Raw genomic sequence first — 72,089 nt, forward strand, 5'->3', positions numbered from 1 at the left:
GTGAGGTGCACCATATGCAATGCACGAGAAGTGTTTTTATATTTATGTATTTGTATAAAATTGATACCGATTCAATTATCATATTTATAAATATAATAAAAAATTAATTTTAACTAGATATATTTGAGCTGAATATTGAAAAAATAAAAAAGATATATTTATTCAAAACTGGTGGGAGAGAAGAGTTTTTTTTTTTTTTAATTTAGTTTTTAAATAAATATAACCTTCACACCTTTAAATTAATTATTTTCATAAAATATACTCTTTCTGTCAACGAAAAGTGGTCATAATTGCTATTTTCGTCCGTCCACGAAACATGTCATAATATTTGTTTGTAATTCATGGACCCATTATTATTTAATTTGTGGGGCCTTTTCTCACACTAACTTGTGGGACTAGGGGTGATAAAGTAGATTCGATTTTTTTCAGTTATAACCGTAATCGAATTAAAATTTCGGTTAATCGGTTAATTGATACCTGTAATTTACCGGTTTGATTTGATTATCTATGGTAGAATATACTAATAAAATTCGATTAATCGGTTTAACCGATAATGGTCCGTTAAAACCGATTAACCGAATTAATACATAAAAAATATTACTCTCTTCGTTTTCATAAAATGTATTCAATTTGTCACTTTCGTCCGTCCTCATAAAATGTATTTTCCCTCACGATAAAGTGAGATCCTTACTCTACTTACAACACATTCAATAATTTATTAAAATTTGTGTCATTTAAAAAAATTATACTCCCTCCGTCTCACTATAAGTGGCCTGTTTTCATAAATAGAAAATTTTAATCCTTAAAAAAGTGTAGGTCTTACCTAGGGGTGTGATGGTACGGTATACCTTACTAAATTCTCCATACCTTACACCTTACCTTTACTCCGGTATGGAGAAATCACATACCTTTACCTTACCTTTATCTACGGTATATCTTAGTCCGGTATACCTTAAAGTACGGTATGGAAAAAATCTCATACCTTTACCTTACCTTAGTTTCGGTATACCGTCATTTCAGTATACCGTATCATATCGTACTTTCACGATATACAAAAATCATCGGTATATTTAAATTGACAAGTTTCAATACGGTATTATCGATAATTTATTTCTTAAAAAACTTGCTTACCTAATGAATAACATCTAATAATATAATAACTTCAATAATAATAAAATTCAAACACAATAAAGTTAGTTATTAAAAGTTAAATGTTAGTATAAGTTATAAGTTAGATGTTACAAGTTAGATATAATAAGTTATACCTTAGATGTTATATAGTTAGATAGATGTAATATTATATGATTATTATAAAGTTAGATATTAGATGTAATTAATAATGTTATACTATAAGGTAAAGTTAGATATCATTTATAATGTTATAAATTAGATGTTATACTGGTGTAAGTCATATAAGGTTATTATTATATTATAACTATTTAATTTATATAAGGTGATCTTTATATTATAAATAGATTATAAATTAGTATAACAATGCTATAATTTGATTATATTGTATTATTTATATATTACATTTTGTTTTATTTTTATATAGTTTGATGATATTTATATTCTCATACATGTATATTATAATTATATAACTCACATAAGCGAATTATTATATTATATAACAATATTATAATATTAATATAAACAATGCTATAGTTTCGATTATATTAAATTATATTATATTTTGTTCATTTTTATATAGTTTGATGCTATTTGTATCTCTCTTGTACATGTATATTCATATATTATACTAAACTATAAGTTAGATATATTCTCATACATGTATATTCATATATTATTTTAAAGAAACAATCCACCCAAATGGCCATAATGAAGAATGAAAATCAAATTTTGTCCACCATTTGAAAAAACATAAATTTTGGCAATTTTTTGTATGTCATGACTATTCTACCCTTCTCTCTCGCTCCTCTCTCTTTCTCATCTCCCTCTCTCTCTCCAGCGGCGCCGAGCTTGGAGAATTCGCCAGAGCTCTCGCGGCTTGGGCAGACTTCGTCGGAGTAGAGGATGAGGCGGCGGCGGTGGAGGAGATCGGGTACTCTGAAATCGGCGGCGGCGGTGGAGGAGATCCGGTCATCTGAAATCGGCGGCGTGGAGGAGGTCGGTCAGGTGGCGGAGGATGAGGCGGCGGCGGCAGATTTGATCTGATGAGGCGGCAGTGGATCTGATCTGATGAGGTGACGGCGGTGGATCTGATCTGATCGTTGCGCCGCCTCCTCCATCGGCAGATCTGATCTTCGCCTCCTTCGATTTCAGCCATCGACAGATCTGATCTGTGCTGCACGTATGGCACTTATGGCACTAATAGTGCCATAAGTGCCATAAGTGCACACTTCCCCCTAGGGTTTAGATATTTCATTTTGGGTTTAAATTATTCATTTGGGGTTTAGATGTTCCATTTAGGGTTTAGATTATCCATTTAGGGTTTAGATGTTCCATTTAGGGTTTAAATGATGTTGTTGTTTCTGTATTTGTGCTGATGACCATTTTACTTAGTTTTATTTTGAATTTCGTTGGCACTTATGGCACTTATGGCATAGTGCCATAAGTGCCAAAATGACTATTTTACTTGGTTTTATTTTAGATTTCCGATGGCACTTATGGCACTAATAGTGCCTAACCCGACCCGGCACACGACCCGCGTGCCTGATCCTACCCAGTCCGCCTCATTAAGGGCAAAAAACGTCCAAATCAATAAAAATGGCCAAAATTTGTGTTTTTTCAATGTGTGGCCATAAATTGTGTTTTTTGCTTCATTTTGGCTACTTTCAAAATTTTACTCTATTTTAAATTGTATAATAAACTACATAGCTTATATAAATCATTCTACAATATTATTAATCAATATTTTTAAAAGTATATATATGAAAATATATATTATATATTTTAAAAATATAGATTTAAATACGGTATATATTGTAATTTTTGGTATACCGACAATTACAGTATCATACCGAAACAAGGTATGATATCGTATTACCGGTATATCAGTATATACTGTAAATTACGGTATACCAGGCAAGGTATCATACCGCATCATCGGTATATATTGTTAGACGGTATATGTCGGTATACCGATAATACGGTATCATATCGTATTCCGATATATACCTTTAATACGGTATTTATTGATATTTTCGGTATATACGGCGGTATTGGTATACACTGGTATCTGAAAAATTCATACCTTTATTTACTGGAAATCTTCCGTACAGTATCATACCTTACCGAAAAATTCGGTATTTTACGGTATTTTTTAATATGGTATGATTGGTATATCGAGTTTTCAGTATATTTTTTCAGTCCTAGTCTTACTATTTTTAATCAACGTCAAGGGGAGACGAGAGCAAGTGAATAGCGGGCAAAGGAATCTATCCTATCTTCTTCGTCGCGGGCCCTAATTTCAGAATCAGTCAACACACCTCCCTCCCACCCACAGCGCCTCCAGTCGCCGGCAGCCTTCGTCGCGCTTCCGCCCAACGCCGGTAGCTTTGTTTCGCCGCGCCTCCGCCCAACGCCGGCTATAAGGTAAGATGGTACAACGTTGAAATACAAAGAGTTCCATATTAGAAGCCTAGCAAAGTCGGTTCAGCTACTGGCAAGAATTTAGCTCTTTTCCAGTTAAAGATGTATAATTTGTATAGCTTATATTGAAGTAGTGTAGTTGAAGGATAATTTTCACCATTGTATTTTCACTGGTGTATTTTCTGTTGGATAATTTATTAGCAACTCACGATGTTTTAGTATAAATTTATTTCCTTAAACACCATGAAATATCTGTCAGGGTAGCCATAGATGGACCTGGTAACGTACAAACACAAACATCCCCAATCACATATCACACAGTAAACTAATTAGAAATCACATAACCCTCCACCTCTTCTTCTTCTTTGTATCATCTTCTTCTTCTTCTTCGCTACAAAATACTTGTCGATGACCATGTCAAGAAAATCAAAGTAGCTATCACTCCAAGGCTTCTCAATCACTAGCCCAAGGCAAGGAACAACAATGCTAAGATAAAACCACTCATTTGCTGCTTCCATCTCCATCGCCCGAGCCTTCACCACCGCACACTACTGCAAGCGGAGGGATTATAATTTATTCTGTCATTTTGTAGCTGTTGATGATCTGAAGTATTAATCATAATTTCTAAACTTTCCAATAATCCAGAAAAGAAAAGAAAAATTCGGTTTGATTTCGAATTTTGAGCAGATTTGAATCAATCACTGATGTCTGGATTTCGTGAAATTTCTATTGATTTAGCTGGTTAATTGGTTGATTAATAGTCACTCGTTATGATTCCGATTTCTGATTCCTTATCGCTGTTAATGAAAAAGAGGGAGCATTATATATTTCTGCAATGTGATTTTAGTTTCGAATTCTTTATCTCTCTGTTAATCAAAATCCGAAATGAAATATATCTTATGCAGTTGGAGTCTTTCAATTAAAACTCTACAAAATGTGCATTCTTTGTAGAAGATATAGAGATATGGATCCAGTGAATGCAGTTACTGAGTTATCAAGAGATAGGCTGTCTCAGGAGCTCTCTCATCGCCCGTGCCTCGACCCCAGCCACCATCCTTCACGAGGACAACAAGGTGGTCGCTTTCCAAGACATCAATCCATCCTCATTGAGGCATTATCTGGTCATCCCAGTCGAGCACATACCAACTGTCAAGAAACTCTGGAGAAGGTCCGAGGACTTTGCTCTGGTCAGCAACATGCTGGATGTCGGGCGAGCTCTGCTGCAGAGGGACGCGCCTCATGCTGAGCAGTACAGGTTCGGGTTCCACCAACCCCCCTTTAATAGTTCCATCTGCATTGCTTTGCACTTCCATATACTCCCAAATGGAGAGCTGTGAAGTACTTACCTTTGTTGGATACATCGAAGCTGTTGGAGAGGATAAAGCCGCCGACTTCTCTCTGATTATGGTTTTGTCGATGCTACACTTGGTGAACTACATCAGGTACTCAGCTTTTCTTTTCATTTATGTACTGCTATTGCTATGTGTGATTTACTGCTTTCTTAGTCTTGGTTTTGCCAAATAAATCACGATGAATTCCTGCTTCATTTGCAAAATCAGATTGAATTAAAGTTCAGGCATTTCTAAATTGGTGTGTGCAAATTTCTAAGTTGGTGTGCAAAAGTAAAATTTGGTCCAAGTTTAGTAGTAATTTACGGTCTATTAAACCCTTTATTTTTAAGGTAAATTCATATGTTCTTGATTTTATATGCATGATATTATTGTCTATAGATTGATGATTACGTTTGTATTTTCTATTTGTCCACAACATTATTAAAACATAAATGAAAACGTAGCACATCCATGTACATTTAACGGAATAGTCACCGGTATAAAATCGATGACCTTTTAATCTGACCAAAACAGAGAATTTTTTTGGAAAGTTTATTTTCATGGAATATTAGTTTACATAAGTTTTACTATAGTCGTATTTTTCTTGTCCTTCCCTTGATACCATGGTTCAAAAAAAGCCTTGGTGGCCCAACTTGTTTCTTTCTTCCTTTTTTTGGGCTTTGAAGGTACGAAAATAGATGGGCTTTAGGATTTTAGTCATTCAAAAGTCTCCCGCGCGCTCTCTCTCTTCAAGATGAAGATGGGATGATTTGAGCTTCTTGTAACTTTGAGTACGGCTAATGATTATTAGACTTGAGTTTAAGAAATTAGGTTTTTTTATGTGTTTTTTATACTTGCTATCTTTCTGTGTGTTTCATTATAATAGTATGTGTTTGTATGAAAACCCTCGATCTTACGCCTCAGAACGCCATAGGATAACGCCTCGAGCTGCTTGATTCTAAAAAGTTTATATCCTTGGCTGCCGACAAGAAATTTGTTTTTATGTAAGGTGGCAAATGAAGGCTTTGTGGTACCACTAAAAACCATTGCACCATTTTGTCCTGGAGCATAGATATAAGAAGAAGAAATTAGAGTTAGTAATTTAAATCTGTTTTTATGGTCTTGAATAGTCAGTCACGTGTATAATAGGCATAAAACGTTAAACATAGATCTATCTGCACAGTGTGTTTACGATTCCTTCAATTTAAACAATTGGAGCTATGTATCCAGAAGCTGCCCTACCTTGTTTGGATCTTAAAAACGTGTTGTAAATCATTAAATGTAAGCAAAGATTTTTAAGTTTTCGACGATTTTTTGTGTTCAGCTTTCGTTCGACTACTTCTAAGAGATGGCAATTTGGATTATTCAAATCTAGCAACCACACATGTGGCTTTCGAGGGTCCTATTTCCTATTTTCTTAGCTTAATTTCTCTTGAGATGAAAACCTATCTTTCAAGTAAATATCAGCTTTTGAACCCATTGTTAGTACATTGTGTTGATTTTGATTGCACTTGTGTTGGCTATGGATGAAATCAATTAAATCTAAACTTTATTGTGTTGATATTTTAATTCTTGATATATTTTCTTGGGCAGCTTAGTTGATCGAGTAGCAAAGGTTAAGAATTCGTTTTATAGATACTTTTTTATATTTTTGTGGGTTAATTGCTAATTAATGCACCATATATATATATATATATATTCTTTTTCATTTTGCACTTTTAATAAGATTTTTGAAAAGTTGTAGTAAAATTATCATCCTTCAATTTTTTGTTACTAGATGACTCATTGGAGCCATCGTCGTCAAAGTGCGGCTGCATGACCTCGGTAATTTTTTATTAAATTAGTACTGTGCTCTTATGTGACTTCTCGGTGATATGAGAAATAGGGATGCCAATTTATATAGAACGATTACATCAAATTTTGAGGGATAAAATTCTATATGTCGGTAAAATCTAGTGGTCACGTCTGTGAATCATGACAAATATTGTAATTAGTGGTCCATCGTATATACCCCATTGATTTTGACTCTCTTGTACGTTTTATTTTTCTTTTCATGTATGTGTATATATATATATGTATAATATACACATATATTATATATATATATATATATATATATATATATATTAATATATATGTATGTATTTTTTATACATCTAATTTAGGATAAATATCATGAAAACTCCCGAACTATACCCACTTTATCAAAAACACCATAAAACTTTTGAAATGTTCTTTAAACCCTCAAACTATCAGGTTTTATCAAATATATCCCGCATTTATTTTTCGGTTATCATAAATGTGATGTGGCTCGTTGGATGCCACAATGTAATTTATATTCTTTTTTTTTAAATGACATAGAAAAAATAATTTCGTTTCGTATCATGTTCTATCGTGTTTATCCCTAATTCTAGGTTATTAGTGTGGATTTTAAACACGATAAAAGTGAATTTTAAATTTCAAAATGGATTTTTTAAAATGATATGATACGAAACAACGTCGTTTTTGCCATTGCATTTTTAAAAAATAGAATATAAATTACATTGTGGCATTCGGTGAGTTAAATCACATTTTTGGTGATCAGAAAATAGATGTGGGATATATTTGATAAAAACCTGATAGTTTGAGGGTTTAGATAACAGTTTGAAAGTTTCAGGGTATTTTTGATAAAGTGGGTATACTTCCAGGGTTTTCATGATATTTATCCTATAATTTATTAATTTTTAATTAAATTATTTAATCGCAACTAAATTTAATTAGGATGCATGTATTATATCTTCTTTTGTTATTGTGACGGAATCTTTTTTTTTTTCTTAATTGTTTTTGTAATTGGCTAATGATTGTAATTGGCTAATGATTCATATTTACTCTCAATTTTCTACCAAATTCTTTCGTTGCATTCCTCCAAAATAATATACAATAAATTCTTTACAAATTAAATGAGTATTATAAATCTAGAAGGGATATTTGTTGCGCACCAAATACAAGGTCTGTCTTTCAAATAATAAAATAAAAATAAGGTCTATGATAAACCCACGAATACTGAATGGCTCACAACAATTTTACCATAAAAAAATACTAGACAAATTATTTTTGAAAACAAGAATGCTACAAAAATTGTGTCGTTATTGAAGTAGCTAAAATCTCTGTCAGTGCCTATATATTGCATAGTGCACGAGTATCATCACATGCAACATCTTCAATATGGGTAGTAGCAATATAATTGCTCAAATTATAATATTTCTCAACTTAGGAACTCTTCTTGTTTCTCTAGCATGTCCATATTGTGGGATCCCGACTCATCCAACTAAGCCACCACCAAAGCATCCGCACCACCCTAAGCATCCACCAAAGCATCTGCACCACCCTAAGCATCCACATTACCATAAGCATCCACACCACCCTAAGCATCATGGCAAACCGCCACACCATCATAAGCCTCCGGTGGTCGAGCCACCACCCACTGTCCCGCCAAAAGTGAAGCCGCCATACCATCCAAAGCCACCGCCGGTCAAGCCACCAAAGGTGAAACCTCCTCCGATGGCAAAGCCACCACCCATCGTTCCCAAACCTCCGGTGGCCAAGCCACCTGTTGTACCAAAACCTCCTATGCTCTATCCTCCACCACCATCTGAAGCTCCATGTCCTCCGCCATCATCACCACCAATGTCACCCACACCAAAACCATCACCACCAATACTATCACCACCGAAATCGACACCACCAAAATCATCACCGCCGATTGCGTCACCACCGGAAGAATCATGTCCGCCAACATCACCACCGACGTCATCACCACCTACAACAACACCACCGACATCATCACCACCGATGGCTTCACCATCGATGCCACCATCGAAAGAACCATGTCCTCCGCCAATATCACCACCGACAGCATCACCACCGATAACGACACCACCGACATCATCACCACCAATAACAACACCACCGCCAACATCACCACCGACATCGTCACCACCGTCAACATCACCACCGACGACTTCACCACCATCAACATCACCACCGACATCATCACCACCGACAACGTCACCACCATCAGCATCACCACCATTGGGTTCACCACCGACGACGTCCCCACCGATGGCATCACCACCTATAATTTCACCACCTGTATCATCACCACCGACGATTTCACCACCTACATCATCACCACCAATGACATCACCTCCAATGGCATCACCACCGATTGCAACACCACCGACGACGTCACCACCGACTACATCACCTCCAACGGCATCACCACCGACGACGTCACCACCGTTAGCGTCACCTCCAAAGGCATCACCACCGATTGCAACACCACCGACGACATCACCACCTATAGTTGCACCACCTACATCATCACCACCGACGACTTCACCACCTATAGTTTCACCACCTACATCGTCACCACCGACGACCTCACCACCGACTACATCACCTCCAACGGCATCACCACCGATATCATCACCACCGTCAGCATCACCTCCAGTGGCATCACCACCGATTACAACACCACCGACGACGTCACCACCTATAGTTTCACCACCTGCATCATCACCACCAACGATTTCACCACCTACATCATCACCACCGATGACATCACCTCCAATGGCATCACCACCGATGACGTCACCACCGACGACATCACCTCCAACGACATCACCACCGATTGCAACACCACCGACAACTTCACCACCATCTACATCACCACCGACATCGTCACCACCAACGACATCAGCACCTACACCTTCACCACCGACGGCTTCACCACCGATGGCATCACCACCTTCAACATCACCATCGACATCGTCACCACCGACAACATCACCACCGATGGCATCACCACCAACGGCTTCACCTCCGTCGACATCACCACCATATACATCACCACCGACGACTTCACCACCAACGTCAACACCACCGATGGCTTCACCACCAACATCGTCACCACCGACGACATCGCCACCAACACCTTCACCACCACCATCTACATCACCACCGACATCGTCACCACCACCTTCAACTTCACCACCGACATCGTCACCACCAACGGCATCACCACCGACGGCTTCACCACCGACATTAGCCCCTCCGACGTCATCACCACCCCCGATGGCATCTCCACCAACAGCTTCACCACCGACGGCTTCACCACCATCTACATCACCACCGACATCGTCACCACCAACGACATCACCACCAACGGCTTCACCACCGACGGCTTCACCACCAACAGCATCTCCACCGACATTAGCCCCACCGACGGCATCTCCACCAACAGCTTCACCACCGACGGCTTCACCACCATCTACATCACCACCGACATCGTCACCACCAACGGTATCACCACCAACGGCTTCACCACCGACGGCTTCACCACCAACAACATCTCCACCGACATTAGCCCCACCGACGGCTTCACCACCATCTACATCACCACCGACATCGTCACCACCAACGGCATCACCACCTTCAACTTCACCACCGACATCGTCACCACCAACGGCATCACCACCGACGGCTTCACCACCGACATTAACCCCTCCGACGTCATCACCACCCCCGATGGCATCACCACCTTCAACTTCACCACCGACGGCTTCACCACCAACAGCTTCACCACCGACATCTTCACCACCAACGGCATCACCACCGACGGCTTCACCACCGACGGCTTCACCACCGACACCTTCACCACCAACGGCTTCACCACCGACGGCTTCACCACCGACAGCTTCACCACCGACATCTTCACCACCAACGGCATCACCACCGACGGCTTCACCACCAACAGCTTCACCACCGACATCTTCACCACCAACGGCTTCACCACCGACGGCTTCACCACCAACAGCATCTCCACCGACATTAGCCCCACCGACGGCTTCACCACCATCTACATCACCACCGACATCGTCACCACCACGGCATCACCACCTTCAACTTCACCACCGACATCGTCACCACCAACGGCATCACCACCGACGGCTTCACCACCGACATTAGCCCCTCCGACGTCATCACCACCCCCGATGGCATCTCCACCAACAGCTTCACCACCGACGGCTTCACCACCATCTACATCACCACCGACATCGTCACCACCAACGACATCACCACCAACGGCTTCACCACCGACGGCTTCACCACCAACAGCATCTCCACCGACATTAGCCCCACCGACGGCATCTCCACCAACAGCTTCACCACCGACGGCTTCACCACCATCTACATCACCACCGACATCGTCACCACCAACGGCATCACCACCAACGGCTTCACCACCGACGGCTTCACCACCAACAGCATCTCCACCGACATTAGCCCCACCGACGGCTTCACCACCATCTACATCACCACCGACATCGTCACCACCAACGGCATCACCACCTTCAACTTCACCACCGACATCGTCACCACCGACGGCTTCACCACCAACAGCTTCACCACCGACATCTTCTCCACCAACGGCACCACCACCGACGGCTTCACCACCGACGGCTTCACCACCAACAGCTTCACCACCGACACCTTCACCACCAACGGCTTCACCACCGACGGCTTCACCACCAACAGCTTCACCACCGACATCTTCACCACCAACGGCACCACCACCGACGGCTTCACCACCGACGGCTTCACCACCAACAGCATCTCCACCGACATTAGCCCCACCGACGGCTTCACCACCATCTACATCACCACCGACATCGTCACCACCAACGGCATCACCACCTTCAACTTCACCACCGACATCGTCACCACCAACGGCATCACCACCGACGGCTTCACCACCGACATTAGCCCCTCCGACGTCATCACCACCCCCGATGGCATCTCCACCAACAGCTTCACCACCGACGGCTTCACCACCATCTACATCACCACCGACATCGTCACCACCAACGACATCACCACCAACGGCTTCACCACCGACGGCTTCACCACCAACAGCATCTCCACCGACATTAGCCCCACCGACGGCATCTCCACCAACAGCTTCACCACCGACGGCTTCACCACCATCTACATCACCACCGACATCGTCACCACCAACGGCATCACCACCGACGGCTTCACCACCAACAGCATCTCCACCGACATTAGCCCCACCGACGGCTTCACCACCATCTACATCACCACCGACATCGTCACCACCAACGACATCACCACCTTCAACTTCACTACCGACATCGTCACCACCAACGGCATCACCACCGACGGCTTCACCACCGACATTAGCCCCTCCGACGTCATCACCACCCCCGATGGCATCACCACCTTCAACTTCACCACCGACGGCTTCACCACCAACAGCTTCACCACCGACATCTTCACCACCAACGACATCACCACCGACGGCTTCACCACCGACGGCTTCACCACCAACAGCTTCACCACCGACACCTTCACCACCAACGGCTTCACCACCGACGGCTTCACCACCAACAGCTTCACCACCAACATCTTCACCACCAACGGCATCACCACCGACGACTTCACCACCGACGGCTTCACCACCAACAGCTTCACCACCGACATCTTCACCACCAACGGCTTCACCACCGACGGCTTCACCACCAACAGCATCTCCACCGACATTAGCCCCACCGACGGCTTCACCACCATCTACATCACCACCGACATCGTCACCACCAACGGCATCACCACCTTCAACTTCACCACCGACATCGTCACCACCGACGGCTTCACCACCTACAGCTTCACCATCGACATCTTCACCACCAACGGCATCACCACCGACGGCTTCACCACCGACGGCTTCACCACCAACAGCTTCACCACCGACACCTTCACCACCAACGGCTTCACCACCGACGGCTTCACCACCAACAGCATCTCCACCGACATTAGCCCCACCGACGGCATCTCCACCAACAGCTTCACCACCGACGGCTTCACCACCATCTACATCACCACCGACATCGTCACCACCAACGACATCACCACCAACGGCTTCACCACCGACGGCTTCACCACCAACAGCATCTCCACCGACATTAGCCCCACCGACGGCTTCACCACCATCTACATCACCACCGACATCGTCACCACCAACGGCATCACCACCTTCAACTTCACCACCGACATCGTCACCACCAACGGCATCACCTCCGACGGCTTCACCACCGACATTAGCCCCTCCGACGTCATCACCACCCCCGATGGCATCACCACCAACGGCTTCACCACCGACGGCTTCACCACCAACAGCATCCCCACCGACATTAGCCCCACCGACGGCTTCACCACCATCTACATCACCACCGACATCGTCTCCACCAACGGCATCACCACCTTCAACTTCACCACCGACATCTTCACCACCAACGGCATCACCACCGACGGCTTCACCACCGACGGCTTCACCACCAACAGCCTCACCACCGACACCTTCACCACCAACGGCTTCACCACCGACGGCTTCACCACCAACAGCTTCACCACCGACATCTTCACCACCAACGGCATCACCACCGACGACTTCACCACCGACGGCTTCACCACCAACAGCTTCACCACCGACATCTTCACCACCAACGGCTTCACCACCGACGGCTTCACCACCAACAGCATCTCCACCGATATTAGCCCCACCGACGGCTTCACCACCATCTACATCACCACCGACATCGTCACCACCAACGGCATCACCACCTTCAACTTCACCACCGACATCGTCACCACCGACGGCTTTACCGCCAACAGCTTCACCACCGACATCTTCACCACCAACGGCACCACCACCGACGGCTTCACCACCGACGGCTTCACCACCAACAGCTTCACCACCGACACCTTCACCACCAACGGCTTCACCACCGACGGCTTCACCACCAACAGCTTCACCACCGACATCTTCACCACCAACGGCACCACCACCGACGGCTTCACCACCGACGGCTTCACCACCAACAGCATCTCCACCGACATTAGCCCCACCGACGGCTTCACCACCATCTACATCACCACCGACATCGTCACCACCAACGGAATCACCACCATCAACTTCACCACCGACATCGTCACCACCAACGGCATCACCACCGACGGCTTCACCACCGACATTAGCCCCTCCGACGTCATCACCACCCCCGATGGCATCTCCACCAACAGCTTCACCACCGACGGCTTCACCACCATCTACATCACCACCGACATCGTCACCACCAACGACATCACCACCAACGGCTTCACCACCGACGGCTTCACCACCAACAGCATCTCCACCGCCATTAGCCCCACCGACGGCATCTCCACCAACAGCTTCACCACCGACGGCTTCACCACCATCTACATCACCACCGACATCGTCACCACCAACGGCATCACCACCAACGGCTTCACCACCGACGGCTTCACCACCAACAACATCTCCACCGACATTAGCCCCACCGACGGCTTCACCACCATCTACATCACCACCGACATCGTCACCACCAACGGCATCACCACCTTCAACTTCACCACCGACATCGTCACCACCAACGGCATCACCACCGACGGCTTCACCACCGACATTAGCCCCTCCGACGTCATCACCACCCCCGATGGCATCACCACCTTCAACTTCACCACCGACGGCTTCACCACCAACAGCTTCACCACCGACATCTTCACCACCAACGGCATCACCACCGACGGCTTCACCACCGACGGCTTCACCACCAACAGCTTCACCACCGACACCTTCACCACCAACGGCTTCACCACCGACGGCTTCACCACCAACAGCTTCACCACCGACATCTTCACCACCAACGGCATCACCACCGACGACTTCACCACCGACGGCTTCACCACCAACAGCTTCACCACCGACATCTTCACCACCAACGGCTTCACCACCGACGGCTTCACCACCAACAGCATCTCCACCGACATTAGCCCCACCGACGGCTTCACCACCATCTACATCACCACCGACATCGTCACCACCAACGGCATCACCACCTTCAACTTCACCACCGACATCGTCACCACCGGCGGCTTCACCACCTACAGCTTCACCACCGACATCTTCACCACCAACGGCATCACCACCGACGGCTTCACCACCGACGGCTTCACCACCAACAGCTTCACCACCGACACCTTCACCACCAACGGCTTCACCACCGACGGCTTCACCACCAACAGCATCTCCACCGACATTAGCCCCACCGACGGCATCTCCACCAACAGCTTCACCACCGACGGCTTCACCACCATCTACATCACCACCGACATCGTCACCACCAACGACATCACCACCAACGGCTTCACCACCGACGGCTTCACCACCAACAGCATCTCCACCGACATTAGCCCCACCGACGGCTTCACCACCATCTACATCACCACCGACATCGTCTCCACCAACGGCATCACCACCTTCAACTTCACCACCGACATCTTCACCACCAACGGCATCACCACCGACGGCTTCACCACCGACGGCTTCACCACCAACAGCTTCACCACCGACACCTTCACCACCAACGGCTTCACCACCGACGGCTTCACCACCAACAGCTTCACCACCGACATCTTCACCACCAACGGCATCACCACCGACGACTTCACCACCGACGGCTTCACCACCAACAGCTTCACCACCGACATCTTCACCACCAACGGCTTCACCACCGACGGCTTCACCACCAACAGCATCTCCACCGACATTAGCCCCACCGACGGCTTCACCACCATCTACATCACCACCGACATCGTCACCACCAACGGCATCACCACCTTCAACTTCACCACCGACATCGTCACCACCGACGGCTTCACCACCAACAGCTTCACCACCGACATCTTCACCACCAACGGCATCACCACCGACGGCTTCACCACCGACGGCTTCACCACCAACAGCTTCACCACCGACACCTTCACCACCAACGGCTTCACCACCGACGGCTTCACCACCAACAACTTCACCACCGACATCTTCACCACCAACGGCATCACCACCGACGGCTTCACCACCAACAGCATCTCCACCGACATTAGCCCCACCGACGGCATCTCCACCAACAGCTTCACCACCGACGGCTTCACCACCATCTACATCACCACCGACATCGTCACCACCAACGGCATCACCACCAACGGCTTCACCACCGACGGCTTCACCACCAACAGCATCTCCACCGACATTAGCCCCACCGACGGCTTCACCACCATCTACATCACCACCGACATCGTCACCACCAACGGCATCACCACCTTCAACTTCACCACCGACATCGTCACCACCAACGGCATCACCTCCGACGGCTTCACCACCGACATTAGCCCCTCCGACGTCATCACCACCCCCGATGGCATCACCACCAACGGCTTCACCACCGACGGCTTCACCACCAACAGCATCTCCACCGTCATTAGCCCCACCGACGGCTTCACCACCATCTACATCACCACCGACATCGTCTCCACCAACGGCATCACCACCTTCAACTTCACCACCGACATCGTCACCACCAACGGCATCACCACCGACGGCTTCACCACCGACATTAGCCCCTCCGACGTCATCACCACCCCCGATGGCATCACCACCTTCAACTTCACCACCGACGGCTTCACCACCAACAGCTTCACCACCGACGGCTTCACCACCGACGGCTTCATCACCGCCAACACTATCACCCCCGACGGTATCACCATCAGCGATGGCATCTCTACCGATGACTTCACCACTGACGGCATCACCAACAAACCATCCTCGGCGGCTGTTGCGTCTTCATCCTTCGGCCTTCGACCACCAAAAAAAGGCGGCTCACCGCCAATCCTAACGTCGGCTCGTTGTGATACTCATGTTTGGTCTCACTTTTTCGATTATGAATGAATTTTCAGCTGAATTACATTAGATTTTGATTTATTTTGGCTCTGATCTGAAGTATAATCTTAGTTTTAATTCTCTTTAATAAGCCAGAGAAAAAAAGAAGAAATGAAATTCAATTAATTTCAAACTGTGTTTGATTTTAGTTAATCACCGATGTCTAGATTTCATGAAATTTTTATTTTATTTAGCCAGTTGATTTGGTGGTTAATAGATTTCTAATTCTTTATCGTTGCTCATGATATAGAGAAAGAATTATACATTTATGTGATGTGATTATGAATTCGAATATTTCCTTTGATGGAAAATGAAATTAATCTTCTGTAAAAAATCATTCAGTTTTCCATCTCTACAACTGAACTTGTTAGTAAAAAAATTACAAAAAAAGCATTTATTTGTAGAAGAGATATAAATATATATGGATTGAGTGAATGCATTCTCTAAGAGTTTGGCAATAGAGAACTATGAAGTACTTGTCTTTAGGGCCATTTGTTGGATTCATCGAAGATGAGAAAGTCGCTTACTTCTCCCTAAGGTGCCCGACTGTCGATGCTACACCTGGTGAAATGCATTAGGTACGACCGTTACATAGGTAATTGCGCTAATCAAATACACGAACTTAAATTCATCAAATTATGTTTTGTGCATATAAACTAAAATTTTTGCTATTAAATACACGGATTTTTAGTTATTCTGCTTTTTCACACGATTATTGATTTGAAGAATTAATGCTATTATCGTTAGTTGAAGTGATATAGAAATCAAACTACATTGTTAGTACATCCACCATTTAATTTGGGAAAAATTGACAATTGATCCATGTACTGCTCTATGATTTGCTGATTTTCTCTTTGAATTGTTGTAGTTGTAGTGTTGTTTCTAGCTTATGTATACAGATTATAAATATTTTTCAATTAGAATAAATATTTGACATTTTTTTTCATAACATATATGTAGATTGAAATGTCCTCTCATTGAGATTCTAGGAAGTTAATTAACACAAAATTTTATTTATACTCTCCATTTAAAAGTGATAATCCCACTGTCGATGAGGCATAGCTCAAGTGGCAAAATTGAGGCACCCAAAGACTCTGTTTATGAGAGGTCTTGGGTTCAATCCCGCCTGCGTGCGGTGCAGTTTTTCTACTTTTGTGTGGGTAATGGTTCTGCCTGTGTGTGGTGTAGTTTGTTTTCCCACTTTTGTGTGGGTAGTTGTTCCGCCTACGTGCGGTGTAGTTTTTCCACCTTTTGAAAAAAAATCCTCACTAGTTATTGGTTCAAGATTTGAAAGAAAGATATCTATAAACAAAAATATAAAAATTTAATATCTTATTTAATAGTCCCTCCGTCTCAATTCAATAGGCCACAAGGCCTGGGCACAGATATTAAGAAATAAATAGTTTATTATAAAATAGGAGAAATAAATTAGCTTTTTTAAAGGGTAAATTTGTGAAAAAGTATGAGAGAAATAAAGATATTATTTTTTAAGTGAAAGAAGAGATAATTTTGTGGGGGCCACAATAACATTTGGGGTAAATAATAAGTTGTATGAGGGACTGGGGGTGTTTTTTATATATGATTTTCTATTTTAGGAAGTGGCCTATTGAATTGGGACATCCAAATAAGGAAACATTGCCTATTGAATTAGGACGAAGGGAGTACAAAATACGTATTTTTCTAAGTTAAAAGTTGAAAAATATTGTTGGTTCATGTGTTGCAATTGCTCTATGATTTGCTAGTTGATGTATACAGATTACAAATATTTTTCAATTAGAATAAATATGCGACACTTTTTTTACATAACATTGTTGGGAAATAAGAAGAAATATCCTACCCTTTGTTTTGATGATTCCAAAATCATTATATTCCAATTGTACTAAGACTAGAATCCTTTTGAACTCAACTGTTGGAGTTCATTTTTGTAGCATAGACTGAAGACTAAAGCACTGAAGTCGCAAGGACTGAAAATAAGAATACTGAAGACCAAAGCACTAATGTTTGATGAACTGAAGACCAACAACTGAAGACCGAAGAACTGAAGTCTTGAAGACTGAAGTATGAAGGACTGAAATTCACCTGAAATAAATGCTGAATTTAATAAAGTATCTGCACTGAAGTACAATTGTTAGGGAAACACTTCAGTACACCTGATCAGTCGAGGAACATTCAATGCAACTGAAGAAAATATTTTGATTAGAAACCTCAGACTGATAATGCCATATGCGGACTGAAGAAGGAGCTATGCATAACACTCTAACTGTTAACAAAGGACAACTTCAATGCTTCCAGTACATGCCGCATTTAATGCTAAGGACAGTGCATTTAATGCAAGGATATGGTGAATCGTCCTTCAACCTGCAGAATTTCCCTTTCCATGTTACCATGCACTGTAACACCATCTCCTAGCTTAGAAAAGCCATGCCTCTTTCGACGTAAAAGAGATAGATGACGAAGATTTGAGCTAAATTTGAATTGACAAGTCAAACGGTAGAAAAGATTGAAGGATCCCCTCCAACGGATCTATTCCTTCCATTTGCCTATAAATAGAGCTCACGATTCAACCTTTGATCTCACCGATTCAAGAACTTACGCTGAAGCTCTGTAGAACTCAAGACTCAGCCTATACTTAGCCAAAATCCTTTAATTGAAGAAGGGAATACCTATTGCCAAATATCAGACCACCTGATATACTAACATTCTCTTAGAAGTTTCTAGGCACATATTCATCATCCTAAGCCTAGATAGTAATTACTTGAGAGCCTGTTCTCAGTAATCCATAGTTGGAGAGTTCAACCATTTTCTACCGGAGTTAGAAAAGTGATTGAGATAGAGAGAGTTTGAGACGTCGTTCTGAACTGAGAGAATCTTAACCACCGCTAGTTAGACGTGTGTTGTCTAGCAACTGTGAGTTAAGAAACAGTGAGAAGTCCAACCCAGTGTGTTGGCTCGGAAACTTGAGTTTCAGAAGCAAGGTTTGATGTGCACCCGTAAGCACAGGCCCAGTGATTTGTCAGTGTGATCGACTGACCGTGGACGTAGAAAATTATTTTTCGAACCACGTAAAACTCCTTGTGTTCTTATTATTTTTAGTATTTACTTTTACTTACATGTGCACAAACATTTATCTATATTGAAATTGTTAATGTGAAAAGATAAACCCTAAGAACTTACAAAGTGTTTCACTTAAAGGTTATTTCGTAAAATTGTTTCCGCTGGAAGTGTTATCAGTCTAACTAACAAATCTTCGGATAGTTAGTAAGATTTCTAACACTCGTCTGATTTCATAAAACTGAACAGACTGAAACCCTACTTGAACTATCAGTGTGTCGACTAGTTCTTCGCACTGGAGTTATTCTACTGAACCAATATCAGTATCAGTCTACACCCTTCTTAACTGATCTTCAACTCACTGTTCACTTCAGTCAACTCACATCAGTATCAGTTTCGATACTCACTTTAGTTTACAAAAGAAGTTTTAATTTTCTAAAAATAGCGTACTGGTGTATTACCCCCTCCCCCCATGTACACCGGTTCAGTATCACTAAGGGACCCAACAATTGGTATTAGAGCAGGTTGTTCGCAAGACTGCGTCTCTACCAACGTTAGAGAACTACGAGATATAAAAGTTCAAAGTTCGAAACCATCTCACAGCTCAGCATTGCAGAATGTGGGAAGTCATTATAGATGGTCCAATCATCATCAAAGAGACAATTCAGAGAATGTCCACAGAAGCAGGGAAAGATCCCTACAATGAATCTAGGATCAAGGAGAAGCATGAGTACACAACTGAAGAAAGAAAGCAGGACGAACTAAATAACCTCGCGAAAAACATCATTTCAAGCACAGTTCTAGACAAGCACGTAATGAAAATAATCAAGTGCACAATGGCTAGAGAGATGTGGAACGCCTTGGAAAGAATGTGTACAAGATCTGAATAAATCAAGGAGAACAAGCTATCTATAGCTTGTCAAAAGTTCGACAACTTCCAGATGCTGAAGAATGAATCCATTGAAGAGATGAGGTTCAAATTTTATAAAATACTGAACGATGTCCAAGCCCTCTCCAGAAACAAATACACACAACGAGAGATCAACCTGAAGATCGTTCGAAGCCTAACCTCAACAGATTGGCAAATGTATGCCATTGCTCAGAAGACTAAGCTAAACTTCAACACACTGAGCACAGAGCAGCTGTTATCCGACCTCAAAGCCAGTGAATTTGACATTCAACAAAGCAAGGAGAACAAGAAAGCTGGAACATCAGATGAAGATGCTCCCTCAGCTTCCAAAGGAGAAGCATTGAAGGCTGCATTCAAAGATTCCAAGAAACAGTCGAAGGAGTCGATTAATGTCAAGAATGAAGACTTTTTTAGTCAATATGCTCCAATGACTGAAAGATTCAACAAAATGGAATCAAGGTTCAAGAAGTACAAGAAGTTCCACAAGAGGAACTACAAGGGCAAGGAAAAGAAGTACAAGCCAAGATACTCCAACGACAAATCCGAAGAGAAAAAGCCATCATCTCCAGATCTGAAAGATGTGGAATGTTTTGGCTGTAACAAGAAGGGACACTACAAGACAGATTATCCTGAGATCTCACACGCAGAGAGGAAATCCCTTCTAGCCAGAAGAGATAGAAGAATGGTGAAAAAAAAGCAATGGTTGCCGGAGATGCCGAGGACTCCAACTCCTCGAGTGAATCATACTCAAGCAACTCAACAAGCACAGATGATGAGTGCCAGGCCCTAATGGCTAAAGATGCTGAAAGCATGGCTGATAACAACATCAACAACTATGACAACGGACTTGATGGGCTTGAGGTAAACTCTTACTTTAAAACCTTTAATACTGATGTCTCCTTAATGATAACAGGGGAAAATTCAGTTTCAGGAGTCACTTCACTGAATGCTGAAGAATATGAACAAGTGAAGTGAGACTACCAAAGGTTGAGGACACTCTTTGAAAAACTCATGGAAAAGAATCAAAGACTGAAGAGTGAGATCTGTCCAGTCCAGACTGAAAAGGAGAAGATCAGTGTTTATCTACCGGATGAAACTGGTCTTGATGAACTAATTGCAGAGAACAGTGGACGGAAGAAGAAAATCAAAACCCTACAATAAAAAAAAGCAAACTTCAGTTGAAATTCGATGAGACTGAAATTGAACTCGAGCGAACTGCAAAGAAGCTTGAAGAAGCCACATTTGAAGCAGGTCGACTGAATGTTAAGATGAAACAATGGGTTAAGAATTGCATGGAGAACTCCCCACTGATGAAGCACTTTCCATCTCCAACACTTTTTTAAAGAGTATTGGAGGAAAACTAACAACAGCTGATAAAGGCAAATAAATTGCAACTGATGAAAATACTGAAAGATCAGATGACAGAGCATCAGTCAAATCCAAAGATTATGCAGAAGAAGAAGAAGACAAGAAGAAAAAGATGATGTTACACAGGAACACTACTAGAAAACTGCTCATAGATAACGGAAAATCCGTTATCTATGAGCAAAAAAACCGTTGTGTATAGTGGTGTTGTCTATGATACGTATCATAGACAACGGTTCAAAACCGTTATGTATAGTAGCATAGATAACAGTACGATGCGTCATACCTAACAGTACGCATCCGTTATCTATAAAGGTTACACATAACGGTTTTTCACCATTATGTATTAAGATTTTTCCGTTATGTATTAGAATTTTTTTTTATTTTTTTAATCATAGTTAACAGTTTTTTGTACTTTTTATAACGGTTTTAACCGTTATCTTTGATAGAAATACATAACGATTTTTTGCACTTTTTATAACAATTTTTTGCACTTTTTATAACGATTTTAACCGTTATCTTTGATAGAAATACATAACGATTTTTTGCACTTTTTATAACTGTAATATATTTTTAAAACTTTTTCTGTTATTTATCTCAAAAATTAAATTAATAATTCTAAAACAACAAAATGACATTGCCATCGATAACATATATTATATAACATCCAAAATATTCATACATTATCATCCAAATATAATAAATATCACAGAAATTTCTGTCTAACAATTCTTCCACCAATTTTATACTAACTACATCACCAGGGACAAGAATAAGAACATCTTCTTCATGGACTTATATGGAAACCTTCTATTCCAAACTCTTCTTTACTCTTCAGTGCTGCCCGGTTAAAGATCGATCTTGAACAAAAAGCCCGTGCCTGCAAAAATGCGAACAAAAGTTTTGAATGTGAATTGATATACAACACTTAAAGATTATTACTCCATATAAACCACTTAAAGATCATGATTTTATTTTATTTACTCCAATACTAATTTTTAAATAAGATCCAGAAGCTTATAAGCTCTAGAATCTACTTTTCTTTGTAAAATCTTAAAACTAGTTTAAGAAAAGCTTAATAGATCTGTGAATAGCCAACAAGATATTACTTCTTACCGTGAATTGATCAGGGCGACGCTTTTCTGAAGCAAGAAAGTGGAAGCGCATTGTAGCAATTATTTCATACTCCTTCATCAATGCATAGCACGTCCACAAAGTAAAGACATAGGCCATTACTACATGAGTCCAAAACATGTGATTAGACATATAAAGTGGCATTCCTATTTATGCCAGAGGGCCTATTTATGTAAAGCAACCCATTCACTACTGGACATGACAAACTATAAAATAAGAAGGCATTTAGGCCATGAACATTATCATGTGTACAGCCATTAGGAATGAATTAGATGTCAAGAAGTCTGTAATAGCAAGTAACAAATTGTTGATTGTTTGAACAAACTTCTAACCTGGGTGATCCATATGGAACATTTGAAATTGAGAGCTTGTCAATCTCGCTATATGTTAGCTTATCATCTCCTTGAGATAATACTGCCAAGGTGTTATTCGTCCAGTTGACAGGCACTAGGATGGCCCATGCAGTGTCACCGGAACAAAAATCTTAAGTCTGCATGTACCATAATGCAAAATCAGTATCCAAAGATGACCTTCAAATTAAGTGTATTTTATAACTCCAAAGACATGCATTCAGTACCAATAAAAATAAAAATATCTGCCATATTTGACATGATACATGGAATCCCTTGAGGTACCATTTCGGAAAATATACTCTATCATTAAATGGCTGAAGCCTTAGGAAGGCAAATGCTATAAGAAAAATCAAGGCACTGAGAATATTTGCTGTATTAAACTACTTTTGTGGTTATCACTTACAAGTTATGTCAAACTAGCAAATATCCAGCTCAACTGCCAACTACAAAATAGAATGCTAAATTACTAACAGCACAGATCAAGAAAGATACTCTTTAGAACAATATTACCAAAATGATACCATAGATTGTCTTCTTAAATGTGTTATGATGAATAAATACATGTGTAGTTAAGATGTGTAGTTAATACATGTGTAGTTAAGATGAGTGATTAGCTTATTCTTAATTAAAAAGACATACTCCAGCCAATTCACTGGTTGAAATGATAATAAAGAAATTCAAGACTTACAATGGAAGGCTCTTGTATCTTGCTTGACAATAGCTGTGGAGAAACCAATCTCTCCGCCAGTCCACTTGTATCTTGGGGGAACAACACTGAGCATCGCAGTTGTGTCAAGCACCTGCCTGAGCAAATGAACTCACTTGCACAGATAAACCGCAAGCAAATGATCATTAATCTGTCGCCCAAAACAAAGAAGTACATACTTAATCGTAGTATATATATGTAGAATTTAGATTAACTTACTTGTGGTAGATAAAAAGCTGCAGCAGAAAATACTCTTGAACTAATATCACTCTAGTTTCACTCTCAATCTCAAATTAAGTTCAACAAAGTACCTTATCATTGAGAATGAATAATTTTGACTTACAAAGAGTAGCAAGAACGATTGGATGCAGTTTTCACTATTGCTACAAAGTAGTATAGATTTGTAACAGATACAGTAAGAAATATAATTAATAGTTCTTCATCGAAGTTTGAACGAATTTGAAATTGGGGAAGAAAATTAGGGCTGTGCATACCAGTGTTAGAGAGAGCGATGGAGAGAGGGAGATACAGAGACGGTGGGGCTTCCGTAACTAGGGCTGGGAATCGGGTCGGGATCAGGTACCCTACCCGAAAAAATCGGGTACCCGATCCCGATTAAGACGGGAAATCGATACCCGATCCCGAACCCGAAAAAAAATCGGGTACCCTAATACCCGACTCGGGTACCCGAGTCGGGTATTCGGGTACCCTAATTACCCGATCAAAATTACATGTTTTAGGTCAAACTGTGTAAAATCGGGTATTTCGGGTATTAGGGTACCCGATTTTCCTTAATCGGGTATTAGGGTACCCTAATACCCGAAAATATCCGATTTTTTTTTAAAAAAAAATCGAAAATCTGTATTAATAAATAATATATAACATCAAATCAAAATTAAAAATTGAAATTAAGGAATTAAATAATTTAATATATATTTGATTTGAAAATTGAAAATTGAAATTAAGGAATTAAAATTTAATTAAATAATTTAATAAAAACCGGGTATTTCGGGTATACCCGATCGGGGATCGGGTATACCCGATACCCGATTTTTCCCCACCCTAAATACCCGATCCCGAACCCGGTCCCTAATTTTTTGGGTATAGGGTACCCGATACCCGATTTTTTCGGGTCGGGTATTCGGGTACCCTATACCCAAACCCTATCTTCCCACCCCTATCCGCAACCGTTGGACCCAGCCACAACGGTGACCGTGCCAAATAGCGTTGGCCTCGCCAACTTCACAGGCAGCAGCAGCCAACCTCGCCGGAGCCATTCACGAATGGGCGAGCTCTGTTTTTGAGCGGAATCCCAGAACGAAGGAAAGGAGCCCGGTATAAGGCGTCGATCGAGAGAAACTAGGGCTCCATCCATGAGCAGAGGAAGGACTTTAGCGGTGTTGCAATTTCCAACCTAGGGAGATGCGGCGGCGTCACGCCAGGGCGGCGACCAACGATTTCAGACAGAGAAGCTAGGGCTCGACTTCTTCCCTTCAATTGCGCGCTTCCAGTGAGCGATTAGAGAGGGAAACCGAGACGAAGAGAAAAAGAGGAAAAAAGACGGCGATCCTCGGACCACCAGCAACGATGGGCGGGCTCTAGGTCGCGCAGCTCGCCGGTCTCCCTGAGATGGCGACGGCTGGGTAGTACCGAACAGAGAAGAACTAGGGCTCGACCTTTGCCCTAGCTATATGTTAGAGGAAAATGGAGAGGCAAGGTCGCAGCGACCGATGTCGCCGGAAGAGCGCGAATAGCTACCATTCGCCGGAACTTGCCTCGGCAGCGGCAGCGACTATCTCTCAAAGAGGGAGAGATCACGAAGAGAGAGAGAGATTTGGGAAGGAGAACCGTGTTTGAGAGATACAATTATACAATATTTTTAAATTATTTAATTAATAAATTAATTATGAAAATAAAAAATTAAATGAAATAATCGCATACATAACACTTTTTCTTAACGGTTTCAATAATCGTTATGTAAGAATTCAAAAATACGCACATAGATAACTGTTGGCTTAACGGTTTGTAATACCGTTATGTATGTAACTAATAGATAACGCAAAAACATAACGAATTAATTGAAACCGTTATCTATGCATATAGACAACACTACATAGGTAACAGATTTTTGCAAAACCGTTATCTATTCCTAAAAGTGCGCTCATACATAACGGTTTTTGAAAAAAACCGTTATCTATGTACTGTTATGTATGTAAACTTTTGTAGTAGTGAATATCTCTCCTCCTAAGGACTATGGTCGTCCTAAGGGAAGATACTGGAAAGAACAAAAGGCAGTGACTGATAATCAACCTCGTCAGCAGAAACTGAAGAAGCCACTTCAGTATAGAAAATATGAAGGCCCTTCTAGACTGAACCAACATCAGTCTAGACATCTGAAGAATCAAAAGCCACGTCACCAACCAAGGGGGAATCAGGACAACAAGAAACTGAATTATGTTCAGTTTATTAGTGAGCAACAACCATGGAAACAAAATCAGAAATTCGGACAAGCTCAGCAATATCCAAATCAACGTCAGTCCGGACCACATCAGTATATACAACATCAGTCTACAACCACTTCAGTATCTCAAAGGAGATACACTACTGAAAGAAGAAGACATCCAACCTATCCAAGGCAGGATAACAAGAAGAAGGAGATGCCCAAAAAGCAAGAAGCTGATACAAAAGGAAAAACATCAGTGCAGACTGAAGAGGCATCAACTTCAGTCAAAAGACCAAGCCACAAGAAAGTAGCATCTTGCCCGCATGTTATGAAGCAAATTTAGGTTCCAAAGGGAACTAGAACTAACATGCCAGGACCCAAACATTGATTGGGTACCTAAAATACTTCTTTCTTGCAGGTAAAACCAGGAAATAAAACTAGAAGAAAGAAGAAGCAAAAGCCGCAAAGAACACCTGGTACCTGGACAGTAGATGCTCAAAACACATGACTGGATACAAAGAGTATCTAACCCAGTATGTGGAGAAAGCTGGATCCAAAGTTGCATTCGGAGACAACTCACTTGGAGAAACAAAAGGCTACAGTGTATTAAACATGGGTAACACATGTATCTCAAATGTTAGCTATGTTTCTGGACTAAAACACAATCTTTTGTCTGTGAGTTAATTTTACGACAATGGATTCTCTGTGAAGATCAAGAGAGATGAATTCACAGTGAGAAACAACAAGAAGAAGGTGGTGCTGAAGGGGGTCAGACAAGGAAACCTTTATGTGGTTTCTTGGGAAGATAGTCCACCGGAGACCTGCCTGATCAGCAAGAGTCATGCCGAGCTCAACACCATATGGCATCGGAGACTCAAACATCTCAACTTCAAAACAATCAATAAATGTTAGGAACTTAATGAAATATACTAATCCTTGTTTTGATGATACCAAAATCAATAGGTTTTGGTGAATCGTAATTAAATGGGTAGTGTCTCAACCGGTGAATCATGATCGGATTATGAATTTTACCTAGTATCGAACGTGAGAATCGGAAGAGAGTTGAGTGGAATTGAATTGCCGAGAAAAAGAGTTTTTTGTTATATTGAGGAAGTGCGCACGTGAAAATACATGGTACAAGTGCATGGGTATTTATAGAATACACTTTAGGGGCAAAATAGTAATTTCAGTCTTGAAGACACGTTCCCCGCGTGGTCAGGGGTACCATGGTAATTTTAATTGCCTTCGCTCATTCCTCTGCTCAGAGACAGAGAACCATGTGTATCGAGGAGTTTTGGATTCCTCTGCGAACAGATGATTCCTCTGCTCTGACGCTTCCCGGGTAAAGTGGTCATTTCTGCCGTTGACTGTCTGTGAGTGGAGCATTCCTCTGACCTCAGCGATTCCTCTGTCCAAGCCCATTCCTCTGCTCTGCATATATTACTCCTCATCAGCTACTCCCCCCTCTGGTTTGGCTAGTTGCTCTAAAACGGAGTAACTAGCCAGAGTGTTCACTCGCGTTGCTGTAGAGTAACTAGCTAGAGTGTTCGCCCGCGTGGCTGATGTCACCCGCATTAAATGCTCGCCCTTTTGCATCATACTTTACCGTATTCTGAGGCTACTTTTTCAGCCTTTCTGCCTTTTCGTATTTCCGTAGAAATCTTCAGCCGTCGATCTTCCCCTCGGTGCCACGTGTCGTTCATCCCGCCACCCTGCTGTCGCCCGCGTGGGTTAAACATAGCGGATTTAAACTCAAATTTTCACTTCTCACTTTCTTCGCTCTCGCTTCGTACGTTTCAAATGCTCCCATTATTTCCAGCGGTCTTCCTTCCCCGATTCCGGCGTACACTTTGCGATTTATCTTCCTCAATTTCCACCGCAGACTTAGGTAAATCCTACATCCCCTCGCCCTGGTACTTGTGTTCAGTGTGGGTTGGTTGTGTTGAGTTTGTTGGTGCTCTGTTTAGAGCTTGTAAACCCTAGGTTATAACATTCATGGCTTCTTCCTCCGCTAACCGCCCTATTTTTTCCCCCTCTCCTACCCCTACTCCTCCGGCTTCTCCACCTTCTTCTCCCGATCCCCAGAATCCTCAAGACCCTCCGGCTCCCCCTGAATCTCCCCCACCTCCTCCTAAGATGCCTAAGCCCATTCCCATATCCAAGTTAGATGTCGCCGATATGAATAAAATGGCCGAAATATGTAAAAACCCCGCGGGCCTGAGGTTCGAACCACAGACTAAGTCTTTAGAGCCATTCCATAAAATGCAGATGAACACCGTGGCTATATGGCAGGCCCAAATTGACGCCGGATTGAGACTTTCCCCTCCCCAACTCTTGATAGATGTTTGTAATCATTTCCAGATTCCTTTCTATCAAGTAGCACCCTCCGCCCTCCGGAGATTATATTGTTTCCACATCTTATGTAAATTTCATGGTGTCGAAGACACCAAAAAGTTATTCCTCCAGACCCAATCCCTAAGATTACAGGGTGGTCCCCTATACAGCTTTGCTGCCCGTAAAACGTACCCCACCACCTTTCTTAGTTCTCTGAACTCTCATGATAAGGGCTTTCTGCCCTATTACTGCTATGTGGTGACCGCCACTGGTAGTTGGCGCCAGTACGGTGTCCAAGAGCTAAAATGGCATGATGTTCGTACTAAACATAAGCCTGCTTCCCAAGGAACCCCCAGCGATTTTGTTCTGGGGGTGATAGCCAAACTTAACGCCTCTAGTAAAGAAGAGCCCTTCCCCTGCAAACAACTCACCGAGAGCAACTCGGCTCTAGCAGCCAATGATTTATTCCCTCTGTATCCACGCACAGCTATAGGTGATGTCACGTGTTAATAAATATATGTGTCGGCATTACCTTGATTCTGATGATGTAGCATTGTTTGTTTGCAGGCATGTCGTGGAGACAAAAATGCTGATTAATTCTATCTGCGGACCGTCCCTCTGGTCCCGGGAGACGTGGTTCTGGGACTCAAGGTGTCGCAGCCCGAAATCCCGACGCTAGTAATAGCGGGGTACGAGTATCGATACGACTATTTTAAAGAATAAAAGATAAGATGTATAGGCCAAGCATCAAGCGGAAGCTCGCATCAAAAGGTGTTAAGGAAATCATCATAAAATTAGCCCAAGGGTAAAAACGTCAATATTGTCATAACTTTTTAATTATCAGGAATTTCACGAACAAAAACAAAACGGGTATAACTCATTTTTCATAAGGAAGCATAATATGCAGAGTATCGCAGCAAAAGGCGAACCGATTATATGTATGAAGACACATAACCGTGAGTGTATTGCTTGATTTCAAAAGAAAACTAAGTATTTCAAACATCAAGACTCTATTATCATAAAGACGAAATAGAAATTCAATTTACATCGATTGAAACTCTCCCCCACCAGCACCAGACCAATCTCGCTCCCTGCTTAGCCTGCACATTTAGAAATACATGCAGGGCGTGAGTACATAATACTCAGTGGGCAAAAGCCGAAAAACAAGAAAGGTGCTCTTAGAGCTATAGGTTTGAAGCTTGCCACATCTCAGCAATACACAGAAATAAGTTAGCATTAAATGAATCTGTGCATGCAGTTTTCATAATCATGACATCATAAGTAAACGACTGCAGTCAAAGATCTTAACATGCATGTACCACATCTACAACTCATCATCACAATTAAGGTACTGAGAAGTAGGCCTCCCTCTCAAGTACCGTGACTGGCCGACCCGAAGACGGCTCGCAGTCACCTCTGTGCACAAAATCCCGCTTGAGGCAGAACCGAATTCGTCTCATCAGTAGAGGGTAACACACAAGCTCAACATCAAAAATTGGCAAGTCAAACAGTTCTCAAATATCATTTAACTCAAATCATTTGTTAATCTCATAACATCATAAAATCATTTTAGAAAGCTCATATGATAAACATATACTCAAAATATTGCCCACCTGAAGTCCTTCGCTAGTTTCGGAAAGAAAACAGGCGACTTACTTCTTCATCTCGCTCGGGCCTTCATATGTCATCATCACATCGTCATCGTCATCGATGGTTCATGTGATAAAACAAACCTTAGTCAGAAACTCAATTTCTAAATCCAATCTCATCTCAAACTATAACTTCTCACTCAACGTCTATTTACCCATTAAAACTCAATCCCTAGGTATACTCGGCTTCTAAGGATTCACACGTCCTATTATCGACTTAACTCTCGACCGGTATGCTCAAGACTCTCAAATATACTTATCATAAAATTTTCAGGGTGTTTGGGTATCAAAAACCCCTCGAAAACAGTATGTCAGTGCGTCGTGAAAAATGACTCCGAAACATACACACAAGCAAACATGCTCAACTCAACATTTATTCAAAGCAAACTCATCAAAGCTCATTTTAAGCACTTATAGCACTTAAAAACATTCAAGTACAACACAATACTCATAATACTCAATCTCGACTCTTTTCTTTCATCATCAACTCAAATCTCATGGAAAACATTTCAACGAACGCATCGAACAAATTCTCTTTTCAATTTCATGCTCGAAATTACTCAAATACTCAAATATGATCTTTTACATCATATAACTCATTATTCACATATTCATTATCTTTTTATCATGTAAACTAGATTTTAATGAAAATCCATGTATCAACATAAAACTTTTAACAAAACATGGCAAAAGTTCACATAATGATCATAGAGCAATTAGACCTCATTTTATCAAGCATCAAACTCACATCACACAAGAACTCAAAAACTCATACAAACTAAACTAAGCCAAAATTTTATTTAGCCTACAATAGACTTAATCAAAGATACAAAGACACTACTATCATGCTTAAAAACATATATCTTAAGCCAAAATCACTCAATAACACATAGATCAAAAAGTCCTAATTTTTATTAAACTAACTCTTTGAAATTTTTATAAACACATATGAATCTTTAATCCATTCATAGATCTATCATTTTAACCAATTAATCTCACATATAAACCATCAATTTACAAATTAGAGCATGAAAACACATATCCCTAATTTTATTAAATTAACTCACATCCAACTCATCAATTGACATCATATACCCAAATTACTCCATCAATCATCATAATATACATCTCATGGACTCATCTACATCATTAATTCATCATTTAACTCATTGACTCAAAAGTTCCCATTTTTGGGTAAACTAACTTCCATCGAAGTTTCACATCTCAAGGCACATATTTCACAACATACATCAATCATCAACAAACATCATATTTTTCACCCCAAAACAAGAAAAGAAAAAGAAAAAATTTTGAAGGGGTGAAGACCCACTTTTTCGAAAATTTAGGAAATAGGGAGGGGGTGATTTTCTTGCTTCAATCTTTCAAGAATACACACACACAACATCCTTCAAGCAAGATTTATGGAAAACATGGTCACTTACCCAAGTTTCTTACCAAAGTTCACACTTTCTCACTCTAACTTTGAGGCTCTTCTTCAAGGATTCTCTTGATTATAAGTGGCTAGAATGTGTTTATGGAATATTTTAGAGTGGATTGAGGTGTTTGGTAATATTTTTGGAAGCTTCGAAGGTTTTCTTTAATGGAGGAAAATGGAGGAAATGAGAGATGAAGGAGATGAGTGTGTGTTGGGCGAAAATGGTGAGTGAGGGAGAGAGGTGGAGTGGCCGAAAATTGTAAGTGAGGGAGAGAGAATTTGCTTTGCAAGATTGTAATTGATCTTGTGAGTCTTTAAAGGAGATTTTGATATCTTAGGGAATATTTGGCAATTAAAGCATGATCTCTCTCACTCTAATCTCTACACTTCTCTCTCTCTAATCTCTACACTCTCAATCTCTACTCTCTCAATAATACACTCTCAATCTCTACTCTCTCAATCTCTACACTTAGCAATTTGAGGCATTTAACATATGGTAGAGAAATTAAAATAAAGTGTGAGAAGGGTGATTAACTAAAATCACAATAACTATGGAAATGTCACTCATTAATAAAATACCATAGTATAATTATTCATGTGACCAAATAAAATAATTATAGCACTAATATTAGTGCACTCACTCAATTATAATATTCCTCTTCGTAGGAAAAATAATTTAAAAATATTATGCTTGGAAAAATTTTCATAAACCGGCATCATTCGATTTCTCGATAAAAATAAACCACACTTGCTTTGGAAACTTAATCAAAATTCCAAATGCTAAAGTCTCAAATAAAAATCATAATAACTTGGTCATAATGACACACGTCACAGAAATCACATAAACAATTAGTCACGTAGATTCACATAACATCACATCAAAGCAGTCGGCAAACACAGACAACCTAGACGTCTCTCTGACCGACTCTTTTCATCAAGGTCCTCACTCTTTCTTCCTCGACTCTATGTCAACTCATTATCCCTATTTTCTTAATAGGTCAGTCAAACTCTGATAACTCGGTATCCGGTAATTCTATTCCCGGTCGTCGGAAATAAAATAAAATCTCAACTCAATTCAATCAGCATCTCTAGCTCAACTCATTTCTCGAATCTCATCACTCTAACTCTATCATCGGTTTAGTCACTCGTATCTCTATTTAAAAGACAAACTGTCTTATCTGGTCATAAAAAAAAGTAGTCTCGCATCTCGACGTCTCAGTACTCTCAATAGTGTTAAGACACTATCTCACAACATAAGGAAAAGTACGGGGTGTTACATCCTACCCCCCTTAAAAAAAATTTCGTCCCGAAATTTGAGTTATTCACCTTCGGTGGTGTTTCATGAAACCAACACCTAAACTACGAAGTGAAAAGCGTAAACTATACCTAGTAAAGTTGATCGGAAAGAGTGAAATGAAGCGATCGGAAAACAGGAGCTCAAAGGAAAACTAGCTGTTGTATTTGAAAGTATGAGATAGCGTAAGTACAAGACACGAGCTCATGCCCTATTTATAGAGTACATGGAAGGGTAAAATGGTAAAATTGGTGTAAGCGCATGCATTTGGCGTGGTCGAAGGGTATATCAGGAATTTCATCTTCACGCAGGAAGTCTTCCGCGTTTCTGACGATCCCTCTAATGGAGGTGATCTCTCTGGCGTGGATGACTTCTCTGACGATGATGATTTCTCTGTCGAAGACGACTTCTCTGACGAGGGTGACTTCTCTGGCAAGAGCCATTCCTCTGGTGGATGAGTTGTTTCTGATGGATGAAATCCCTTTGGTAAGAGTGATTCTTCTGACCAGTATGATTCCTCTAGTGAGGATGATTCCTCTGATTTGTATCCTTTCTCTACTCTGCACATATTACTCCTCATCAACCACTCCCCCCTCTGGTCTGGTTGAACCGGGTATTCTTCGTGTTCAACCATTGAAGTATTGTTAAAGCTGGTGCTATGATGTTTTCCCTGATCCTTGCAAATCCTGAAAACACGAAAATCTTAATACTACAAGAAAGCAAGGATAAACCCTATAAATTATTCTCCAGTGTTTTTGTTACTCCCACCCCCTGGTCTGGCTAGTTCACTCTGGATTAATGCAACTAGTCAGAGGACTCGCCCGCGTGGATGACGTCACCCGCATTAAATGTCTGTCTAAGCTACAGTGCTTTTCCCGTACCCCGAGGTTATCTTTTAACCTTTGCGTCTTTTCGCCTCTCCGTAGGGATTTTCAGCCGTCGATTTGTTTCCGTATGCCACATGTCGCTCATCCCGCACGTTGGTAGTTGCCCGCGTACATTTTTATTTAGTCGATTCGAACTTTCGTTTTTCACTATTCTTCTTCTCCAAGTTTCCCAAACTCCTTTATCTGCGTTTTCCGGCGATTCTCTCCCTGTTCCGGCGTATTTCCCACGATCAAGTTGGTGTTTCATGAAACCAACACCTAAACTACGAAGTGAAAAGCGTAAACTATACCTAGTAAAGTTGATCGGAAAGAGTGAAATGAAGCGATCGGAAAACAGGAGCTCAAAGGAAAACTAGCTGTTGTATTTGAAAGTATGAGATAGCGTAAGTACAAGACACGAGCTCATGCCCTATTTATAGAGTACATGGAAGGGTAAAATGGTAAAATTGGTGTAAGCGCATGCATTTGGCGTGGTCGAAGGGTATATCAGGAATTTCATCTTCACGCGGGAAGTCTTCCGCGTTTCTGACGATCCCTCTGATGGAGGTGATCTCTCTGGCGTGGATGACTTCTCTGACGATGATGATTTCTCTGTCGAAGACGACTTCTCTGACGAGGGTGACTTCTCTGGCAAGAGCCATTCCTCTGGTGGATGAGTTGTCTCTGATGGATGAAATCCCTTTGGTAAGAGTGATTCTTCTGACCAGTATGATTCCTCTAGTGAGGATGATTCCTTTGATTTGTATCCTTTCTCTACTCTGCACATATTACTCCTCATCAACCACTCCCCCCTCTGGTCTGGTTGAACCGGGTATTCTTCGTGTTCAACCATTGAAGTATTGTTAAAGCTGGTGCTATGATGTTTTCCCTGATCCTTGCAAATCCTGAAAACACGAAAATCTTAATATTACAAGAAAGCAAGGATAAACCCTATAAATTATTCTCCAGTGTTTTTGTTACTCCCACCTCCTGGTCTGGCTAGTTCACTCTGGATTAATGCAACTAGTCAGAGGACTCGCCCGCGTGGATGACGTCACCCGCATTAAATGTCTGTCTGAGCTACAGTGCTTTTCCCGTACCCCGAGGTTATCTTTTAACCTTTGCATCTTTTCGCCTCTCCGTAGGGATTTTCAGCCGTCGATTTGTTTCCGTATGCCACATGTCGCTCATCCCGCACGTTGGTAGTTGCCCGCGTACATTTTTATTTAGTCGATTCGAACTTTCGTTTTTCACTATTCTTCTTCTCCAAGTTTCCCGAACTCCTTTATCTGCGTTTTCCGGCGATTCTCTCCCTGTTCCGGCGTATTTCCCACGATCCCTCCGCTCCGGTTTTTACCGTCAGTTTTTCTCTGCCCTAGGTAATTCGCGTATCCTTTTTTCCCCTTATTTGTGATCAGTGTAAGTAGTTTTGAGATTTGTTGGTGCTCTGATTGAGCGTGTTAGAAACCCTAGGATTAACATTTTCGATGATGGCCTCCACTTCCGCTCCTCAACCCTCGCGTTCGCCCTCTCCTTCTTCCCGAACTTCTTCATCTTCTCCCCAACTTCAGAATCTTGACAACCTCCCTTCCCCCTTGCCTCTTATGACCTTCAAACTGTCCCCAGTTCTTCTCAGCATAAGAAAAGGGGTAAGAAGACCCCCAACCCCCAAAGCGTGTTCCTGAATCCCTCCTTGACGTCGCGGCGGTTAAGAAATTGGAGAGCAAGTGTCGCCACCCCGAAGGTTTAAAATTCGAGGCCTTCTCTAAAGATTCAACACCTCCTGAGAGCCTTCGCCACCCCAGGGTAATAGTCATCTGGCAAGCCCAAATAGACGCTGGCCTACGACTTCCTCCTCCTGCCCTTCTGGTTGATGTCTGCAACCATTTTCGTATCCCTTTCTTTCAAGTTGCTCCCTCTGCCATCCGAAGACTATACGCCTTCCATATCCTTTGCCGAGCCCACGGTGTTAAGGACACCGTTAAACTGTTCTGTCAGACCTAATCTCTTCGTATGCAGGGCAATCCCTTGTATAGCTTTGCGGGTCTTCGAAGATATCCTACTTCTTTTCTTTCCTCTCTAAATTCTTCTGATGGCGGCTTTTTGAGCTATTATTGTTATGTGCACAACCTTTTGGGCACCTGGCGCGATTATCATGTTCGAGAATTAGAATGGCATAATCCTCGGACCACTTATAGACCAGCCTCCCTAGAAGCCCCCTCGATCTCTGACTTGGATGTCATAGCTCGTCTGAATGCTATGAACAAAGCCCAGCCCTTAGACTGTAAATACCTTGCTGAGAACAATTCGGCTCTGGCATACAATAGCCTGTTTCCCCTATATCCCAAGAAATCAATAGGTAAATAATATGAATTAGAAAATACATTAATTTTTGTTACCCTGATTTTAAAGATGTGGAAATTTGATTTGCAGACATGTCTTGGAGAAAGAAGTGCGGGGCCAATTTGGATGACGTTGCTTCTCCTGTTCCCAGCGGGGAACGTGGCTCGGGGGGCTCTGCTTCCAGAACGGGCCCCTCAGAACAACCAACTGGGACCGAGTTGGTCACCAGTCTCCCTGTGGTAGAGGTCCCAGAGGGAGATGTGGGAGCCTCACGCACATTTGATGCGGAGGAGGTCGATGCAGGTGGCCTTATTCACGGGCGCCGACGCTCCAGTACCGGTGATGCATCGAATGTCCAAATTGTGGACATTACTGATGATGTTCCCTCACCCGACTCGGCCCTGGATGTCACCCTGACTGAGCTTTCGAAGAAAAGGAAGAGGGGTTCTCTTATCTCCTTGGGTGAGAAGGAGAAGCAAGCGGGCCTGAAGAAGGCCAGCAAATCCAAGGAACCAGCGAAGAAGTCCGTTGGTGGTTCGAAGGCCCTCCCTTCTACCGGGGGAAAGGACAAGGGCAAGGCTGTAGTCCCCTCTGAGGATGAGCCAGAGGATACTGTTCCTGGCCCTATTTCGAGCTTGACGGGGCAGAGGTTAATTGAGGCCTTGTCGTCCCGTGTCCACTCGAAAGACAGGGAGAAAGTGGAGTGACTCAACCTAGAACACCTCTAGTTTGACTTGCAATAGAACAAGGACATCCTAGTGATGGTAAGTTGACCCAGTGTCATCTCTCAAGGAAAGTCTTTAAGGGCTTCTAATTGTATCGCAGGAAAAACAGTAAAGAAAGCAGTAAAAAGATTGGGATTATTAAACTAAAACTTGGAATTAAAAACTTAATTAAAAACTGAACTTAAAATTAACTAGGCAAATTGAACTATTAAACCCTAGGCAAGAATTTAAAGAACTTAAATTAAAGAATTAACTAGACAAATCAAATTTAAATAACTTTAATTAAAACTTCTAATCTAATCTAACTAGGCAGAAACTAAATTGCGTAATTTAAAGAAAGCATCATAAAAACGCATAAGTAAATTTGCAGAATTTAAAGAAAGCATAAATAAATTTGCAGAATTTAAAGAAAGCAACTAAAAACAAATAAATAAACTTAATTAAAGAAATACCGTAAATCGTCTCGAGAAGTAATCTGTCACGTAATTACAACTCTAAACGGGAACTAATCTAAAACATGAATTTAAAGAACTATAAACTAAACTAACTAGAACAGAAATCGAAACTAGAACTATGAAAGCAATAAACCTAAGCTTTGGCTGCCTAGCGGAAACTAAAGATTAGGGCAAGGGGAATGTATTATTACAATGAAAAGTATGGCCCTATTTATAGACTTCAATTCCCTATGGATCACCATGGAAGTTGCCATGCAAAGAAGAATTCTAAAGGCAATAGAATCGTGCAAAATAAGGCAACTTCCAGCTGCAATGCGCGCTTTGGGAACACTCCTACTCTGATGGGAATAACTCCGCTCTGGCGCATTTCTCTTCTCTGGCGGACTTCGCTTCTCTGGCGGATTTCTCCGCTGCTCTGTAGAGATTTCTCTGACTTTTAATTTCTCTGACTGGTGACTCATCTGGCTAGCGACTTCTCTGACTGGTGACTCCTCTGGCTAGCGACTTCTCTGACTAGCGACTTCTCTGACTAGCGACTTCTCTGACTGGTGACTCCTCTGGCATTCCGCGGATTTCTCTGGCTTAGCGAGTTCTCTGACTTAGCGAGTTCTCTGGCGCTTTCGATTCCTCTGGCGCTTTCTGCTCTGGAGATTTCGGCTCTGCTCTGGAGATTTCGGCTCTGGCAGTGTATTTCTCTGCTCTGGTCTGGTCTGGCGTAAAAATGCCATTTTTAGCCAAAAATCCCCAAAATTATACTCTTCCACCTTTAAGACCTAAATCTCCTGAAAAGCATCAAATACACCATAAAACGGACCAATTTCCAGAAGATTTATCTTACAATGAGCACATTCAAACCCCTAAAATTAGAACAATTAAGCATAAATCAACCCCCCCACACTTAGCCTTTTGCTTGTCCTCAAGCAAAATCCGTATGAATCATAGGAAGAGATTGATTTCAACAATGCTAATTTCCATCCAAACATTCATCAAGTCAATTCAAAATTTTACAATCAACACACATCTCTCGATCATGCAAGTAACTCAAAGTTTAAGAAGCAACAAAAGAGTAATGTAAGCGATTCGATCAGACCCAATTCTCCGCTAGAAGTGAATTCCCTAATGTGATCGCCTTTATAATCAATATCACCATTTTTCACACTTTGTGTGCTTGAGATTTCGACAGTTGAGCCATAATTCATGAAATAAAAACCATTTGGATGTAATCCAAAGTCTTTTCACGTGGTTTCCCATGCTCATAGTTAGACTAGAGGAGCAGAGACTCAGAGCTATCACGTTTTAGAACAGGCCAGATGTTTCAGAGCTGGCAATTTTGAAGTTGGCAATTCGTCCAACATTTTCACAGATAAGATACGATCGTAGGCAATCACAATGACAACACTCCTTCTAGCATCTACCGGACAAATCACGTTTTACTAACTTACAATCATGTTGCAACAAAACTCAAATTCTTTGCACAATCAAGAAATATATATCAAGAGTAAAACAAGAATAACCACCATTCATTCACAAACCCGAAATTCGCATCGAAAACCATCTACTCTTCCACAAATTCATAAAAATTAGCAAGATTCAAGACCAAAAACTAAGCATAGAAAGACTAATCTCGCCCAATTGAAAATATAAGCACAATAAAACACCCCCCCACACTTAAAGCATGCCATGTCCTCAGGGCACAAAAAAGAAATAAGAAGAGAGTGGAGAATACGTCCCTGATTTTCGGCATTGAGAAACTGAAGCATCGTGCGAGATGGTGAAGAGGGGAAATTGCGATTTGCGGCAGAGTGAAGAGTGGCCATGCTGAATCAGATCAGCGCTGGCAGAGCAGCGCAAAAAAGTACAGCGCGGAGAAGTGCAGCGCGGAAGTCAAAACATGAACACCACATCAAAGTATCCGCGCAAGCAACCAAAGCTTAGGAAAAACACAAGAAAACAACTAAAAACAAGGAAAGAACAAGAAAAACAAAACCAGAAAAACATAAACAAACCAACGGTGGGTTGCCTCCCACCAAGCGCTAGTTTTAAAGTCGCCAGCCCGACTTAGAGGCACCCTTAACCAAAATCACTGTGAAACGTCAGCTGAATTAGTCCTCGTGAGAGCGCATCCTCCTTCATTTCAACTGCGGGTTCTCTTAATGAGCAGGTAGAGCTCATCACATTCATCATTCTCTCGAACCAAGAGTTATGTCGAGATCTCTCCTCTTTCTTCTCTTCCAAAGGTGGTGCACTCTGCACTCTTAGCACGGCATCATCCTTGCATGGCAGCACATCAGCCCGTTCTTCCTCAACGGTTGCATCCTCTTTCACGGTAGTTGGCACCTCATGAACGGCATTAACATCGAGTGGAAGCTTGGCCAAAAACTGATCTTCAATGGCCTCCTCATCCTGCAAATTATCAAGAAAATCTTGTATAATTATGTCCTCTTCCGGGCTAGTGCACATCAGTTTCTTCTTAGCAACATTCTGGCGCGTGTTGTGCAGAGCTGGGGTGGTGTTCAGAGCTGAGCTCGTTAGCGCTGGCGGTAAAGTTTCTGCTCTGTCCTCCAGCGACAGAGCTGGAGTAGTCAGCGCTGGCAGAATAGGCATAGATGAAGTAGTCAGCGCTGGCGGAATGGGCATAGATGGAGTAATCAGCGCTGGCGGAATAGGCATAGATGAAGTAGTCAGCGCTGGCGGAATGGGCATAGATGGAGTAATCAGCGCTGGCGGAATAGGCAGAGCTGACGAAAGACAGTTAGCTCTGAAAATTTCTACTTCTTCCTCATGGTCAGCAATCTCCACAAGAGAACAGATATGCATTGAAGAGTTAGAAATAATAGTCTTTTTATTAAAAACGGAGAATGTTACCGATCTACCAGACCCGGCCATGCTCAAAGTTCCAGAACCCACATCAATGCGCGTCTGGGTAGTAGCCATAAAAGGCCGACCAAGTAGAACAAGTTGTCCATTCTTTCCTATAATGCCATGCCCTGCCTCGAGCACCACGAAATCGGCAAGCACCGTGATTCCTCTCACCATGACTTCAACATCTTTTAAAATACCACGAGTGCTACAATATGCCCCATCAGCTAGTTGAAGTCTTATTTTCGTGCTTTTAAGCTCCTCTTCCTTCCTGCCCAATTTCTGAAAAATAGCATACGGCATCAAATTGACTGCCGCCCCCAAGTCTAACATGCCCGTGAATTCTCCAGCTCGACCCAAACCAATACCAATAATGAAACTCCCTGGATCTTCTTTCTTTGGCAATGGTTGGGTTGGATTAACAATTGATGGTGGCAGAGGCGGGCTGGGCTTCGGTGGTTGATATGGCGTACTTGATTTGTGAAGTTTATGCTCTGGCCTTATCAACTCCGGCGCTCTTCTCTGCTCTGTCATCGTTCTCCTCTGCTCTGGCTGTTGAGCCAGAGCTGGCAGCCTAGTCTGCTCTGGCATCTTCGCCAGAGCTAGCACTTGATGAATTTGACTCTGTTGCTGCTGTAGCTGGTCCAGCGCGCCCGACAGTTGCCCTACGGTGGTCTCAAGGCGTTTGATAGTGGCAGCCTGAGACTCCATGCTCTGCTTGCTAACCTCCATAAACGCCTGCAACGTATCCTCCAGGGATTGTTTTTGCGTTGGAATTTGCCGTGCACTCTGGAATTGATTGCGCTGAAAATTCCCTTGGTGCTGACCTCTCCATTCACCATTGCTTTGATTATAATTTATGCTCTGTGCAGGGACAGGTGCAGCTTCCGTATGGCTCATCTTGAGCTGCTGTACATCGCGCATGATTGAGGCCAATTGTTGCTGCATCTCGAACTGATTTGTCACGGCACTAGCCTCTACTCTCCGTCCTCGGACTGACTTTTGTTGGGAGCTCTCGGCTAAAGTCTTGAAAATCTCTTTCAGATCTGCCGCAGTTTTCCGAGCTATGTTCCCTCCTGCCGTGCTATCCACCATAAATTGGGCAGTTTGCACTAACCCATCGTAGAAGAACTGCATCAACATAACATTGGTGAATTGATGTTGAGGGCATTGGCGGAGGAGTTCTTCATATCTCTCCCAAGCTTCATGCAAAGGCTCGTCCGCTCCTTGGGTGAACTCCATTATTTTTGTTCTCAGCTCCTGTGTCTTGTGACTTGGGTAGTATTTCAGCATGAACTTTTCACAAGCATCTCCCCACGTAGTGATAGAGTTGGGTGGCAGAGAGAGCATCCACGTCCTGGCCCGGTCTTTAAGTGCGTAGGGGAAGCACTTGAGCTTGAGTTGATCCTCCGTAAGAGTAAGTAGAGGGATTGTTTGCACTTGTGTGCAAAAATCCCGGATGAATTGCAGCGCATCCTCGCTTGGCATTCCGTGGAACACCGGCAACAGATTCGAATCATTAGGTTTGAGATTGTAGTTTCTCACAGCAGTGGGGAGCACGATTGCCGACGTGTTGGTATCTCCAATTACCGGCCTGGTGAAGTCTCCCATATATTCCGTGTTCTTGGCCATCTCCTTCTTTTCCTTGTTTAAATTCTGCTTGGTGCAAAAATTGGTAGAGCTGGCCTCTTCCTCCTTAGTGTGTTCTGCCGTGGCTGCGGTCTGCTCTGTATTGGTAGCACTGGTGTCCTCCTTAGTCGCGTTATGCTTAGTACGGAAGTCGACAGAGCTGGCCTCTTCCTTCTTTGTCTCTATGGTATGCTCTGGAACTTCAGAGTCAGATTCAGAACCAGAGTAGAAATCGTCAGTTCTGTCACGTGCGTCTTCGTCCGAACTGCAGTTAGAACCATCTGCTCCGTCGTCACCGAACACTCCCTTGCAACTATTCTTCCTGAAAATCCCTTCGCTCGTACTATGCAAAGGGGACACCAATTTGCCTTTAAGACTACGGCGTCCCTGCATGCACAACACTGAACAAACGGATTAAACGCACCGAGTGGAAGAAACGTAAAAACAAAAATTAAATAAAGCAAGTAAAAACGACACAACTAAAACGCCTAAAACTTTCCCCGGCAACGGCGCCAAAATTTGACTCAACCTAGAACACCTCTAGTTTGACTTGCAATAGAACAAGGACATCCTAGTGATGGTAAGTTGACCCAGTGTCATCTCTCAAGGAAAGTCTTTAAGGGCTTCTAATTGTATCGCAGGAAAAACAGTAAAGAAAGCAGTAAAAAGATTGGGATTATTAAACTAAAACTTGGAATTAAAAACTTAATTAAAAACTGAACTTAAAATTAACTAGGCAAATTGAACTATTAAACCCTAGGCAAGAATTTAAAGAACTTAAATTAAAGAATTAACTAGACAAATCAAATTTAAATAACTTTAATTAAAACTTCTAATCTAATCTAACTAGGCAGAAACTAAATTGCGTAATTTAAAGAAAGCATCATAAAAACGCATAAGTAAATTTGCAGAATTTAAAGAAAGCATAAATAAATTTGCAGAATTTAAAGAAAGCAACTAAAAACAAATAAATAAACTTAATTAAAGAAATACCGTAAATCGTCTCGAGAAGTAATCTGTCACGTAATTACAACTCTAAACGGGAACTAATCTAAAACATGAATTTAAAGAACTATAAACTAAACTAACTAGAACAGAAATCGAAACTAGAACTATGAAAGCAATAAACCTAAGCTTTGGCTGCCTAGCGGAAACTAAAGATTAGGGCAAGGGGAATGTATTATTACAATGAAAAGTATGGCCCTATTTATAGACTTCAATTCCCTATGGATCACCATGGAAGTTGCCATGCAAAGAAGAATTCTAAAGGCAATAGAATCGTGCAAAATAAGGCAACTTCCAGCTGCAATGCGCGCTTTGGGAACACTCCTACTCTGATGGGAATAACTCCGCTCTGGCGCATTTCTCTTCTCTGGCAGACTTCGCTTCTCTGGCGGATTTCTCCGTTGCTCTGTAGAGATTTCTCTGACTTTTGATTTCTCTGACTGGTGACTCCTCTGGCTAGCGACTTCTCTGACTGGTGACTCCTCTGGCTAGCGACTTCTCTGACTAGCGACTTCTCTGACTAGCGACTTCTCTGACTGGTGACTCCTCTGGCATTCCGCGGATTTCTCTGGCTTAGCGAGTTCTCTGACTTAGCGAGTTCTCTGGCGCTTTCGATTCCTCTGGCGCTTTCTGCTCTGGAGATTTCGGCTCTGCTCTGGAGATTTCGGCTCTGCTCTGGAGATTTCGGCTCTGGCAGTGTATTTCTCTGCTCTGGTCTGGTCTGGCGTAAAAATGCCATTTTTAGCCAAAAATCCCCAAAATTATACTCTTCCACCTTTAAGACCTAAATCTCCTGAAAAGCATCAAATACACCATAAAACGGACCAATTTCCAGAAGATTTATCTTACAATGAGCACATTCAAACCCCTAAAATTAGAACAATTAAGCATAAATCATGGAGACTCTGACACGGAGGGGCTCTGGCTACTCAACTATGCCAAGTGGCTCTTCAGGTATCCTACCTCTTGTATTTTATCGTATAAAATTTAATCTACTGTCCTCTTGATCGTTCTGTCGTAACCTATTTTATTTTCTTGCAGGTGGAGGCTCGGCTCTGGGGAGCTGTCAAATGCATCCATGATTATGATGTGTCAGAGAAAGAAAGAGAGAAGGAGCAGGCGGATATCGCCAAGCGCGATGATGATGTTGCCGGGGTGGTGGAGCGTCTTAGTAAGGCTGAGGCGGAGATTGCTGAGCTGAAGGCTCAACTGACCCAATCGGAGGTGGAGAAGTCGTCCCTGGCCTCCGAGCTAGCTAGGGTGACGAAAGAGAGTCACGAGAGCCTCGCCAGGTTCAAGGCGGGGTACGAGAGAGATTTCAAGGAAGCCAGGCGTGATTGGAAGAAAACGCTTATGGACGCTCAGACCCGGGCTTATGTCTTAGGAGCTCGGGACCAGCGTCTGGAATATTTCCTATCTCCACAAGGCCAGAGCTTCCTGGGGGTGATGCTGGAGGGCACCTTGGCGGCCTTCAAACGAACTCCCGAGTATCTGGAAGATTTCGGGCCTTTGTTTGCTTATGTGATAACGCAATCCGCCAAGAAGGCGTTGGAGATGGCGGAGGCTTCCCCGGAGCAGCTTGCTACTCTGAATCTGCAAGCCTTGATGGAGAACCTCAAGGATGAGGATATAAACCAGTTGATGGGGATCCCTGCGAACACCCCCGGGAAGCCAGGATGGTGGTATCCGGTGTTGGAGAAGGCTCTTCCCTTTTTTGCCTTTGGGGTTGGGTCCGATTCATTGCCCTCTGCTCCCCTGTATATGCCTCCCTTCTCTGCCTCCCTGGTGGGTTTTGTGAATCGGCTACGGGATTCTACCGGCAACGGCACCCGCAAATTTTCTCAATACAGCATGGCGCCTCCCCTGCCTTCTGACTTGGCGGCTTCAGCTTTTGACGACTCTGCTTCCTCTTCCTCCACAATGGATCAGCTTTTTAACCTGTATAGGGATGAAAAAACATATGTTCAAGAAGCTGCAAGGTTGCTGGATATAGAGTCCCGTCTCCCGAAGATGAAGGATACTGGCATGCTGCCGGTGTTCACAAAGAAGGCTTCGTCTGGCCAGGTCTCTGCAAGTGTTGCTCCTCCCTCGGTTTCCTCTGCCATTGTTCCCGCTTCTTTTGCTCCTGCTCAAGACCCTGCTGCCCCTCCCGCTTGATGGCTCTGATCGTCCTCCCGACTGGTCAAAGAATTTTTGTAATCTCTTAGTTTGTAAAAAACTTGACGTTTACTTTTGGTTTTTTGTATGCAACTTTGCTTCCCTGTGCATATTGAAATGAAATTTCTTCCCGAATCTCCAACTGTAATGTATATTTTTGGCGTCGATGTTGATCTCCGACTTCGTTGAATTCTGAATGACTTCTCTGCTGATTTTAACTAATTCCTCTGGCGAGTATTCTGATGACTCCTCTGAAGAGGATTTTGATGATTCTTCTAGTGAGGATTTTAATGACTCCTCTAATGGGGATTCTGATGCCTCCTCTGTCGAGGATTCTGATGACTCCTCTGGCGAGGATTCTGATGACTCCTCTGGCGAGGATTTTGATTACTCTTCCGGTAAAGATTTCACCGCCTCCTCTTATGAGGATTTGGTTGACTTCTCTGTCAATGATTTTATGATTGCTTTGCATCCAAGCGTTCATTTGCTGCTCCCCATCTCAGCACTCCTTTGCTGCTTCCCATCCAAGCACTCCTTTGCTACACTCTGCGCGGAGCATGGAGGACCCGGGGGGTGCAACCAACTTTCGCGGCTTACGATTAAAAAAGAACCCCCTGCACGGAGCATGGAAGACCCGGGGGGTGCAACCAACTTTCGTGGCTTACGGTTAAGTGCAACCTCTGCACGGAGCATGGAGGACCCGGGGGGTGCAACCAACTTTCGTGGCTTACGATTATGTGCAACCTCTGCGCGGAGCATGGAAGGCCCGGATGGCACAGCCAACTTTCGCGGCTTACGATTAAATAGTAACCCTCTGCGCGGAGCATGGAAGGCCCGGATGGCACAGCCAACTTTCGCGGCTTACGATTAAATAGTAACTCTCTGCGCGGAGCATGGAAGGCCCGAATGGCACAACCAACTTTCGCGGCTTACGATTAAATAGTAACCCTCTGCGCGGAGCATGGAAGGCCCGGATGGCACAACCAACTTTCGCGGCTTACGATTAAATAGTAACCCTCTGCGCGGAGCATGGAAGGCCCGGATGGCACAGCCAACTTTCGCGGCTTACGATTAAATAGTAACCCTCTGCGCGGAGCATGGAAGGCCCGGATGGCACAGCCAACTTTCGCGGCTTACGATTAAATAGTAACCCTCTGCGCGGAGCATGGAAGGCCCGGATGGCACAGCCAACTTTTGCGGCTTACGATTAAATAGTAACCCTCTGCGCGGAGCATGGAAGGCCCGGATGGCACAGCCAACTTTCGCGGCTTACGATTAAATAGTAACCCTCTGCGCGGAGCATGGAAGGCCCGGATGGCACAGCCAACTTTCGCGGCTTACGATTAAATAGTAACCCTCTGCGCGGAGCATGGAAGGCCCGGATGGCACAGCCAACTTTCGCGGCTTACGATTAAATAGTAACCCTCTGCGCGGAGCATGGAAGGCCTGGATGGCACAGCCAACTTTCGCGGCTTACGATTAAATAGTAACCCTCTGCGCGGAGCATGGAAGACCCGGGGGGTGCGACCAACTTTCGTGGCTTACGGTTAAATGCAACCTCTGCACGGAGCATGGAGGACCCGGGGGGTGCAACCAACTTTCGTGGCTTACAATTATGTGCAACCTCTGCGCGGAGCATGGAAGGCCCGGATGGCACGACCAACTTTCGCGGCTTACGATTAAATGGTAACCCCCTTTCTGCGCTGCTGGAGCGTGATTCCTCTGCTCTGCTGGAGCGTGATTCCTCTGTTTTCCTTGAGAAGAAGTTTTAGAATTTAAAAATTGGGATCTACGGGTATACACCCTACTCCCCCCTCTGGTGACATGTGCAATACTCTGTTATGAACATGTTGGCTCAATTACTTCTTATTCCATCTCCAGCCCCTAAACTCACGTGGGCCCATTATCTCTTAACCCTTCCCTTAAGCCCAACACTGCCTCTATATATACTTTCCATACTTCATGACCTAGCTTAGAATCCTTCATCTTTTTTCCGCCGCCCCAAATTATTTTCTCCTTCAAACCCCAAATCTCCCGTCCTTTTGGCTTAAGCTGCCTTCTTATCCTGGTCGTAACGCCCTTAGTCGGGGGAGCGAGTCCTTTTGAGAAAGTACGCCAGCGCCCGTTGGTGACTGAAAAAATAGGACTCCCCCCCGCCTGAGGGTTTTATCTCCAAGATTCTTAAAGAAAGCTCCCTTGTTGCCCTTTTCTGACTTCCTCTCAGACCCTAGATCTGCCGTTCCTTGTCTCTCATTTCCCGTATCTTTTCCCATCTTGGTTGTAAAGCACTCAAGTACGGGAAGTTCCCCTCCGAACACTCGCATCCTGAAGACTCCGCCTTTCCCTTTGTGCTTCCAGTGCCGATCTTTAGCTTTGTGGTTGTAAAGAGTGGACTTTCCGTATTTGAGAGCATTATTACCGGGTTCCCGAGATCTGGATGTTGGTTGGCCTGTTCCTCTTCTGTACTTTTATTTTTGGCGCTTTGACTTGTTGTTTTGCTTGTTGTTCTGCAGGTGCGGAATAGATCTGGAGTAGAGCTAGAGTAAATCTGGAGTAGATCTGAAGTAGATCTGGAGTAGATCTGGCGAGAACATCCCCCATCGGGAAAGAAAAGCTCGAAGTGTTGGCGCATGGAAAAGAAGTCGGCAGTCCCTGATGTTTGCTTTCCCTTTGACCTGCTAAGAAGCAGTTTTTGTATTTGTTTCTCCCTTATCCTGCTAGGAAGCAATTTGTGTTTTGAATTTGAAAATCAGGGATTACGGGTGTACACCCTACTCCCCCCTCTGGTGACATGTGCAATGCTCTGCATGAACATGTTAAATAGCATATGTAATGTAAGAAAGCAATAATTGAAATAAACGAACACAACACCAGGGAATTCCCTAGAACCACATATCTGTTTTATTGATATCATGGCCCCGGACCTCGTTAAAACCCCTGTGGGGAAAAAGAGTATCCGGTCTACAAGTGAATACGTCTGCTAAGTAGCAGTTATACATAGAACTTTTTGAGTGTGTTTATATTCCATGGCCTGGGGAGAGCTCTGCCGTCTGAATCCGACAATGTGTACGCTCCGCCACCCAAGACCTCTGTAATGATGAATGGTCCTTCCCAATTTGCTTCAAACTTGCCCACTGCCTTCAATGCGTCTGTTCTTTTCAATACTAGATCGCCCTTGACCAGCTTCCTTGCTCTGACCCTTTTGTCGTACCCTGCTTTGATGACACTTTTATATTTTGCTGCTCTGATTTGCGCTTCTTCCCGCTGTGCTTCCACAAGGTCGAGCTCAATTCTTCGCAAGTCGGCGTTATGCTCTGTATCATAGGTGATGATGCGGTATGATTCCAGTCTGGCCTCCGCTGGTATTACTGCATTGGATCCGTATACCAGCGTGAAAGGTGCCTCGCCCGTTGCTGTCTTCGGGCTAGTTCGGTAGGCCCAGAGAACGGTGTCTAACTCTTCCACCCATTTCCCTCTACTCTGATTCAACCTCTTTTTAATCCCTTCACAGATTGTTCTGTTGGCTAACTCTACTTGGCCATTTGCTTGTGGGTGAGCCACTGAGACGAAACGCTGAGTGATGTCCATTCGATCACAGAAATCCGCTATCTTCTGCCCTGTAAATTGAGTCCCGTTGTCAGACACAATAATTCTTGGTACTCCGAATCTGCAACAGATGTTCCTCCAAATGAATCGTTCCACTGTTACTTCATCGATCTTGCCCACGGCCTCAGCCTCGACCCATTTAGAAAAATAATCTACTGCAACGATGAGAAAGCATTTCCCTCCCGGTGCTGTAGGTAACTTCCCGACTATATCAATGCCCCATTTGTCAAACGGACATGCCGCGTACATGACACCCATAGGCTCCCCTGGTGTATTGATTCGCCCAGCATGTCTCTGGCAAGCTTCGCACTTGCGGACGAACTCTCTGGCTTCCTTGTTGATGTGAGGCCAGTAGAACCCGGCCCGAATAATTTTTCGTACAAGATCCCGAAATCCCGTATGCCCACCACAGCAACCTGCATGAATTTCTTTCAAAGCAAAATTAGCCTCTTCTGGGGATAAGCATTTTAGTAAGGGCTGAGTAAAAGATCGTTTGAAGAGTTGATCGTTGATTAAGCAGTAATTTTCATAACGAGCCCTCTGATTAGATTCTTTGGTTAACCGTTCCCCTATCTTCAGAAAGTGTATAATCGGAGCCCGCCAATCGTCCCTGATCTCTACCGAGAAAACCTGCGAAGTCTCCATCTCTCTGGTATCACAGAGTAAAATAATTTCATCATTCCAAGTTTGCTCCACCGCACTAGCCATGCGCGCCAATAAGTCCGCTTTCGTGTTCTCTTCCCGGGAAATCTGCTCGAGTTTGAATTCCATGAACCTTTCTTTCATTTCGCTGATCTTGGAATGGTACGCCTTCATCCGCTGATCTTTGACAGTATAACCTCCCGAGAATTGTTGAGCTACTAACTGATATGTCCCATAGCCTGGTGAAGTTATATATACCCCGATTCCGCACCCCTCTTTTGTTACTGATCCATCCACGAAGGCCACCCAAAATTCAGGCACGGGACGACGAGTTGTTTCTTGTATGAAGTCTGCCAATGCTTGTGCTTTAATTGCCATTCGCGGCTCGTACTCCACATCATACTCCCCTAACTCCACAGCCCATTTAACCATTCTTCCTGACAAATCCGGGCGCCCCAACACTTGTTTGAAGGGTAGAGACGTGCGCACTACTACCCGATGCGATAAAAAATACGGCCTCAACTTCCGCGCTGTGACCATGACCGCCAGAGCAGCCTTCTCGATCTCTGTGTAGTTTAGCTCAGAACCCTGGACGATTGGACTGACGAAGTAGATGGGCTTCTGGTGACTTCCCTCTTCCCTGATAAGCACAGAACTGATCGCGTCTTCCCCCACCGCGATATACAGATACAACGTTTCTCCCGGGACCGGCTTGGTCAGAGTTGGGAGCTTTGCTAGGTACACCTTAAGATCCTCAAATGCCGCTCAACATTCTGCTGTCCATAAAAACTTAGTTCCCTTTCTTAACACTTTGAAAAACGGCATACTGCGTTCTGCGGATCGTGATATAAATCTGCTCAGAGCAGTGATGCGTCCGTTCAGAGTCTGCACCTCCTTGATTCCTCTGGGCGGTGTCATTTCCATAATAGCTTTAACCTTTTCTGCATTAACCTCAATCCCTGCAGGCGTGACCTTATATCCCAAAAACTTCCCTGTTGTGACTCCAAAGGTACACTTTGCTGGATTCAACATAAGCCGATGGTCTCTGATCACCGTGAAGATCTCCTCCAGATCAGAGACATGATCCTCTGCCCTGACACTCCGTACAAGCATATCATCCACGTATACCGAAATGTTCTTGGCCAGTTGCTCTTTGAAAATTTTCTCCATCATCTGCTGATATGTAGCTCCCGCATTTTTTAAGTCAAAAGGCATACTTCTCCATCCATACACCCCGCAACAGACGGCAAATGCCGTTTTGGCAATGTCTCCCTTATTCATCCTGACTTGATGATATCCCTGGTATGCATCCATCATGGACAATAAAGCACACCCTGAAGTGGTATCCACCAGTTGATCGATCCTCGGCAGAGGATAATGGTCCTTTGGGCAAGCAGCATTTAGATCTCTGAAATCCACACACATCCTCCAAGTGTTTGTTTTCTTGGGTACCATCACCGCGTTTGAAATCCACTCCGGGTATTGCACTTCCACAATGTGCCCTGCTTCCAACAATCCGTAGACTTGTTCTCTTATTGCCGCGTCCTTCTCTGCCCCAAAATTCCTTGTTCTCTGCTTTACCGGCTTCACCTTAGGGTCCACGTTGAGGCAATGCTCTGCCAACTTTCTGTCAATTCCTTTTAAGTCGGTGGTACTGAATGCAAACACGTCTGCATTTCTTCGAAGACAACCAATGAGTTCCTCTCTGACCTGATCACTCATGGAAGACCCTATCTTTGTCTGGAAACCCTCTTTCCCTGGAAACAATTCGATCATGTTGCAGACATCGCTGGTGGATACCAGCGCGGTTTTTTCTGTGCTATCTCTGTCTTTTAATAAATCCGCCAGCTCTTGGCGTTCCTCTACTAAGGCATGCACCTCGCCCACCTTTCCCCTCTTCCGTGTATCTGATCCCTTTGTCACTCTTTCCCTCTTCTGTCCCGATGAATATGCAAGCATTTGGACGTGGCATGCTTTCGACGCTGTTTGATCCCCACAAACTTCTCCTACTCCCCCCCTTCGACGGGGAATTTCATTTTCAAATGGAACATAGAGATTACCGCCCTGAATGCCGTCAAGGCAGGTCGTCCAAGTATGACATTGTACGCGGGTTTGGGCATGTCCACAACTAAAAATCGTACCATCCTTGCTCTACTGCTACGGGCTGCACTACCGAGGATTAACGGCAGCTCCACATAACCTAACGGCATGACCATCTCTCCCCCGAACCCAAACAAAGGAGCATTTTTGTGGGCTCAATGTGTACTTCTATTCCCATGTTTTGAAGGTATTCCTTGTATAAAATATTCACGGCGCTTCCTGAATCGACGAAGACACGGTGAACCATGCATCCCGCTATGTCCGCCGTGATGACCAGCGCATCATCGTGCGGGTACATTAGTGTACGTATATCCTCTGCTCCTAAAGTAATCGCCGTCTCCTCTGCCGCACCCGTAATTTCCATGACCCTTTTATGATAATACCCTGTTTTTACTGCTCTGACGACCTGCTTTTTAGCCCGATTTGATGTGGGCGTCCCGTTCTCTCCGCAAATCATGTGCACTTCTCTCCTATACGGTGGAGGAGGTGCAGGTCCTTCCCTCCGGTTATCTCGATTATCATCAGCTCTGCGCTCCCTATTATTTCCCTGCTCCTGTCGCTGATCCCGATTATTCCTTTGATCTCGCTGGTCTCGTTGATCCCTTTGATCTCTTTGATCCCTCTGATCGTTCCGCCTTTGACCCTCATATCCTCTGTCAATGAACTGATCGAGGAATCCCTGGCGCACTAATAGCTCCAGTTGATGCTTAAGATGTCCACAATATTTTGTAAGGTGACCGAAGGCATTGTGATACTCACATAACTTGTTATTGGACCCCTCCTGTGGCGGCCCATTCCGGTAGGTTCCCGGTGCCCGAAAGAATGGTTGGTCTTTTACCAAATGAAAAATCTCGTCTTGTGGTTTATTCAAGGGCGTGTATTCAGTAAACCGTGTGACCTCATTCACACTGCGTTGTTGATGGGACGGCATTCCTCCCTGGGGTGGCAATACCCTCGGAGGCAACCCCCTGAATGGGGCCCTATCTTGATGCCTCTGTCTCTCAGGTGCTTCCTCGGCTTTCTTGACCTTATGCTTATCATTTTCCACCTTTCTCGCCATCTTGGCGTCCTCCAACTGCAGGTAACCCGGCAACCTTGCCATAATGTCATCAAAATCCCTTGCTGGTCGGATTTGCAATTCGTCAAAGAAGATCCCCGGCCTGAGTCCCCTGACGTAAGCGCAATTTTTTATTTGTGATTCCGCCTCTGGCACTTTCAGAGCAGCGAGGTTAAACCTTGCGGTATACTCCCGCAACGTCTCACCTTGATCCTGCTTGATATCCATCAGCGACAGGGCTGACTTTCCTACCCTCCGCGAACTCGCAAACTGACGTAGGAAGCGAGTCTGTAGATCTTCAAAAGAGTAAATAGAATTCGGGGGCAGCATCCCAAACCATAACTGAGCTGGTCCAGTAAGAGTAGTGGAGAAGATGCGGCACTTGATGCCCTCGGTATACATGTGAAGTGTGACCAACCCTTCAAACCGATTGAGGTGCACCTCCGGATCGGTAGTGCCATCATAATCCAGTGAGATGGGCTAGGTAAAGTGTCTGCCAAAATATCGTCAGAGAAAGGACTACGGTTATTGATAGGCTGAAACCTTGAAGTCTTAGCCCTCTTGTCTTCCTTATATCTTCCCTGCTCCCTTCTGTCCCTTGGCATGTCCCGGTCATGACGTTTGTGAGCCCGGTGCCCTGGCCTGCCAGAGGAAAACTCCAGCTCCCTTTCGCCCACTCCTTCGGTATACCGTGATTTTTCCAGGCGGTGAGACTTCTCTACTCTGTAGGACCGCTCAGATCTCTGTTCCTTATCTTCCCTCCGGGATTTCTCCCTCAGCGATTCTTCCAGATTCTCAAGTTGATGTTTCAATTGTGACACTTATTTTTTCAATCGTGCCTTCCCCTTCGGTCTCTCTTCCTCAAACACAAGGGAGACGGATTGACTGTCAGACTCATCCACCTGCTCTCAGCTGACAACACTGTTAAGCCTAACGCGGCTCCCCTCTGGTATAGCTAGTTCTCTATCAGCAGCATCCCCTTGCATTTCTCCAGGCATCACAGCCTGTTTGTTGATTGCTAGTATGTTTGCCTCCTGAGCAGCGGGAGGTGGGGCCTCAGTGCCCTGCGGATTGGCTGCTCCACCCGGGGTAGCCACAGTCGGGATGACAGACATCATCGGAGTTCCCAGTGCCTGCCGCATATTAGCGTAGCTGAGCAAGGCCATCATTTGCTCTGCCAGCCCAAAGTTAATCGATCCCCCTCCAGACGCGGGGGCCAGATTTGGCAGATCAGAACCCGGTGTGACCAAAGCAAACCTCTGTGCACTGACATTCAACCCTGTGGTCGGCGTGGCTGAGATAGCCTAAAAACCCGGTGGCACAGTGAAAGTGGGATTACCCTGAAGGCCAGTGAACAACGAGGTAGGCACCTCAGTAGTGACAGCAGCAGAGTCAAACTCCTTCTCCAAGTTCCGGTGAGCATCAGAGGATCCCATGGTACCTACATACAAACAGAGTGAGAGAAGGATCCCAGTGATGAAAGCATAAATCCTCTGCTTACGGATTGAAGTCCTGATATAAGAGATCCAATAAGAAATCCCGGATACCGGTACAGAGACCATTAAAAAATTCCCCTCGAAGTAACGCTATGCCCTGGGAAATAAACCCAGGGCATAGATTGAAAAAATAGAACCCGCATAACGGAGTTTTCCCCGATGAACCCGCATTAAGATCCAACGGAAAAAACAGAGCACCAGGAAAACCAAAATAACCATCAAACGGCTTGTCAGCGCAATTCGTTAGAAAAGATAGATAAACAAGAACTATGTAAGGAAACAAACATCGTAACCCAAGATTAACACGATCATGTCCTATAATAACCACAAAACCTATAAACAACAGGATTACCATGGCAATCAGCCAGATTAGCAGCATAATGCAGTATTCAGCGCATAAGACGAAAGTTAATCTAAGAAAGCATGAAGGAAACCAGTAATTATTCCTCTTAAGTGGAAATTATCCACCCATCAGCAACATAAACCCCATCACAACAACAACAGAGTATTAATCGACATATTAATTGGTGCAAAACCCATGGATTAACAGCAAAAAGGTCCATGAAGAAAGAGACAAAATGTTAAACCACCTTTCATCAGTGCGAAGCCCCTAAATTAACAGCAAAACCCCACATCCTCCTAAAAAATAGAATAATACTCAACAGTCCACTAGCATATATAATACTAAGATTATCGGAGAAAACATGAAGATCATCCATAACTATCACGTTTACACGTAAAACACCCGTACACTAACAGCATAAACCCAGGATATTGGAGATAAAATGTCAATCCGCCGTTCACCGATGCAAAACACGAGATTCATGAGGAAAAAACGCCCGGCATAATCAAAACAGAGTCTCACACCACAATTTCCCCATACAAAATATTAGATCGGTGAAGAAAACGTCAATTCGTACAAGGAAACCCTTCATCCGTAGACAACTTAACCTGAACAACGGTAAATAAACGTAAATTTCCCCGATCCATGACTTATGCCCGTCACTGATTTACCTGCATTTTTACTCCTTTATCGCGTTATTCTTTAGCGTTTTTGAGCGTTTCTTGTTGAGTTGTTGAGTTGTCTATGGTTTAAATTGCATAATTTTGTGGAATAGACTACTCGTCCATGCTCGTGTTGTTTTTATAGGTTTTGGACTCGATTTGTGAAGTTTTGGATGTAGTACGTGGAGAGACGAGTCCATAGGCGCAAACGGGGCTCAAATCGGACACCGGATGAGCAAGAACGAGCGTCGGGAAGTTCGCGGGTCGGAGTGCGTGCGCCGGAGGTCGCGCGGTCCGGGCATGCGGCCGCATGCCACGGCCGCGCGACGAAATAGGAGCTGCTGGATCACCGTGCGGGCCAGTCGCGCGGCCGCGCGAGGAGACCGCGTGAGCTCGCGCGGGCTGGCCATGCGGCCGCGCGAGCTGGCCGCGCGAGACGCCGAGTTCCGCCCAGTTTTTCCGTTCTATCTCTAAAAACGCGTTTTTAGAGTATTTTCGGGCTTAGACGACCTAGGGCTTATAAATACCTTCCTTTAGCTTATTCCAGGGACCTTTTTATCATCTTTTATCATATTTTGACTTTTCCTGAGAGCTGTGAAACACGGAGCAAGAGCAAGACTGAAGAATCTCGACTTCTCTACGGTTTTTTATAGTTTTATGTTTATTACTTTTATTGAGATTGTGATTGTTAGTCATATGTCTATGTGTGGCTAAATCCCTTTTTCCCAGGGTTTAGGGAGTAAACATGATTCAAATTTCTGACTGTTGATTTAATTAATTGAGATTTATATTCCTTTCTATGTTCTTGTTATAACTGTTTGCTTTATTGCTTGATCACCAATTTAGCATTATCATAGGTTTTAATTTGAGATCGGGAGATGATAATTAATACCTGAACATAGAACATAGAACACATTTATTCTAATTCTAAAGGGAATTAATAATTGTGAGGGCGTTAATCCTAGGAACTTTTAGGAGTTACATGTTAGAAGTGTGATCCGGGGACGGTAGCCTTGCATGTAATCAATGGTTTGTATGCCACGGGAGTGGGTATAGACTAGTTTTGAGATTGCCTTAGGAATTATCTCATTAATTGAATTAAACGTGTTAGTTAGGAGAATCTGTTGAAACCTTTGCCTTGGGAAATTCTCTTTCTTCTGTTACTTCGTAATTCTTACAACTTGATTTCTTTTCAGTATTCCTTTATTTCAATTTAATTTTGTTTTCAAAAAAATCAAACCTTTGCAATTCGGTTTTCCAGATAGAGTAAAGTGATTACGATTAGGCATTGATAACAATTAGTCCCTGTGGATTCGACCTTGTCACTGCTATACTCAATTGCACCCGTACACTTGCGGCGTGTAAAGAAATTAGCGAACAAGTTTTTGGCGCCATTGCCGGGGACTGATTTTTATCAGTACTATTCTGTTAATTGTTTGAGACTAATCTGGATTTTTATTTCTGTTATTTATTTTACTGTTCTTTGTTTTTCTTGTGGTTCTAATTCTTGTGTTTGGAGCTTTCCAGGTAGTGAATGAACACACGATCTCAGAATCTGCCTCTTGAAGATTTTGATCCAGAGATTGAAGCCACGTTCCACCTCAACAACAATAAGAAAAGAGAAGCCACACTAGACACGATGGCTGCCACTGCAGAAGAAGTCCGGGCGTTGAGAGAACAGCTGCAGGCGTTGTTAGATGCTCAGAAAGATGCTGGCAAGCAGAGACAGGCCCCGATCAATGAGGCGTTCACTCCGCATTATTATTTTCATGAGCCTCCAAGAGTCAACGCAAATAATTTTGAGCTCAAGACTGGTTTAATCACGATGGTGCAGCAAAACCAGTATGGAGGCAAAGCTGTGGAAGATCCCAATGCGCATCTGGCGCAATTCTTGGAGTTGTGCAGCACCGTCAAGATGAACGGAGTCCCAGATGATATCATACGACTCCGCCTTTTTCCATTCTCACTCCGGGATAAGGCAAAGTCATGGTATCAAACTTTGCAGCTGGGAGCTAATCCGGTATGGGGGGATTTGGCTGATCTTTTCCTACGGAAGTTCCATCCCCCCGGGCTCACATTGAAGCTAAAGATGGAGATTCTCCAATTCCAACAGTTTGATGGGGAGACACTAGCAGAGACATGGGAGAGATACCAAGAAAAGTTGAGAAAGTGCCCGTCCCATGGTTTCGATGAGGGGACTCTGGTGGTTATGTTCTATAACGCTTGTGGGGAGCGCACCAGGATGTTCATGGATACAGCTGCAGGGGGCTCATTGCTCAAGAAAGGAAGTTCTGAAGCTATGGAGATCATTGAGAGCATGGCCACCACGAGCTATCAATGGCCATCCGAGAGAGTTCACTTGAAGAAAGTTGCTGCTACCTCCAGTTCGGAGCCTATGGCGTTGATTTTGACTCAGCTGGCAGAGATGAACTCGAAGATCAAGGCTATGACTGTTGGCCATCCTGAGCCGGCTGTGGAGATCCCAACAGGCGTAGAAGACGTCAACTACATCAATGGCAGAAACTATGGGAACTATCAGCATGGACAACAGTTTCATCATGGAGGGCGTCCACATCCCAATTTGGCTTATGGGAATCCGAATAACGCGCTTCATGCTCCACCAGGATTCTCTGTCACCAATGGAGTCATCAATGAAGAGAAGAAGCCAAATATAGAGGAGCTGATGATGAAGTTCATCTCCAAGGCAGATGAAAGAATGGAAAAGCTGGAGTCCAATGCCGTTGCTGTGGGGACTCAAATGAAGATGTTTGAGACCCAATTGGGTCAACTAACCACCGCCGTCAACAAGCTCCAACAATCGGGAAATCTCACAAACAATGCCAAGGTGAATGTAAAGGAGCAGTGCATGGCCATCGGATTGAAGAATGAAGCTACTATTGAAGGTAGCCATGGATCTCGTGAGATGGAGAAACCAGAACTATCGTGGAAAGTCTGGGAGGAAGGACGACGACTTCCACCTCATCTGCGTCCTCCTGGGTGGTTGCCGTTTCCCCAGCGTCATTTTAAGATGGTTGATCTGCCGAGCGGGACTACACAGGAAGGGGCCATGACTGCAAAAGAGGAGAGCGCACGGCTAATTGAAGAAAAAGCTGAGGAGGTCACTGTTGAGGTTTCTGGCAGAAAGAAGGATGAAAAGCAAAAAGCTACTTCGCCAGCAACTGTGACTATACCTTTCCCTCAGCGCCATAAGAAAGAGAGGGTGAAACAACAATTCTCCAAGTTTTTAGAGATCTTCAAGAAGTTGCACATCAATCTTCCATTGGTGGAGGCGCTGCAGGAGATGCCACAGTATGCGAAATTCTTGAAGGACATCATCTCGAGGAAGAAGAGGCTGGGAGAGTTTGAGACGGTGAATCTCAATGAAGAATGCAGCGCAATCTTGCAGAGGAAGTTGCCGGCAAAGGTCAAAGATCCGGGCAGCTTCACACTTTCCTGCACTATTGGAGGCCAGCATTTCGGAAGGTCACTCTGCGACCTGGGGGCGAGCATAAATCTTATGCCTCTATCTGTTTTTCAGCAGCTGGAAATTGGAGAGTTGAAGCCGACATCAATGAGGCTGCAGATGGCGGACAGGTCGGTCACTTATCCTCGTGGAGTTGTGGAGAACGTGCTCGTGAAGGTGGGGGATTTTATTTTCCCTGCAGATTTTGTGGTTTTAGACATTGAGGACGACAACAAAATTCCGCTGATTTTGGGGCGCCCGTTCCTTGCAACGGGAAGAGCTTTGATTGATGTGGAGAAAGGAGAGCTCACGTTGAGGGTTCATGAGGAAAGCCAAACGTTCCATGTCTATGAACCATGCCACATCCAAGAAGATGAAGTGCCCAAGAAAGCTAAAGATCCGGGCAAGGTAAGTGTTGATATATTTAATACATTTGATACGGATCCTTTTTCTTGGCAGGACCCACGTGATCGAAAGTTTAAAGGAAGAGCTCTGGATGAAAAGCATGGAGTAGGAAGCAGCTGGTCGCAGCACTGCTTGTACCAGCCACCTTGAAGAGGTTGCTGTTCTGTCGAGCTAACGACGTTAAAAATAGCGCTTATTGGGAGGCAACCCAATTTCTGGTTAGTTTGTTCCTTTTCGTTTGTTTGTTTGTTTGTTTTCGTACCCCACAAATCCTTTTCAAACTTATTCTCCTAGGTGGTGAATAAGTTTGGGGGGATGTGTCTTTGTGGGTGCACTGTTTGCTTTGGTTGTTCTTGTTTGTTTTGTCGTTGAGTTTGTTTCAGTCTTGCTTTGGTAGTTTCTCTGTGATGTTACCTTGATGATGATATGAGTAGTGTATAGATTGGTTGGATAACTGGTTCATGATGATTTCTGTGTAAATCTTGTGAAATTGCATGCGTTTGTGTTGATATCGTTGTGATTGAGCATGAATGATGAATGATAAGCATGGTCTCTATGTGTTTGCAATCAATGAAATAAGCTGTGAGTTTTGAGCCTTGACTGTCATTATTTTTACAGTCTTATTTCTTATTCTTGAGTGTTTGTTCAAGCATGCATGTTTCTCACTAGAACTTGTCTTGGTTTCTCCCTCGAGGTCACATAGTGTGCTTAATAACTTTGAGATGATAGAAGGCCATCTTTGCTAGCCTATTTATCCCATATTTGTCCTATATCTTTATATATGATCCTAGTTCACCCCCTTTGAGCCTTATTTTTCCATATTCTTTGATTTAGCTATGGGTGGGAGCTTGGAAATTGCTAATATGGAATAGTTGGTTTGTGGAGATGAATGATCATGAGTTATGTTTTGTGGTTTCAAATTGAAAAATCCTAGTACCCTACAAATTGTTGAAAAAAAAAATGGTGGAGAAAAGAAAAAAAAAAGAAAAGAAAAGAGAGAGCAAAAGAATTGAAAAAAAAATGGGTACATAGGATGCATTAGAGAGACATAATGTTATGAGAAATAATTGTTGAGTTGTGATGATTTCTCGCATTGAAAAATCTGGTTTTGTGAGAGGTGGAAGATGGTATGGTTTAAGAATGTTATAAGGTTGGTGATCGAGCTACATTGAGGATTATCGTTTAGTCACTCAGCCAAATTTATCCTACCTTACCAAAGAGCCTACATTACAACCTTCAATAAAGACCTTTTTGATCTTGGTTATAGGAGCACACGTTTAGTGGAGGAGAGGTGAGACGATTGACAAGCTTATGGATGGGTACTTGTTTAGCTTGAACTGAGCGTATACACGTCCTTTTTGAATTGATACACTTGAGAGTTGAGAGTTCTTATATTATTTATCTTTTTGGTGAGGATTGCAATTCATTGAGACCATAATTTGAGTTTGTCATGATTGTGATATTGTGATGATAGGAGATACAAATGCATGTTGGTGTTTTGTTGACAAATCTGAAGCCATAATGTTATCCACTTATCTCTGCGCTCTTTTTGATTCATTCTTGGTTCATCTTTGTTTTGTCCGAGGACGGACAATGGTTTAAGTTTGGGGGGTTTGATTTACCTGCATTTTTACTCCTTTATCGCGTTATTCTTTAGCGTTTTTGGGCGTTTCTTGTTGAGTTGTTGAGTTGTCTATGGTTTAAATTGCATAATTTTGTGGAATAGAGTACTCGTCCATGCTCGTGTTGTTTTTATAGGTTTTGGACTCGATTTGTGAAGTTTTGGATGTAGTACGTGGAGAGACGAGTCCATAGGCGCAAACGGGGCTCAAATCGGACACCGAATGAGCAAGAACGAGCGTCGGGAAGTTCGCGGGTCGGAGTGCGTGCGCCGGAGGTCGCGCGGTCCGGGCATGCGGCCGCATGCCACGGCCGCGCGACGAAATAGGAGCTGCTGGATCACCGCGCGGGCCAGTCGCGCGGCCGCGTGAGCTCGCGCGGGCTGGCCATGCGGCCGCGCGAGCTGGCCGCGCGAGACGCCGAGTTCCGCCCAGTTTTTCCGTTCTATCTCTAAAAACGCGTTTTTAGAGTATTTTCGGGCTTAGACGACCTAGGGCTTATAAATACCTTCCTTTAGCTTATTCCAGGGACCTTTTTATCATCTTTTATCATATTTTGACTTTTCCTGAGAGCTGTGAAACACGGAGCAAGAGCAAGACTGAAGAATCTCGACTTCTCTACGGTTTTTCATAGTTTTATGTTTATTACTTTTATTGAGATTGTGATTGTTAGTCATATGTCTATGTGTGGCTAAATCCCTTTTTCCCAGGGTTTAGGGAGTAAACATGATTCAAATTTCTGACTGTTGATTTAATTAATTGAGATTTATATTCCTTTCTATGTTCTTGTTATAACTGTTTGCTTTATTGCTTGATCACCAATTTAGCATTATCATAGGTTTTAATTTGAGATCGGGAGATGATAATTAATACCTGAACATAGAACATAGAACACATTTATTCTAATTCTAAAGGGAATTAATAATTGTGAGGGCGTTAATCCTAGGAACTTTTAGGAGTTACATGTTAGAAGTGTGATCCGGGGACGGTAGCCTTGCATGTAATCAACGGTTTGTATGCCACGGGAGTGGGTATAGACTAGTTTTGAGATTGCCTTAGGAATTATCTCATTAATTGAATTAAACGTGTTAGTTAGGAGAATCTGTTGAAACCTTTGCCTTGGGAAATTCTCTTTCTTCTGTTACTTCGTAATTCTTACAGCTTGATTTCTTTTCAGTATTCCTTTATTTCAATTTAATTTTGTTTTCAAAAAAATCAAACCTTTGCAATTCGGTTTTCCAGATAGAGTAAAGTGATTACGATTAGGCATTGATAACAATTAGTACCTGTGGATTCGACCTTGTCACTGCTATACTCAATTGCACCCGTACACTTGCGGCGTGTAAAGAAATTAGCGAACAGTCACCACCTTTCCCCATGCATCAGAAACATAGATCAACTCAAAACGTAGAAGATTAACAACATATTAACCTAGAAAACGCAATTAACCAATCAAAAATGGCTGGGTGTCCGAATTATCGGCTCAATCGGTGTCAACGCCCGCAAATCCGATTGGAATTTCAGATCTGCGTACGTCGGCGACCATGATCTCACATCTTAACTCAGTAGCCTTCCCACAGACGGCGCCAGTTGGTGTTTCATGAAACCAACACCTAAACTACGAAGTGAAAAGCGTAAACTATACCTAGTAAAGTTGATCGGAAAGAGTGAAATGAAGCGATCGGAAAACAGGAGCTCAAAGGAAAACTAGCTGTTGTATTTGAAAGTATGAGATAGCGTAAGTACAAGACACGAGCTCATGCCCTATTTATAGAGTACATGGAAGGGTAAAATGGTAAAATTGGTGTAAGCGCATGCATTTGGCGTGGTCGAAGGGTATATCAGGAATTTCATCTTCACGCGGGAAGTCTTCCGCGTTTCTGACGATCCCTCTGATGGAGGTGATCTCTCTGGCGTGGATGACTTCTCTGACGATGATGATTTCTCTGTCGAAGATGACTTCTCTGACGAGGGTGACTTCTCTGGCAAGAGCCATTCCTCTGGTGGATGAGTTGTCTCTGATGGATGAAATCCCTTTGGTAAGAGTGATTCTTCTGACCAGTATGATTCCTCTAGTGAGGATGATTCCTCTGATTTGTATCCTTTCTCTACTCTGCACATATTACTCCTCATCATTCGGGAAAATGCTCTGGGTATTTCTCTTTCATCTTCTCTTCAAGTTCCCATGTTGATTCTTCTTGACCGTGGTGTCTCCATTGGATTTTCACCAAAGGAATCTACTTGTTCCTCAATTGTTGGATCTTCCGGTCCAGAATAGCATCAGGTCTCTCTTCATAGCTCAAATCTGGTTCCAGGGACACTTCTTCTTGATGGATGACGTGTTTTGGATCAAACACGTACTTTCTCAATTGAGAAACATGGAAAACGTCATGGACGTTCGCGAAGCTCGGAGGCAACGCTAGTTTATAGGCTACAGGGCCTACCTTCTCTAATATATCATAAGGTCCTATATACCTCGGTTTAAGTTTTCCTTTCACTCCAAAACGGTGAACTCCTCTAGATGGGGAAACTTTTAGAAAAACCTTGTCTCCCACTTCAAAATGAATCTCCGTCCTTCTGGTGTCTGCATAAGATTTCTGACGATCTTGTGCCTCTTTTATTCTCTGTCGAATCTGTCTCACAATAGTGATCATCTCTTCTATCGCGTCAGGTCCAAGTACCTTTCTCTCTCCAACTTCATCCCAATAAAGCGGAGATCTACACTTCCTTCCATACAAGGCTTCGTATGGAGCCATGTTAATAGTTGACTGAAAACTATTATTGTAAGCAAACTCGATCAGGGGCAAAACTTGCTCCCATTGATTTCCTCTATCAAGCACTACTGTTCGGATCATGTCCTCCAAAATCTGAATAGTCCTCTCGGACTGTCCATCTGTTTGCGGATGAAACGCTGTACTAAAATTCAATTTAGTACCCAACTCTTTCTGCATGCTCATCCAAAATCGTGAAGTAAACTTCAAGTCTCGATCTGATGTGATCGTCATCGGTACTCCATGCAATCGCACTATCTCTCGGATATAAATCTGAGCTAGCTTGTCAGATCCATAAGTAATCTGAATCGGTATAAAATGTGCACTCTTCGTCAATCGATCGATGATTACCCAAATAGCGGTATTCCCTCTTTTTGACTTTTGGCAATCCTGTCACAAAGTCCATGACTATATCACTCCATTTCCACTCTGGAATTTCCAGTGTCTGTAACTTGCCATAGGGTCGTTGATGTAACGCTTTCACTTGCTGACAGGCTAGACATCTTTCAACGAAAGACGCTATCTCACGCTTCATTCCTTCCCACCAAAACTTTGTTTTCAAGTCTTGGTACATCTTCGTACTTCCTGGGTGTGCAGTATAAGGGGTGTCATGAGCTTCACTCATGATTTCATTCTTCAGCTCTTCTTTATTAGGCACACATAGTCTTCCCTCAAACAAAATGGCATTATCTGCCGCCTCTTGATAATTTTCCACTTTTTCGGTTCAAATCTTCATTCGCAACCTTTCCATCTTCTCATCCTCTCTCTGAGCTGTGACTACTCTCGATCGTAAGTCAGGTGTAATGCTCAGTGCAGAAATTACTATTTCTGTCGTTTGTGGTGGTATTACTACCTCCAAATTCATTCTCTCGAATTCCCTGATCAGGTTCTCTTCTCGAGTAAGGAGAAATCCTAACTCTCCCTGATTCTTTCTGCTCAACGCGTCAGCTACAATGTTAGCCTTTCCGGGATGATAATTTATCCCGCAATCGTAGTCCTTCAGTAACTTTAGCCATCTTCTTTGTCGCATGTTCAGATCTTTTTGCTCAAAGAAATATTTGAGACTTTTATGATCAGTGTATATCTCACACCGTGCTCCATAGAGATGGTGTCTCCAGATCTTCAAAGCATGCACTACGGCTGCTAATTCTAAATCATGCGTCGGATAATTCACTTCATGCGGTCTCAGTTGTCTCGAAGCATACGCTATAACTTTTCCTTCTTGCATCAGTACACAACCTAGACCATTCTTCGATGCATCAGTGTACACTGCATACTCTTTGTCCGCTTTCGGAACAGCTAAAACTGGGGCAATAGTGAGCCTCTTCTTCAGCTCTTGAAAATTTCGCTCACATTCGTCCGTCCAAACGAACTTGACTTCCTTCTTTAGCAGGTGCGTCAATGGCTTAGCGATTTTCGAAAAGCCCTCTATAAAACGTCGATAGTATCCTGCTAATCCCAGAAAACTGTGAATCTCGTGCAGTGTGGTTGGCGATCTCCATTCCTGTACCGCTTGAACTTTCGCTGGGTCTACCTCAATTCCTCTCGCGGAAACGATATGGCCAAGAAAATTGATTTCTTTGAGCCAAAACTCGCATTTGCTAAACTTCGCATACAGCTTTTCCGCTCGCAATCTTTCCAACACGATCCTCAAATGCTCTTCGTGTTCTCGTTTACTCTTCGAGTAAATCAGGATATCGTCTATGAAGACTAACACGAACTTATCTAAGTATTCGTGAAATACGCGATTCATGAGATCCATGAATACTGCCGGAGCATTCGTCAAACCGAAAGGCATTACTATAAACTCATAGTGTCTGTATCTCGTATGAAATGCTATCTTCGGGATATCTTCCGATCGTATTTTCAGCTGATGGTATCCCGTTCTCAAGTCAATCTTTGAAAAAGTGCTCGCTCCTTGTAGTTGATCGAATAGATCATCGATTCGAGGTAACGGATACTTATTCTTCAACGTCACTTTGTTCAGCTCTCGATAATCGATACACAACCTCAAGCTTCCATCCTTCTTTTTGACGAAAAGAACTGGTGCTCCCCACGGGGAAACACTGGGTCGAATGAAGCCCATATCTAGAAGTTCTTGAAGTTGCAGCTTCAACTCTTGCAACTCAGCAGGGGCCATTCTGTATGGTGCTTTCGACGTCGGTGCTGCGCCGGGCTCTAAATCGATCGTAAACTCGAGCTGTCGATCTGGGGGTAATCCCGGTAAAGTCTCAGGAAAAACATCTTTGTACTCTCGCACGACTGGCACATCATCAACGTTTGCCTTGGATTCGTCTCTCTGATTTAGATATACAACGTACGCGGTTGTATCCTTCCTTCGCAAGAGCTTTCTTGCTTGCAGTGCCGAGATGATCGGCGTCTTCTTCCATTTTCCCTCAATGCCAATGAAGGAAGTAGGTTCTTGGCCAGGTAGCTGAAAAGATATCCGTCTCTCCTTGCATTGTATCTTCGCACGATTCTCCTCTAACCAATCCATTCCCAAAATTATATCCAAGTGCCACATAGGCATCAATCTCAGGTTTCTAGCCTCGAGCTTAATCGATTCTAACTTAAATTCTAAGTTAGGGCACACGTGCGAAACCGTAGTAGTTTTGCCTATAGGTGTGGTTACTCTTAGAGATCGTGGGGCAGGTTCTACCTTCAATTCTAAGGTATCGACACAAGTATGTGAGATAAAAGAATGCGAAGCTCCAGTATCAAACAAAACTACTATAGGCACTCCTTTCAACTCGCCTATACCTGTCAAATTTCTTTGATTCTTCTCTGGTGCTTTCGGCTCCAGTGCAAACATCCTCTGGTGATGCTGTTGATTTGCCTGCGGGGCTGGTGGTTGCCTTTTTGACTGACGTGGTCGATAGGCTGGCTGATGTCGCTGTGGCGGAGGTAGCGGTAGGATTCCTTCCATTGCTTTGAGTTGCGGCCGGAACTGGTTCGGTCGTCCTCCGCTTCCACTTTGCTGACGATTCGGACACTGGTTCGAGTAGTGCCCGACTTTTCCGCAGGTATAACAGGTATTCAGTCCTATTTTACACTCTCCCAAATGGAGTTTATTGCACTTCGGGCAAGGCGGTAATCCTCGCGGTCCTTGAAAAACTGCTACTGGCACAGCTGGGCCAACATAAGGTCGTTTATCTCTATTCTGAAACTGCGGTGGCGCATTCTGACTCTGCCACGGCTTCTTGGGACCTTGACTTCGGTCATCCCATTTTCTCTTGCCCTTTTGGCCTTGTCCAGCAAAAGGATGATTTCCCGATTGAACATTCGGGTTTGATTGTGGCATCGAGCCTTGACTCGGTCTCTCTGGCTGCATTGCTAGTTCCATGTCTAGCACTCGGTTTAAAGCCTCAGCGTAGGTTAGCGCACTCTGACTCGCTAAAATAACTCGTATCTCTTGCTTTAATCCGGAGCAAAACAGTTCTGACATCTTTTCATCGGTATCTACTCGATATGGGGTATATCGAGCCAAATCGCAAAACTGTCGGTCATACTCAGCTACCGTCTTATTCCCTTGTTTCAAATTTACAAACTCCATCTCTTTCTTCTTTCGATAGCTTCGGGGTATGTATTTCTCGCAAAGAGCTTCTTTGAATTGCTCCCAAGTAAGAGCTACTATCTGCTCCTCGTTCATCGTCTTTTGTTTCGCTTCCCACCAGAAATCTGCGGATCCCTTAAGTTGATATGACATACACATGAGTCGCTCAGCGTCGTTACATGGAAGAAATCTAAAAATTCTCTCCATACTTCGAATCCACTCCTCGGTTTCAGCGGGATCTCCTGATCCATTGAATGTTGGTGGATTTTATCGCAGAAAAAGTTCCTCTACCCTCCTCTCTTGTTGTGGGGGAGGTGGTGGTGTGGGGTCTCTCTGCTCCTCTTCTTCTCGATCTATGTTCCTTCTGTTCCCCCTTCTTCTCGGAGGCATACTATACGGGAAAAAGAAACATATAACTATCGGCCTCAAAACTAGCCGTTCGTCAACTTAACATACAAATTCTCTTTTTCTCACTTCGCTTCTATATCTCGTTTGTGATCTCAAAACTCTCAAAATTCTCGTCTACTCTATTTCTCGTCTATCATCGTTCATTATTCTCGTCAATCTCTATTTCTCATTTATCACTATGCATCAACATCATCATTCTCAAAGTTCTGATAAGAAAAGTGAAACTCACTAATCATCAACATCTCTGTATATATATATATATATAAGGAAAATTGCCTCTCTCTCTCGAGGTCTTTTACAAAAGTAGGATCCTATGTACAAAGGTCCTAACACTAAAATGATGCTCTAGCTATACAAGCATCATAGGTACTAAGCACCTATAGATATATACTATCTACACATACACACTATACTATGCCTCTCTACCTATATATATATATACATATACGTATATATCAACTATGCATCTATACATACGTACGCGTCTACTAGATACACGTGATCACTAGTCGTCATCTCCTGTAATCCTGCTCGTCGCCTCGTCATCATCCATATCTTCACTCGGCTCCGTCTCCTCATTCTGCTCTGCCTCCTGACTCCCGTACTCGTCAATCAGTCGATAGACGCTGTCATCACTCGGCTCATCCTCAACGTCAGTGTCCATCATCGGTCCAAAAACCGGCACCTCGGGAACAGGTACCCATGTCTCGACTCCGTCGGCCGTAGTATGACGCTGCAACGGCTGAGTCCGTCCGTAGCCGACCGTCATCTCTGGAGTCTCCTCATCCGGGTCCTCCTCATCACTGTCAAGATGTGCTGGCCGACAACTTCCCTCCTGGGCGTCTCGGGACGGTGGATATAAAATCGAGTGCATATACGTCTGAAAGGCCAAAGTGCCAGGCTCAGGCAGCGGAGCAACCCTCGGATAAGGATCGAAGGGAACATACTGTATCTCAGGCTCAGTAGAAACAATCGGCTGTGCCGACTCAACAGGTGGCAATGGCGAAGGTGCCGTCGCCGGTGTCCAATCCCAATGTGGTAACTCGGCGCTGAGAAAAGGAATAAGTGATAGAAACGCAAACGGGTCATGCTCTACCTCTGGAGAGTATGTCTCAAAGATAGTCGGCTCTGAAACAACAGGCTCAGATCGAACTGGTATCGGATCAACTGGGGGTGGAGGTGCAATCGGAAACTGCTCCTCGGGAAGTGGGGGCAGAACAACAAGCTCCCCTCCCTGGGCTGGTCCCTCAAACTGTCCATACGTCGCGATGAAACCACGGAAATCGGCGCTCACAAACCGCCCGAACTCTGTCCTCCTGATATACTGCGGCACCAGCGAAGCCGCCCAGTCTTGCCATCCGAGTGGCAGGTGTGGAATCAGGTGAGTGATAGCCTCAGCCTCATCTATCCCATGGGCACTAGCCTCTAACCAACGTCGGTGGTAATACGCTAGAAACTCTCCAAGAGTATCGCCCTCTCGCAGTCCAGTAGTCCTGAACCATCGGCGCATCGCCTCGCTATATCGTCTCTGTATCGCTGCCTCTTCTCGACTCTGCATCCTGTAAAATATCATGTCCGTTAGAAAATGGATACGAAACTTACTTGGTACATCTCAATCAACAACATACTCGTCCTCGTTTGGTACGGTGGGACATCGGATATACTAGCCTCAATATCTCTCCTCATATTCCACATCAACTGCCTCATATCAGATTCCATCATCTCAAACAATTCCGTCATCAAAACAATACATAACTCATTAGTGAAACAAACTCAACTTTCAATCAAGGAAGCGACAAGAAACAACATCAACCTCTTACCTCGTTAAGCCGGAGGAGATGGGGTGCTGGGGTTTTGTTTTGAACTGACTCTCTCAAACTAGTCTAAAAATTCAAATTAGACTAGTACTCATCTTAAAAGAGTAGAAGCAATCAAGGGTTCAACTCAGTCAAGCAATAGACTCAGAGCAGATGACCTGCTCTGATACCACCCTGTCGCAGCCCGAAATCCCGACGCTAGTAATAGCGGGGTACGAGTATCGATACGACTATTTTAAAGAATAAAAGATAAGATGTATAGGCCAAGCATCAAGCGGAAGCTCGCATCAAAAGGTGTTAAGGAAATCATCATAAAATTAGCCCAAGGGTAAAAACGTCAATATTGTCATAACTTTTTAATTATCAGGAATTTCACGAACAAAAACAAAACGGGTATAACTCATTTTTCATAAGGAAGCATAATATGCAGAGTATCGCAGCAAAAGGCGAACCGATTATATGTATGAAGACACATAACCGTGAGTGTATTGCTTGATTTCAAAAGAAAACTAAGTATTTCAAACATCAAGACTCTATTATCATAAAGACGAAATAGAAATTCAATTTACATCGATTGAAACTCTCCCCCACCAGCACCAGACCAATCTCGCTCCCTGCTTAGCCTGCACATTTAGAAATACATGCAGGGCGTGAGTACATAATACTCAGTGGGCAAAAGCCGAAAAACAAGAAAGGTGCTCTTAGAGCTATAGGTTTGAAGCTTGCCACATCTCAGCAATACACAGAAATAAGTTAGCATTAAATGAATCTGTGCATGCAGTTTTCATAATCATGACATCATAAGTAAACGACTGCAGTCAAAGATCTTAACATGCATGTACCACATCTACAACTCATCATCACAATTAAGGTACTGAGAAGTAGGCCTCCCTCTCAAGTACCGTGACTGGCCGACCCGAAGACGGCTCGCAGTCACCTCTGTGCACAAAATCCCGCTTGAGGCAGGACCGAATTCGTCTCATCAGTAGAGGGTAACACACAAGCTCAACATCAAAAATTGGCAAGTCAAACAGTTCTCAAATATCATTTAACTCAAATCATTTGTTAATCTCATAACATCATAAAATCATTTTAGAAAGCTCATATGATAAACATATACTCAAAATATTGCCCACCTGAAGTCCTTCGCTAGTTTCGGAAAGAAAACAGGCGACTTACTTCTTCGTCTCGCTCGGGCCTTCATATGTCATCATCACATCGTCATCGTCATCGAAGGTTCATGTGATAAAACAAACCTTAGTCAGAAACTCAATTTCTAAATCCAATCTCATCTCAAACTATATCTTCTCACTCAACGTCTATTTACCCATTAAAACTCAATCCCTAGGTATACTCGGCTTCTAAGGATTCATACGTCCTATTTTCGACTTAACTCTCGACTCGGCTCAAACTCATAGCAAACAAGCACATAAACAAGTATAAACACTTATGCATATGAAAAAACACACATAGACAAGTCAAAAACAAACTTCACTCTGCACTGACTCAACTTTAAAACCTCACCAGACTCTGTACAGAACTCTCCTGGGGTCATAACATATACCAAAAGAAACCTCTTTGAGTCTAGTTTCATTTAAAAAAAAGTAGGATCAAAAACTCCAATTATTTTAGGAGATATGACTGTTTTACTACAGTCTACCATATTCGGTAGTTTTTAGCAACCGAAAAGTTTGATTTTTAAACAATAGTAAACGTTGTCAAAAAGGTCTGAAATTTGGTGGGTACTTAGCTAAGACACTCAGATCTCAACCATAAAAATTTGGATTCCAGAATGCTAAGGAAAGCCACTGGAAAAGATGACTCTACTGGATACTCACCGAACAATTCGGCAGAACGTAGCAGTTTTGGTTTTGTATTTTATAAAAATAGAAAACGAAGTCTAAATGACTTGAAATTTTACCGGTATGCTCAAGACTCTCAAATATACTTATTATAAAATTTTCAGGGTGTTTGGGTATCAAAACCCCCTCGAAAACAGTATGTCAGTGCGTCGTGAAAAATCACTCCGAAACATACACACAAGCAAACATGCTCAACTCAACATTTATTCAAAGCAAACTCATCAAAGCTCATTTTAAGCACTTATAGCACTTAAAAACATTCAAGTACAACACAATACTCATAATACTCAATCTCGACTCTTTTCTTTCATCATCAACTCAAATCTCATGGAAAACATTTCAACGAACGCATCGAACAAATTCTCTTTTCAATTTCATGCTCGAAATTACTCAAATACTCAAATATGATCTTTTACATCATATAACTCATTATTCACATATTCATTCTCTTTTTATCATGTAAACTAGATTTTAATGAAAATCCATGTATCAACATAAAACTCTTAACAAAACATGGCAAAAGTTCACATAATGATCATAGAGCAATTAGACCTCATGTTGGGAACCTTGTGGAATATCCTAACCCTTGTTTTGATGATACCAAAATTCATAGGACTTAAATGTAATAGACTAGAATCGTTTCTAAACTCAAGTGTTAGAGTTCGTTTCTAGTTTAGTTGCGGTGTCAAAGACTGAAGACTGAAGAACGAAGACTGAAGACTGAAGACTGCAGTTACCAACTGAAGTATCAGTTGAAGAATCAGTTGAAGACTGATTATTTAATGCGCACCATGGACTGATACTAAAGTCAAGTATCAGTTGAACATTCCTCCTA

The 72,089-nt window shown here is 43.4% G+C and overlaps 2 protein-coding genes and 1 long non-coding RNA gene across 4 annotated transcripts; 1 reads left to right on the forward strand and 2 right to left on the reverse strand.

Moving 5' to 3' along the window:
- The first annotated feature begins 3,367 nt into the window (after positions 1-3,367).
- Positions 3,368-6,912, forward strand: LOC131006923 (uncharacterized). 2 transcript variants are annotated; one of them, XR_009095820.1, is made up of 3 exons: positions 3,368-3,555; positions 4,458-4,994; positions 6,661-6,912. It is a non-coding gene; the product is annotated as an uncharacterized LOC131006923 (long non-coding RNA). The 2 variants fall into 2 exon arrangements; XR_009095819.1 differs by having other exon boundaries at positions 3,368-4,994.
- A 1,172-nt stretch (positions 6,913-8,084) lies between these two features.
- LOC130994822 (uncharacterized) lies at positions 8,085-17,242 on the reverse strand. The gene is made up of 4 exons (XM_057919939.1): positions 17,214-17,242; positions 14,892-16,579; positions 10,824-14,861; positions 8,085-10,782 (listed from the first exon to the last, which is right to left on the reverse strand). Exons 1-4 carry the CDS (start codon positions 17,240-17,242, stop codon positions 8,498-8,500), a joined length of 8,040 nt encoding a protein of 2,679 aa, XP_057775922.1. The 3' UTR covers positions 8,085-8,497.
- A 5,458-nt stretch (positions 17,243-22,700) lies between these two features.
- Positions 22,701-23,674, reverse strand: LOC131006924 (calcium permeable stress-gated cation channel 1-like). The gene is made up of 3 exons (XM_057934064.1): positions 23,530-23,674; positions 23,180-23,298; positions 22,701-22,943 (listed from the first exon to the last, which is right to left on the reverse strand). Exons 1-3 carry the CDS (start codon positions 23,549-23,551, stop codon positions 22,851-22,853), a joined length of 234 nt encoding a protein of 77 aa, XP_057790047.1. The 5' UTR covers positions 23,552-23,674; the 3' UTR covers positions 22,701-22,850.
- Positions 23,675-72,089: the final 48,415 nt, after the last annotated feature.

This window comes from Salvia miltiorrhiza, chromosome 1, assembly GCF_028751815.1.
Source record: "Salvia miltiorrhiza cultivar Shanhuang (shh) chromosome 1, IMPLAD_Smil_shh, whole genome shotgun sequence".
In the NCBI taxonomy this organism is placed as follows: domain Eukaryota; kingdom Viridiplantae; phylum Streptophyta; class Magnoliopsida; order Lamiales; family Lamiaceae; genus Salvia; species Salvia miltiorrhiza.

Coding starts and splice junctions, on each gene's coding strand:
- LOC130994822 (XM_057919939.1), bottom strand. CDS start 17,242: ATGAATCCAACAAATGGCCCTAAAGACAA. Junction 16,580..17,213: donor ACAAATGGCCCTAAAGACAA/GTACTTCATAGT, acceptor AGTCATCGGTAG/AGATGCCATCGCTGATGGTG. Junction 14,862..14,891: donor TGTAGGTGGTGAAGCCGCCG/GTGGTGACGATG, acceptor GTGAAGTTGAAG/GTGGTGATGCCGTTGGTGGT.
- LOC131006924 (XM_057934064.1), bottom strand. CDS start 23,551: ATGTTCCATATGGATCACCCAG. Junction 23,299..23,529: donor GTTCCATATGGATCACCCAG/GTTAGAAGTTTG, acceptor GGACTCATGTAG/TAATGGCCTATGTCTTTACT. Junction 22,944..23,179: donor GTCGCCCTGATCAATTCACG/GTAAGAAGTAAT, acceptor GCATTTTTGCAG/GCACGGGCTTTTTGTTCAAG.